Here is a 72089-nt window from a genome sequence, read left to right as displayed (position 1 = left end):
CTTGAATCAGGTAATGTTTTTTTCAAATCCCTTCAGATCTTCTGATTGTTTTTTTTTCGTTATTAGTAGCGGAATTTTTCATTTGGGGATTTCTCCGAAGGGATCTTGTGATAGGCATGAATTTCAGACGTTCAGAGTACACATCATCTGTATAAAAGTGAACAGACTCTTCTTTCAGAAGTGCACTATCCTCCCAGAAAGAACTCGAAGGTATAGAAATCTGGAAGTTTCTGTCAAATTGCAGTTGGGGGATGGTGTAGTCTGTGTGCTTTGGAATTGATTCTAAATACTTAAGAATCCACTGCGATAAAGCTTTGAGGCGAATGGCAGAGCTTGCAACTTTTTGTTTGCTAAGTACATCAAGAGGTGCTAGATAAAGAAGGGTGTCCAGTGCCGCAAATATCATAATCTTGGCTAAAGCAATCCACCATACTGCCACAACGTACATTTAAATCGGCCTTATTACCGCTGTGTATAACCAATGCGTAGTTCTAGGTTTATTCCCGACTTATTACTAAAAATATTCTTCCAAGAAAAGAGAGCTTTTTTGAATCTTTCTTGTTCATAAAAGGGTTGAAAATGCTTGTTCTTCAACTGCTTTATAGCCATGAATCTGTTGAATTACTTATAATTTTCAACAAGGTTAAAGTTTTATTCTGAGCCAATGTCAGACAAGAATGCTGTGAAGTTTTTGGTTGGTTCTAAGTTTTTAAAAACAAAGTGTTTGCTATTTCTTATATGAACACAAATAAAACCAAAAGTTGTTCAAAGTTCAATTATTCAATGCAAAAGAATGCTCTCTTCTAACCAACTTCAAATATGGCTAAGTATCATCCAACTTAACTGCCTTCTACATTTGACAATATGAAATTCTAATGAACCTTTAAAACTTTTACTAACTACTGCCCTTATTGTTTACTTCAGATTGATGCTTTAGAATTATTTCATTAAAAAAAACTCTTCTTATTTTCTCAAACTGGAATTTCTTCTATTTTCTTTGTTGATACAAATACTTTAGATGTCTCATAATTTATTAATAAGGAATGTGTTCAACATAATCAAGTCCCTACGTCAAAATTTTGAATAGGTCCCAGAGCGAAGAAACCGACAAAAAATAAAACTGCAAGAAAACACTCAAGTTGGATCGGGTTGTGAGGTATTACGGCTGGCGCTAAAGTCTTTCCTCCATTTCATTCCTTTCATTTTTATTTTCAGGATTACTTTTTCCTTTTACTCGTATTTTTGTCATGGCCAAGGAGCAAAACTCTTTCAACCTAATGTAGTGCATACATAATGACTACTGAATTTCTAAAAAAACCATTGATAGGGATCCTTGAAAGAAAATGAGCAAGAGTAGGTACATATAGAGGGAGCGTTCTTTCGCATGGTCTTGGTCCTGGGAAGCTCTATAGATGCTTTCATACCTACATACATTAAACATTGAAGAAGAACGAAAAAAAAGATGGAAGTAGCTCTATATACTCCCCGTACTACATACAGAGCATCCAGAGAACGTAATGATACGAAAGTTTTTGGTATGCGAAAGGAGTTTTCATCTTGCTAAGTTGCAAATTCTGTTTAGATGACCTTAAACTATTCTGTCATGAATAATAAAAAACACAAATCACGTTTCGGTTCAGATAATGTTTGCCTAATGGATTGAATTCGACAGAAAATATACTCTCTTAGAAAGGAGTCAGCATCAGCTTCAGCCTCACTTATTCAGCCGTATATAGATACACGAAGAAAACCAAAATGAGTTAACGAATTGACTCTGATATCCTTTTGGTAAAGTGATAACATTAAGGAATCAAGTTGGCAGTCATTTCGGCTTGTTGAGTTTAGAGCCTCTTTGCATTAGGTCGTAATTGAGTCAAGAAATTGAATTTTGATCATGAGAAAAAAAATGTTTCTCTTCTCTGGTGGTTTTTTTTGTGTTCTCATTTTTGTTTTCAATTCTATGTTCATCGTGGATTAGCACTAATGCATGTCGTAATTTTGAAATATACCCTTTGTATTAACGTATAGAATCTAAGGGACTTCAAGTCTTCAAATAAAAAATAAACTATTATTAACTTCCCATAGGAAGTTATTGTAATGGGTCCGATTTGTTAAATTGAAAATTTTGACATTTCTCGACGTTTCAAGGTCCCTAGAGTCGAAATAAAAGATTTTAAGGAAGATGTCTGTGCGTGCGTGTGTACGTACGTTCGTACGTTCGCGACGTTTTTTCGTCGTCCATAGCTCAAGAACCAGAAGAGATATCAATTTCAAATAAATTTAGAAATCATAAAAACTGAAAAAAAAATTGTCACCTCCAAAATTTTACGACTAAAATATGGTTTCATCTCCAAAACAATTTTGTGCAACGAAGAATAATGTTTTTGACATCTGGTAAAATTTTGAGAAAAATCAAATTGACAGTTTTTTTATAAAAAATAAAAACCTAAAAAAAACATTACTCAAAGTTGGTAAAAATTGAATATCGATTCAAATATCGTTTCAAAAACTTGAAATTTAGGCTTGAAACTCAATTTATCTTATAAAAAATATTGCTTTAAACATTCGGTAAAATTTTGAAAAAATTCGAAGTGACAGTTTTTTTTACAAAAAATAAAAACCTAAAAAAAAATTAATAAAAGTTGGTAAAAATTGATTTTCGACTCGATTATCTTTTTAAAACTTTAAGATATTGGCTTTAATTTACTTTTTTCTTTCTAAAAATATTGTTTTCAACATTCAGTAACATTTTGAAAGAATCGAATTGACATACAAAAAATTAAAAACCAAAAAAAATTAACAAAAGTTGGTAAAAAATAATTTTCGACTCAAATATCTTTTCAAAAATTTGAGATAATAGCTTATAAAATTTTTACTTATAGGAAATATTGTTTTCAACATTAGGACAAATTTTGAAAAAAATAGAATTGCCAATTTTTTTACAAAAATATTGTTTCCGATATTCAGTAATTTTTTTATAAAAATCCAACAGTCCGTTTTTTCATAAAAAATAAAATCTACAAAAAATAGTACCCAAATTTGGTAAAAATTGATGCGAGTACATATAGACAAACTTTTAAGCAAGACAAATCGACAGACAGGATGGAAAGTTATCAGTTAGGGTCGCATTCCAGCCTCTTTTTAATATTCAGTTGTATAATATGCCACTACGTCAATAGTGCTATTGTCCAAAATTCTCAGTGTTTGGGAAAAACGTAGTTCTTCTTTTCACATGTCAAGGATGCTTAAGACTCTTATCTGAATTAATATTATGAAATAGCCTGTCCCTTTTTTAGGAACAGGCTGTACAAATGATGTTTTCCATCCGCTCGGAAAGAGACCTGTAGATTAGGAAAGATGGAAAAGCTTACGCAGTGGTTTTGCCAGCGTTGACGAACACCTCTTCAGAACAATAGGGCGAATACTATCCGGGCCAGCAGATTTGAGTATGTCAAGGTCTGTCAGTACTCTTGCAATTACACGAGTGCGAAGATTTTATTTTAGTATTTAGTTTTCATATTGTTTTTTTTAGGTTTTTATTTTTTGTAAAAAAAAACCTGTCAATTCGATTTTCTCAAAAATGTATTAAATTTTGAAAACAATATTTCATATAACATAAAATTAATTTGAAGCCAATATCTCAAAGTTTTGAAAAAATATTTACGTCGAAAAACAATTTTTTTTTAAATTTTTGTTCAGATTTTTATTTTTTGTAAGAAAACTGTCAATTCGGTTTTTCTCAAGATTTTACCCAAGTTGAAAACAACATTTCTTATAAGTGTAACATTTTTGAAAAGATATTTGAGTTGAAATTCAATTTTTACCAACTTTGAATACTATTTTCTTAGGTTTTTATTTTTTATAAAAAAAAACTGTTAATTTAATTTTTCCCAAAAATTTTAGTGGCCCATTGTGATACCACATGAATCTGAAGGCTTCCTCCTAAGCTCAATTGAACCAGTTTGAGTCCCTTACGAATCGTGAGAGGCTGATTATGCTGATATGATTTAGATCGTTTAGATCGTTAAAGATGAATTATCCTAGGTAATTTTGCGTTTTCGAGCTAGAGCAGAGCATGTACAGAAAAGATGAAGAACTGTTTCCTTCGCTTCCTCGTCCATACAGCTTCTGCAAAAGTCATTGCCTAGTCGCGTGACTTGCTTTTCTTAGTAAACAGTGTCCGGTTATGACACCTAGCTTATATGCGATCTGCTTAGAGAGAGCAAGCACCTTGAACGTTTTAAATCCAGCGTTGGGCAGATGTTTTTTGTGACCTAAAACGTGGTGATGTTGTTCCGTTGTTGCACCTGGTTCCTGCCATCCTCACAGAATCTTTTTGAACCATAAATACCAGATGTTAAAAACGTTATTTTCTTTGCACAAAGTTTTTTTTGGAGATGAAATAATTTCTTATTCGTCGGATATCCATTTTTTTGGTTCAAAACTATAGGGCTGGAATTCGACATGTGCCACAGCCATATATCATGCTTTAAGAGGAGATAATTGTTTACATAACCGTCCAACGACGCAAGAAATTGGCAAAACTGTGAAGAAATTTGAAAGGACTAAGTGAAAATGTTACCGATGAACCGAATGGTCGTTCTCAGGAATTTGCGTATTTCACATCCACAAAAAGTTACTGTTTGGTGCGCTCTTTTGGCCAGAGATGTGGTTAGACCTTATTTATTCGGGAAGACTACCTTATATTAGAGAATACAACTTAGAATGTATGTGGTTTCGTCAAGATGCCAAGAGACATTTCCTGACCGCGTTATTTTTCGTGGCGTTCGTGGAGATATCAACTGGCCACCAAGATGATACTATTTGACACCGCTGGCATTTTTTCAAAATCGATGTTGCGATGTGGTGTTTCACATATAATGTCAACGTTCAAACTTTATAATATAACAAAATAAATAAATTAAGTGGCGTAACAGTCCGTTGTGAACCAGGGCCTAGTGACTTACAACTCTCAACCATTCCTATGTGCGAGTAATTGCAGGGATGGGGGGGAGCTACAGTTTATATGCCGAATCCGAATGGCTTATTTGAGAAAGCGCTTTTCATGGCAAGAATTACTCTTGTAGAACTTGTCAATTCCTCGCCAGAGGCGGTACCCGTGAATAAAACTTTTAGGTGGCACAAGCAGGGATCAAACCCAACACCTCTCGCATGACAGTCCAACGCACTATCCATCATACGACGGGTACTACCAAACCTTATAATACAAAACAAATATCATGAAAAAAGTATCTTATATGTGTTTTATTTACGTTAACTTTTAAAACCGCAAAATGAATAACCCTGTACTTTGGTGAATCACCTTAGTAAAAATGACTTTTGACAAGTATTTGCTACAAACTTTTTCAGCTTTGTGTAACGCTGAAATAACTAGGCTTTGTCGCTTAAGTTAACTGCTATTACGATAAATAATATTTAAAATATTGAATTTTAAAAACAATTTAAGCAAAATGCAGGTTAATTTTTTCAGTATCATAACTCGTATTGCAAAATGCATCTTGAATTTATGAAAAATGTAATTTTTTTATCAAAATGCTTCACACAAAATAATGCACTATGAAATTACAAAAATATTATTCAGAATTATAAAAAAGAGAGTATAGAAATCATGCTTTCTAAATATCCTTACAAAAAAGGTTTACTATTAGATGTGTTTAAAAAATCTCGTTTTCTAAAATAATGCTTCTTCAAGACACTAATCTGTTCAAATATCGCTTTTTAAAACCCCACTTATCGTTTTTTTAAAGAAAACATTCTTATTAAATTTAGTTCTGAAAATTTAAATACAATAATTGACCGATTTAAAGTTTTATTTTGTCCATTTAAAAAATATCAAACCATTACTTATTTTTGGTTTATTGAAACTTTATGTTTAAATATTTATAAAGTAAATATGATAACTAGCAAAACAAATACAAGATTTATGTGTGTTTTATTAGAAGGAAAAAGGCCGAAATGAAGCATCAGCAATTCTTGCTGCTTTGGTAAAATCTCATGGTAGCCACGAAGACCACCACACACAGTCTTCAAGATGGTGAGAATGTGCACGAACATCAACTCGCCGATCCGCTGCGCTCGCTGAGGAAAATTCTTACACCTTTACGAGGTGTAAAGGTATTGTACATCCGTTTGGTGGAGATTGTGAAAATTTGGCATCTTGGACCAATATTTCTTCGAAATGAGGCGAAAACAACTATTCAATCATCAGTGGACTTTACATAACCAAAAGATATACATTTGGACAACCTCTAGTTTATGAAGAATGTTGCTCTGAGCCACATACTTAATGCCTTAATCGCACCAAATTAATAAAACAAACTTGTAAACATATTCACTTAAATTAAGAATATTTACCAGAATAAAGAATATTTACTATCGACAGAGATAGTTCAGCACTTTGTCAATCTAGACTCCGCTGAGATCAAATTAAAATTTACTCTTGATAATCGCTGTTTCTTTTGGCTAAAAAAAAAACAATTGAATAGTAAGATCCACTCTTGAACAGCCAAAGTGTCACAAGCGGATCAAGCAAGACACCTTGGGTCGTTTCGACAAAAAAAATATTCGCGTGATTTGCAGTCCGTAATGCAAAGAAGGCGAGTGGAGATCATAAAGTGAGCAACGAGCTATACGGGCTGTACAGTGACGTAGACTTAGCCAGAAGGACAAAAGCCCAAAGATTGATATGGCTGGGTCACGTATATCGCATGGAAGCCACTGCTCTGGAAGTTCCCGAACCCACGCAATAGAAGAAGGCCACGGATCAAGTGGCGTGTATAAGTGGAAAGTGACCTAACCCAACTTGGATTGCGAAACTGGCGACATATAGCTAGGGACCGAGCTAAATGGAAAAGTTTGTTGGGTGAGGCCCTAGTTCATACAGGACTGTAGCGCCACCTTAAGTAAGTAATAATAATAATAGCTTTATTTATTGAACCTTAAAAAATGTTTACAATTCAACACAATGATAAATAAAATTATGGCCTTGGTTTTGAAACCGTGTGCGAGATGCCATCTCTATTTTTACTGTTAAAAATTTACAAAATATATTTTTAATATTAATAATTCAAGTAAGCTTTTTATTGTGTTTTGCTATTATTTTTACATTGTTCATTTAACAATTAGTGATTTTTTTTATTAATAAAAGAAAAAAGATATAACCATAAAACTAAATAAATTGCAATACAAAAATGGGTTTTATTTTGAACAATATGTACGCCAAAATACTTAAAAGCATTTTTGGGTTCAAGTCTTTTAGTAATTTATAAAATTTTTTTTGTAATTTAGGGCTTCAATGCAATATTGTGCAAGAAGTTTCCAGTTGCTTCTTTACTTTTTAAAGCATACAAATCTTATTTCTTTTAGAATAGGGCACACTGATAAAAGTGATGTGTTTTCTTGTTTCTGCAAATTACAGAGAGAGCAAAAGTTGATTGGTCATTAAAATAAGGTTTGTAATTTAAGTCAAGAAGCTCTTCCCTATAATGCGACAAATGATAGAAATTTCAAATAAGCTCATTTTGGCTGTAAAATAGTTGAGCTCATTTAAATTACAATTGAGCTCTGGATATAGAGATCTACGTGAGGAGCCTTTTGCTTCCTCAATTAGATCTAGTCTTATTTTGTCATCTAGCTTTTCGAGAATACAATTAGTCTTTTCTCTCATACTCCCATCTTCCATCTTCCAAGGATGCACCGAAATACCGATCAATATGGTTATATCCTCCCATTTCCTGAACCAACTTATATTTTTTTTAGTATACTGTGTTTTGCTAATAATTTTGGTAATCGTTATTATCGTAAAAAAGTATTTCGGCTACATAATCAACCGTTGCAGTTTTTTAACCTCATCATAAATACTACTGATATCCCCATACCTGATATTCATATGTCATTATAGTTCTCAGAGGGCCATCAAAAACTCTAAATTTGACACCATGTGCAACATTGGTGTTCCTAAAAAAGTTTTGCCAGGTTGAGTTTATAGCAGGTAACGATTTCTTCAGTTTACTTTGAAAGTGTTTCTTAGGTTATATTGGGATGTGAAAATCATTCCCAAGTAAGTAAATTCATTCACAACTTCAATATTTTCCCCATTTAAAAACCACCTTTCATTTATACTACTAAATATCATAACTTTCGATTTTGATATATTTATTACCAGATTCCACATTTTACAGTACTTATCTTTTTTTTTTTTTTTATAATAAGCGCACACTCAAGTGGATATATTACCCTTATTATGTAGACACAGTGTGAGCACTAGGAAAGGGAGAGAGGGGTTGAAAGGAGATGTCGGTGCACATTGGTTTTGAATTCCTGAATATTGCAATAGCTGGGAAAGACAGAGTGTGGCAAGGCATTCCACATTCGCATAGTACGGCTAAAGAACGAATCTCTGTACTTGACAGTACGACCGAAGATGGGCTCGAGGGTATATTGATGAGCATTCCTAGAAGCGCGAGTATTACGGTTGAACTGTTTAAGGGGAGGAATGCAACTGGCTATTTCTCTAGAGCATAAACCATTAAAATAACGGTAAAACAGGGTGAGACAAGAAACATTTCGACGATGTTCAAGTGACGTAAATGATCTTATGATGGTAATATCACCAATCAATCTAAATGCTCTACGTTCAATACTATCCAAGAGGCTTAAGTAAGTTGTAGGAGCACCGGCCCAGATATGGGAGTTATACTCAAGCTTTGGACGTATATAAGTCTTGTAAATAACAGCCAGATCAGAGGGGGAGAAAAACTTCTTGCATCGCCTTAGAAAACCCAAACATCTTGCGGCATTTTTGGCGACATCGCGTATGTGATCGTTCCACAAAAGGTGGTTGGTGATACACATACCAAGAATATCGAGATGTTCAGTTTCCTCGATGCAAGTGGCGTTTATGGATAATGGCAGGGGGGGTATATTTCGCTTTAACGATACAAGACAGCATTGCGTTTTCGAAGCATTAAATTCCACGCGGTTTCTTATTCCCCATTGTACAATGCTGTTTAGGTCGGAATTTAATGAGCTTATCATATTTTTTCGTTGCAGTTCCACATCCGAAGAAGAGGGGTGTGAATCTGAAAACGAATATGAAAAGCTAAGAGTACTATCGTTAGCGAAACAATGTATTGGATTAGATGTTGCAGACAGGAGATCATTAATAAAAATGAGAAAGAGTGTTGGAGATAGAACAGAGCCCTGGGGCACACCAGCATTTATTTTGTGGTTTTCAGACTTGAATCCATCCAATACAACTTGTATTGAACGATTCGAAAGATAATTACTAATCCAATGAAGTAGGGATTCATGCAAACCGAAAGCACGCATTTTCGATAAGAGAGCCTGATGCCAAACCCTATCAAACGCTTTTGAAATATCTAGTGCAATAATCTTACTTTCTCCAAAACTACGTAAAGATTTGTTCCACTGTTCGGTGAGATGAACCATGAGATCACCAGTAGACCTATTGCTACGAAAGCCATACTGTCGGTCATTAAGAAGCTTCCGTTTTTCAAGATATTTCTTGAGCTGATAATTAATCAGCGTTTCCATGACCTTGGAAAGAAGGGACGTAAGTGCAATCGGTCGATAATTAGACGGTGAGGAAGATTCGCCTTTTTTAGGAATAGGCTGGACAAATGCGGTTTTCCATCCGCTTGGAACGAGACCTGAGGAGTAGGACAGATGAAAAAGTTTACGCAGTGGTTTTGCCAGCGATGAAGAACACCTCTTCAGAACAATAGCGGGGATACCATCCGGACCAGCAGATTTGTGTATGTTAAGATCTTTTAGGACTCTCGCTACAGTACGAGTGCGAAAAAAGATTTGCCCAAAGAATCATTAACTCGCTCACAACGAGCGTAGGAAGCGAGGAAAAGGGAGAAGTCCTCATATTTTTTACAAATGACCAAAAATTTTTACTGCCTTTGGGACATTGCAGTATTTTTTGCCGTAAAAATGTAAAAATTTGGTCCGTCGAACATGGGCGTTGCAGGCCTTCCTGGCTTGCTTGAACTTATTCCGGTTTTCCTCAGTTGGATTTGCTTTAAAACAACGGAAACTTACCTTCTTAACCCTAATAACCTCTTTACAGCTCGCATCGAACCATGCGTTTTCCTTAGGTCTGATGCTTTTAACCCTATTCGGGATAAAAGTTCTCATTCCCAGGAGAATCAAACTTGTGAACAATGCAGCGCTGGCGTCAACGTCACTATCGAGGAAGCATAGTGACCAGTTAAAGATCCTAAAGTAATTGTTGAGACCGTCCCAGTTGGCTTTCTCGTATTGCCAAACGGTTCTCATAGGAGCTCTTTCTTTAGCTGAAGAGTTTTTACACGAGAAATTTTGCTGATATGACACAATGGTCAGATGTGCCTAGAGGAGATAGAACACTAATAGTGTACTTACCAGGGTCAGAAGTAAGAAACAAGTCAAGAGTGTTTTCTGCTCGACCTACGACGTCCGATATTCGAGTGGGCTCGTTGACCAGCTGAGTTAGGTGGTTTAACTCAGCGAAGATCTCAGCACACACTCCTTCTGGTGTTGACTGGCCCGAATGTTGAAGCCATGAAGAATTGTGTGCATTGAAATCGCCCGTAACAACGATTTCAGTGCGAGGATAGGACGAAACAATTCTTTGGATGGAATCAGATAAAGCATCAAATTCACGAGAAGTTGATACTCTGTCTAGATTTGGGCTTCGATAAAGGAAGCAATAGTGAATGATTTGCTTGTTCACGGAAAATTTAAACCACATAAAATTGAAAAAAGAATTGGTGCAAAGACCATATTGTGGCAAGAACTGATAGGCAACATCATTCCTAATGTATATGGCGAGACCATGGTGAGCAAAGAATAATGGCACCAAGTTATACCCTTGAATAAAGAATTCAGTGGGATCGGAATCCTCACCCACTTGGGTTTCACTTAGTGCCAAAACAGCTGGCCTGTTTAAGGCAGTATGGGAGTACACAGAAAGAAAATTCGCTCTAAGCCCACGAATATTACAATAATCTACCCTGAAATTTCCAGCCATTGCAAATAAAAGAATAACAAAAACCAAAACAGACGAAGACTTTAAGAAAAATATTACTGCGTTGAACCACAGAGTGCTATTCGATACACGCCACTACCAGTGTTATGCCTTAGTAGTGACAAGAATCAAATCCGGCCCTGTTAGTACAAAACAGTAAAATTTTTGTTGTCAACAATCTGCTATCAACGATGACGTAGCTCTGTATCAATTGCATTAGTAATTAAACACAATGCAATTTGATACACATGCTAAGCCATGCGACTGTACGAGAGAAGGGGGAAAGTGAAGGATGGTACTCACTGTGCTATCGCTATGTTGAGTTGGTTTAACATGATATGTGTTAATTTTTTGTTGGTTGTTGGTTGTTTGTTCTTTTTGTTTTATTGTAATTGATTTATTGTTTTTTTTTATTTTTGTTGTTTTTTTTGTTTATCACTTTTAATATTTTTTTTGCTATTTTTTTTGTTTCGTTTTGTTTTTTGATTATTTGTTTTATTTAAATTTTTTTTTTATGTTAACATTAAGTTTTAAGGGAAAACAATTAGACAGATATCACGATAGGCACTAGACTTGAACAAGACGCGCATGCGCAACGGACGCACAACACAGGGAGACCTTCCCCAACGAAAGTTCACTGACAACTGAACTGAATATCTAATCTATTTATCATGAGCTGAAGACTTTCTGGGGAGTCTGCAAACAAAACGACATCATCAGCATAAAGGAGGCATTTTATAACAAGTCCGTTTGGCAAATCGTCAACTATGTCGTTGATAAAAAGAGCAAACAACAGGTGGGATAAAAGACAACCTTGATGTACTCCACTTTTGGTTTCAAACCATTCTGATATTTGTTCACCGTCCCATACAGCTGATGTTGTGTTCTCGTAAAGTTTTCCTAGTACTTTAGAAATCTTAGAGGATAACCCCAGTAGATTTAATTTATAAAACAATGCTCTGCTAAGAGCAGAAGAGGAGAGAGGAACACCGGCTTCTTAGATGGAAAAAAAAGAGAGCATGAGAAGCGCGCGATCGAGGAGATAGAGGGATGTCACAACAGGAATGAGGTTCGTAAATTTTACCAAAAGGTAAAAAAAACCTCCCAAGGGTACCAGCCACGAACCGAAGCCTGTAAAGACGATCAAGGGAACATCGTAGTAGAACCACAGTCGATGCTGAGAATATGGAAAGATCACTTTTCCAAATTATATAACGGCGATGATGGACCGAATTCCGCTGTAAGGGAGATAGAACCACTCAACCTCGGCAACGCAGATCAACAATTCCGCCTACCCGACCTTGACGAAGTGAAGATAGCTATATCTAAACTTAAGTCAAACAAAGCTGCTGGAGCTGACGGCATCGCTGCCGAACTATTCAAAGCAGCAGGCATGACTTCGTAGGGAGCATGCACCTACTCATCTGCAAAATATGGTCGGAAGAAAGCATGGCCGATGAGTGGAATCTCAGCACAGTGTGCCCGATACATAAGAAAGGAGACCCTCTAAACTGCGCCAACTACAGAGGCATCAGTCTTCTTAACATTGCGTATAAGATCCTCTCTTCCGTATTATGTGAACGTCTGAAGCTATTCGTCAACAACCTGATTGGTCCTTATCAGTGTGGCTTCAGACCAGGAAAGTCCACTATCGAAAAAATATTCACACTACGGCAGATCTTGGAAAAAACCCAGGAGCTTCAAATCGATACCCACCATCTCTTTATCGATTTTAAAGCCGCGTATGACAGCATCTATAGAGAAGAGCTCTTTCGAGCAATGTCTAGTTTTGGCATTCCTGTCAAACTTATCCGTTTGTGCAGAATGACGATGGAGAATGCACGCTGCTCTATCAAGGTCGGAAAAGATCTTACCGATGCATTTGATGTCAAAAAAGGTTTTAGACAAGGCGATGCACTGTCATGCGACTTCTTCAACATCGTTCTGGAAAGAATTGTGCAAAACTCAACTGTCAACACTAGAGGCACAATCTTCCAAAAATCCATCCAATTACTCGGATACGCAGATGATATTAACATAATTGGAAGATCAAAGCGTGATGTCAGTGTAGCGTTTTTGAGCATTGTGATGGAAGCGAAGAAGATGGGTTTAGTGGTCAATGAGGGCAAGACCAAGTATGTGCTGTCATCAAAAAATTACACTGAACAACGATGTTTTGGACAAAACGTCACCATGGACGGCTATAACTTTGAGGTAGTTAAGGACTTTGTCTACCCAGGCACCGCTATTAATGCAGACAACAACACCAGCGCTGAAATCAAACTAAGAATAACTCTTGCAAATCGGTGCTTCTTTGGACTTACGAGTAGAAGGCAATTGAGAAGTAAAGTCCTCTCTCGAGCATGTAAAATCACCATCTATAAGACACTCATCATCCCGGTTCTCATTTATGGCGCTGAGGCCTGGACCCTGTCAAAGAAAGATGAGACCGTCTTAGGATGCTTCGAGAGAAAAATTCTTCGGGTGATTTTTGGTCCCGTACGCATAGATGGAGAATGGAGGAGAAGATATAACGACGAACTGTACGGGCTGTACAGCGACACTGACCTAGTTAGCAGAATTAAAGTCCAACGGCTTAGATGGCTAGGTCATGTAGAGCGGATGGACATCAACGCTCCAGCCCGGAAGGTCTTCGAATCCAATCCCGAGGGACGGCGCAGTAGAGGAAGACCGCGACTCAGGTGGCGCACCCAGGTGGGAGAGGACCTCAACCAACTTGGCGTGCGAAACTGGAGCAGCAAGCTAGGGACCGAGCTGGCTGGAGACGCTTGTTGGTTGAGGCCCAGGTCCGCCCCGGACTGTAGTGCCACCTTAAGTAAGTAAGTAAGCTCCTCCATCAATGCTACCGAAAACAGCTTTGAAATCAATAAATATTGAATACAGCTTTTTCCCATTTTCTGCGTAATAATCTACGATATTTTGGATGGAGAAAATGTGATCCATTGTTGAATAACCTGCTCTGAAACCTGCTTGAAATTTGTTCAAAAATTTGTTTTCATTAACCCAAAACTCAAGCCTTTTTAGTATAATTCCTGTAAATATCTTCGAAATCACATTAAGGAAAGATATGCCCCTATAATTTTCCACATTATTTAAGTCGTCTTTTTTGTATATAGGAAATACAATTGACTTTCTAAAAGTTTCAGGTACTCCAGCCGTGTGCAATACATTTGAATAGGTTCTAGGTGCTAAATTTTCTAAAAAATTGTTTGGGGCGTTTTTGAAAAATTCATAAGGAACTCTATCATACCCTGGGGCTTTGCTATTCTTAGCTTTATGTAAAACACTGTAAATTTCTTCTAAGGTGATATTCCCATCTAAACAATCAACGATTATGAAATTTTCAGCGAATTGTATTGGTTCTTCAATCTCTAATGGATTAAGTAGATTTTTAAAATGTTTTGCCAAAATATGAGCATCCAAATTGTTACTAATTTTGAATTTTTTCCCATTCAGTTCCTTCACTTCTTTCCAAAATTTAGAAGTTAAGTAAGTAATTAAGTAAATATATGCATATATGTAGGTCTAGTAACCTACTTAAGCGCCTTTGACAGCCTTCAACTAAGAGCTTTTTAAATGTTCAAGAATGCAAATCAATATACCACTCTCTCACTATGTCTTTGCCATACTGAAGATATACCAAAACCCGGCAGAATTTATTTATTTATTATTAATTCCAAATTATGGTATTTCCATTGAATAAGTTGTGTTTTATTTAAAAAAAGATTCTATTCCTAGGTTTGTGCCATGTGTTGTCGTTTCCTTTCAACGAATTTCTATAGCGCTACTAAATGACAACAGTATGGACAAATTATTCTATGCACGTTATCTAGAAATCCTTAATTTCCACACAAAACCAGAAAGTTTATATTATCATAGATAATTTTAACCCTCAATTACCTACTAAAATATTGAATACCTAAACTTTTACCATAACGACACACCAAAATGACAACATTTCCAAAAATACTAATAAAAAAAACAACATACTTTTATTAGATTCTTACAATATCGTTTAAAGTTCCATCAGCAGTAGTATAGATACTATACTTATACCAAAAGCTTATGTGCATTAGGTCTTCCTATACTCCAAATAACCCCATTTTCTGTTCTGACACTACCAAATATTTTCTACTATTCACTCTCGTAACAATAAAAATTACAAACAAAATGGAATTTACAATTGTACAAGCCATTGCACTGGAACATTTGCCAATTTAACCAAATTCTTTTCCTGATTTGAATTAAATCGACTGCAAGCGAGTCGTAGACTATATAGTAGCTACGTAGAGTCTTTTGAGAGCATGAACATAGGACGCTAGGAGGAAATGGTAAGTATATAGTTATAGTCAATTTTTGTCCACCAACTACATAACCTACATAGTAGAATGTAGTGTTCCTTATTCACCAAAACTGGCATTGGCATTCAGAACAACAGCAGCACCCGTCACCGTCACCGTCACGGCGTGGCGTCACGTGATGGTATGCCTCCAGTGTGCCAACAGCAATTAAACCAAATTAACTTGTCGAGTTTTCCACATACACAGCACAATAATACAATAGGAAAAGCGGAAACGGAAACTTAAAACAAAAACAAATAGATACTGGCAATGGCAGCGGCGGCGGAGAAAAATACAAAACACAAAACATGGAAAGACAGAAATATTCCTCCACCCGTTCCTAGCCGAGACAAAATCATATTAAAAGCTCATTAAGGGTTGGAAGTAATTTTCCATGCGAAAATTACCATATCGTAGTATTCTTACCACAGTTAGTTTATATTCTATCTTAGTCGATGGCATTGGGATGGAAATGGAACTACGAGTATGTCAAAGGGGGTTGGATCTATATATGCCTTCACGCCAAATGCACCAAAGTGTGTGAATTTGAGGTTCTAAAAATCCGGAGGCATTGCCAGAAGAGCCTGGTGCTGATGTTGAGCACCTTTAAATTCCACGAACACAATTCATACTTTGTTCATATTTTGCACTTAAGCTGCTTGGAGTGCATCATTATAGGCTCAGGTTCATGGTTATGCCAATCGACTAGGAGCTATGAGGTTGTTTCCGTGAACACAAATCTTTTAATTATCGTATGCACCTTGATTTGCTGGGTCCAATTAGTGATTGATTTTGCTTGAATTTTCAAATTTAACTTTTAAATGATTTTTGTACGTAAGTACATTTATAACCTACGAATTTTAAGTTAAATACATTTCTACATTTAACGTTTCAATTATAAGGAAGGTGACCCAAAAAATATACATTTTAAGCAGAAAACACTAAAACGGGCGCACGGACGGATCCTCACTTTCAATCAGAGGGACTCGCGCACTTAATAAAGGGTTTTTTAACTGGAACGGGTAGATTTTGGCACTCCCTGGTGGCCATTTCGTTTTGGTGACATCTGTCAAATCTTTTGTTTATTATTCAGTTGTATATGCCAAATATTAATGACAAGAAGAAGAACGCGTTAAACACTTGAGTTTCGTGCAACTTATCAAAGTTTCTCCAAAATTATGGGGATGTGAAAAGGGTGGATGAATGCACCCATTGAATTCCCGCTCATTGGAAGAAGTACCAGAGGTCGGCGAATCCAACGACGGTGGTAGTGCATAAAGCTGGGGTGAACGTGTAAGTAGGAAAAGTTGTGGTGTCTTAACTGCGTTCGCTCACTCTTGCAAATATGCTATATGTGTAGCTGAATTAAAACGCGAACGAGACCCACACTTTTTGATTGGCCGAAAGCAAGTGGGAATGGAAGAAAAAGAAGAGGTCATCAAGGCAAATTTAAAGCCTGGATGATCACTTTTTCGCGAGATAGAATCTGAACCGGAGGTTCAAGACATTGAAAGAAAAAGATTAAGGAAAAACTTTGAGAAGTGAAAGAAATTCAAGTGTTGTTTGAAGTGATAGAGAAGGTAAAAAATTTTGAGGAAAAAGAAAAGTGAAAATTAGAAGAAGAAAAATAAAAGGATTAGAAAACAGCTAGGAGAGGGAAGTTGACAGGACATCCTGAACAGCTAAGTATCTGATTTGTGTTTGAAAAGTAGAATTCTTTTATTTGTCGTTATAATCACTATTGAGAATTGTGTAATAATCGTTGGGCTTTCGTTTCGAAAAAGAAAAAAAGGTAATTCCGAGAAAGACGAACTCGCGACCCGTAATTAGACATTTTTTTTGTCCAGTCGGGAAAAAAGGTTAACGGTCTATCTTCGGTGTCATACACCAACTCTTTGTCTTTAAAAATTCTTAAAAGATCTTGGGTTTCAATCCTACTTGTTAGGTTTCCCAAGCAAAATTGAAAACAATTAAAATATTTCTATCTATTTAAAACATTTTTTTTTGCTCCAGAAGGTTTGTAATTTCCTTTTACAAAAAAATTACTGGCGCCCATCTCGTTTTTTTAAATTTGATTATATATATATTTCAAGAACACCCTATTCGCAATTCACTATCAACTTAATTTGATAATTTCGATTAATAAAACTCACCTTGTTCCCAATTAATTAAACCCACCCCAAAACTGAGATATCGGGTGACAGCACTGCTTTTGCTGCCTGTGAGGAAATTGACGAACAAACCTACTCGCGTCTGACAGTTGTCTTTAATTTCAATAAATCACAAAAATGTACTACTCGTGCGTGTCGGCTAAATATTTTATTAAATTTTAATTCGATTTCGTTTTGATTACCTTCTTTTGGGTTTGCGGACAATCAATCCGCAATCATATCATACTTCATAAATTCGCTTCGTTAATTTTCACAACAACCTTAGTCGTTGGACTTTTATTCTTCTGGCTGGGTCTACGTACAGCCCGTACAGCCCGTACAGCTCGTCGTTCCATCTTCTCCTCCACTCCCCTTCCATGCAAACGGGACCGTAGATCACACGAAGACCTTTTCTCTCGAACCGACCCAAGGTGCTTTCATCCGCTTTTTCATAGTCCATGCTTCTGCACCGTATAGCAGGACGGGGATGATAAGGGTCTTATATAGCAACACTTTCTTCCCTCGAGAGGGGACCTTACCACTCAATTGCTTTCTTAGTCCAAAGAAACAGCGGTTAGCAAGAGTTATTCTGCGTTTGATCTCAGCGCTGGTCTTGTTTTCTGCGTTTACAGCGGAGCCTAGGTAGACGAATTCCTTGACTACCTCAAAGTTACGTCTGTCGATGTTGACGTTTTGACCAAGACATCGATGTTGTATGTCCTTTCTTGACGACAGCAAGTACTTTGTTTTGTCCTCATTAACCGTTAAACCCATTTTTTCCGCCTCTGCCTCAATACTCACAAAAGCCCCATTGACATCACGCTGAGTTCTTTCGATTATGTCATCAGCATATGCTAGTAATTTTACCGACTTTTGAAAGATATTGCCTCTAGTGTTGACGTGTGAGCTCTGCACTATTCTTTCAAGCACGATGTTTAAAAAAATCACATGACAGCGCATCACCTTGTCTAAAACCTTTTTTGACACCGAAAGGTTCTGTTAAGTTGTTTCCAACCTTTATGGAGCAGCGTGAATTCTACATGGTCGTCCTGCACAAACAGACGAGTTTGGCAGGGATGCCAAAACTAGTCATGGCTCTATACAGCTCGTGACTATAGATGCTGTCATATGCGGCCTTGAAGTCGATGAAAAGATGGTGGGTGTCGATTTGAAGTTCTTGGGTTTTTTCCAGGATCTGCCGTAATATGATTATTTGATCAACTTTGGACTTTCCTGGTCTAAAACCACACTGATAAGGACCTATCAGGCTGTTGACGATGGGCTTTCGACGTTCACATATTACAGCAGAGAAGATTTTATAGGCGATGTTTAGTAGACTGATTACTCTATAGTTGGTGCAGTTTAGAGGGTCCCCTGTTTTCAGGATTGGGCAAACAATACTGAGGTACCATTTATCGGGCATGCTTTCTTCCAACCATATCTTACAGATGAGTCGGTGCATGCTCCTAACCAACTTATCTCCAGCTGCTTTAAAGAGCTGGGCATTAAAGCCATCCGCTCCAGCGGCTTTATTAGACTTCAGCTTAGATATGGCAATTCATTTCGTCTAAGTAGGGAGGACGGGATTGTTGGCTTTCGTCGTCTATGTTAAATGGATTATCCTGCCTGACAGCGGAATTCAGTTCGTCGTCGCCGTTATACAGTCTGCAGAAGTGGTCCTTCCATATCCTCAGCATTGATTGCGGTTTCACTATGATGTTTCCACTTTCGTCTTTGCAGCCTTCGGTTCTAGATTTATGTACCTGTTAATTTCGTTTCACCTGTTCATAAGACTTTCGAATTTCATTCCTGCTTTTAAACCTCCCAACATCTTCGACCGCACGCTTCTCATCCTCTCTCTTTTTCATTCTGAGAAGTCTGCGTTCCTCTCGCCGCTTCTGCTCATAGAGCTCATGAGCAGCTCTCGTCCTTTTATGCAGCGCCGCTTTGCGAACCTTTTGTTTGGCTGCATTTACCTGCCGACATTCCTCATCAAACCAGGGGTTCCTTGTTGGTGGCTGTTTGACACCCAGCACATCAGAGGCGGCTTCTCTGATTGCATCTTGGCAATGTTGCCACTGGTTTTCGATACATTGTGTTGGCGGCAGAGAACTTCGAAAGAGGTTACTTGTAACTCGGTCGGAAAAGGATTTGGCGATCTCTGGCTATTGTAGCCATTCGACGTTGTACCTTCTCCCAGCACCTCCTTGTTTTGCCTTTGGTCTGGAAATCCGAATAGTTACCTTGTCTACAACAAAGTAGTGGTCCGAGTCAATGTTAGCTCCTCGGAAAGTTCGATCGCAATATGGTCAATCTGGTTGACGGTAGATTGATCTGGAGAAGTCCAAGTTCCTTTGTGGATGTTGAGGTGTGGAAAACGTGTACTGGCTACCATGACGTTTTGCCTCGCAGCAAATTCTATGAGCCTGGATCCAAGTGTTGTCGTGCAGGCTGTTCTTCCCGATTATTCCACCAAAGATGTCTTGCCTTCCTAGCTTGGCATTAAAATCGCCCAGGACTATTTTAATATCGTAGCTAAGGCACTGATCTTATGTTTTGTCTAGGAGCTCGAAGAACATATCTTTGGTGTTGTAGTCTTTCTCTTCAGTGGGGGCGTGCGCGCATATCAGGCTAATGTTGCCGAATTAAGCCTTGATGCGTATGGTTGTGAGGCGCTCATTGATGCACCTTTAGCTCAAGACTTCTTGCCTAAGTCTGTCTCCGATGACGAAGCCACATCCAAATAAGCGCTGTTGGTTTTCGTGGTAGCAGTCAACATATTAAAGATCGCAGTTTTTCATCCTCTTTTTGCCCGGCCCATCCTATCGTTTTTCCTGGATGGCAGTGATATCTGCTTTATATCGTTCTAGGGCCTCCGCTGATTCTTCGGCCGCACGTGGTCTGTTAAGGGACCTAACATTCCACGTGCATATCCGAAGTTCGTTGTTCTTTATTCGTTTGCGTTGGTTGCCAACAGTAAATCCATCCGTATCCGAGGCTTGTTGGTGCTTCGCAATTATGAAAACTTTTACGCGGCCAGGAAGTCACCCCGACGCACAACCCCCAACCTGGAGGGCCAGATCCTTAGTATAACTCCAAGGATGGGGAGCCGGATAAAACCGCTCCTTATAGGCCTGGGCTTTGAATAAGTGGAAGAAGCTCTTTAAGGTGTTCACTAAGTAGTTCAACCTTACTGGAACTGTAGACGCCACCATTGATTCCATCTCGGGAATTCCCCCGCTGATGTCTGGATGAGGTGAGGTGCCTTAGTGGAAACACCTCTCCCCACCTATCTCCTTTGCTGCCCCCAACAACTTTCCACTGGGGTTGGAAACCAATCTGCAGTTGAGGTACTAGACACCTGATGTTTACCACGGGGAGGTGAGAGTAGGAGTTGATAGACAGAGGTTGGTTTTGAGAAAAACCTGTGGACGCTTGTGTCCTCTTGAATGCACATGTCTACCATTTGAACATCATACTTGACAGTACGCCCGAAATTGAGCTCAAGGTTAAACTGATGAGTGTTCAGAGTATTTCGTCTAAATCGTTTAACAGTAGGAATGCAACTGGCTAATTGTTAGCATTTTTTGGAAAAATATCGATAAAACAATGAAAGGCATGAAGCATTGCGGCTGGACTGAATCCTGTAAGCTTCCGATTACAATAATATGCGTCTGATTTTTTACCAGATAGCTATAATTCATCAAAACAAAGATAATACGGATTTGTGTATAAATTCATAAACGAAAATTTGAAATGGAAATCTTTATTGTGAATGGAAAAATATTGGAATCGAAAAGTACAACTTCACTTACAAAATATTTATAAATTTCAAAATGTTTAGCCTACATTTAGATACAAGAAAATAATACGATAAAACATTTCTCTTATTTAAACAAAACTTATAATTTGTATGCTTGACGCATCATAAGATCAAAATATTCATCATTGTCAATTGAGGCACTAATTGTCGAATAATAGTTCACATACTCCTCCTTGGTAACCTGTTTAAAAAACAAAAAATAAGCAAAGTCTCATCATAACACTGTTGTTACCTAAAACACTGCAACAATACTCACAGTTCCATCCTTGTTGCCTTGTGGTCCCTCGAAATTCTCAAGGAATTTGTTTAAAATCTGATCTTCTGTCATCTCACCGCTTTGGTATTTTGGATGTTCCTTCACCGAGTAGACATTCTTCAAGTCAGCAACTGTGATCACACCATCACCGGTCTTATCCATCTTAGCAAACGCCTTGTCAATAACGTCCAAACGGCTTTGTGACATGGCTGGCTGTGAAACAGGAACAGAAACAGAAAGAAAAATAAAGGTAACTTTGTTAAACCAAGTTAACCACAAGACCATCGCATAGGCAGCGGCTGGAATGGTGGCAATCCTTGCTTACCCTCAGTTTTACCAAGAATTCGGTCATGTTGATGGATCCACTACCGTCTGTGTCGAACCTGCCAAAGCAAAGCAATAGATGGAATAAATGAATTCGAATACATAAGTACGAGTATAGAGAGCACGACGATTTAGTAAGCAGCAGTGGGTGGTATAGAGATTCTGAAAGTGCCAAAAGCATCAGCAGCATGCCCCAAAAGCTAAAACCAAAAGCCGATTCAAATGGTCGCTAACCACTGGGCTTAGCCAACAATCTCTCTTTACCCCCACATTCGAAAATAAACAAACGCAAATACATAGAACACACATTTCGTCCTATCTCTACATATGTACAGGGTGGGTCAGAAGTGACTTCCTAATTTGTAATAAAACACAACTCTTCTGTTTTTTTATTAAATAACTTTTGGACGTGAAAAAATTGAAATCTAATTTGGCCAAGAACTTGTAGTTTTGACGAAGTTCGATTACAAGAAATTACAAGGCAGTAAAATACTGCGTTCGACGGTCTCTGTATTTGACAAAACCGAGTTTTTTTCCAAGAGTTCTTTAAAGGGTATAAAGTACCCTATCCCACAGCTGAAGGAGAACCTTCTAGCTAAAATACAAGCTCTAAGCCCAGATGCCAAATGAAGTGGTGTAGAAAAACCTCTTATATCGTATTTTGTTATTCTTTAATAAATTATTCATAAATGTATAAAAGTTGTTATCACTTTAAATTAGGAAGTCACTTTTGACCCACCCTGTATGTATATTGTATACGAGTGTCTATACAAACTTTGAGAACATTTGCTTTATCTCAGCATCAGTAACATCCAGACCGGTCTCGTGAATGCCTCTGATAAACTCCTCCAAATTGAGGGCTTTGCTTCCATCATCGTCCATGTTCCTGAAAGTCCTGTGGATTCAAATGGATAAAGATATAGTTATAGATATAATCGTATATAAAGTAAACGTTGCGCACACATATAAACATGCACAATAGTTTGGTTAGGTATTAAAGTCCCAGATAAATAACACAACGAAAAGGAAGACCAGCCAAAGATAGGATAAGAGAATCCAATTATTTTGGTGAATTAAGGTGGCAAGGCTTAGATTTAGAGGACTTGCGTTGGCTCCTCTAATTGGTTCACATCCGTCAATGATTCCATAGCCCCAATGAGCCAACATAGAGGTATTACCAAATACTAGATATAGGAATATACGAACCTTCCTAATCCGATGATTCCAGTTGCACCGCGGCTAAAACAAAGAAGTCTCAACTTTTCAATTGGATCCTTGGCATTGTTGGTCGATAGGATCTGTTGGGACTGGTTGATAAGAGAATTCTCCAAGGCTAAGAAATCGTTTGCTGCCTGCAAAATATTTTTTACAAAAAGGATTTTAATGAAGTTGAAGATTTAGCAGCACTTATGTGCATATGTATGTATGTAGTACCTTGTATAAGGCATAATATTATAAATGTGTTGTGTGTATCAGTTTACATGAGGATATGAGGTATCTGAGGTATATGATGTGTATCAACATGAAGATAGTTCTTATGTGGCAAACTTAAGTTAAGTGCAATTCAATGAATGTGACAAGGCAATGAATAGAATACTATAAGGCTACGATGAAGGTGATAAAAGAAAAAGATAATAGATATGCAAAGCAAGAAAAATCCATTTTCCCAAAAAGTCCAATAGTTCGCCTGTTGAATTAAATATTTAATTGATCCTTTATTTTATGATAATCTCCAAAACTTGATGAATAAATAATGAATTGACAAATCCTCCAAGAGTAATTCTTGTCATGAAAAGCTAGCCGTTCAAACTAGCCGTTCGGACTAGGCTTAAAAAACCGTAGGTCTTCTCCATCTTTGACAACTTTACTCGCACACATGAATGGTTAAAAGTTGAAAGTCACTAGGCCCTTGTTCTCAATTGACTGAGCAATGAGAATAGGGCCTTTTCTCAGGTTGATAGTTATTATCTATAATTTGACAGTTCAGAATGTCAAACTGTTTTGAAAATTCATAGAAGTTCATAGAAACCTTCCTACATTTTAAAGTACTTGGTGATGAAGCTCATTTCTGGTTAAATAACTTCGTCAATATACAGGAAGGTAATCTTTTAGCTATTACGAATCACCATTACATAGATTTAAATTCGGAACGTATTTCTTCCGAAATGGGGAAAAGCTGTCATTACGATAAAATGCGAGCGCTACTGAATTTGTGCACTTAACTTTTCCAGATTACTTTTTGTGGGACTTTTTTAAGTAATTTGTTTGTGCCGTGAAAACGGTTATTTTTAAATCATAGAGAGAAAATATCGAAGCCATAATTCTCGAAGTTCTCAAAATGTTAAAAAAATACCCCAAGAAGGTACTATTTATGATGTCGGTTCCCAAAGGTCTGCAGATCATTTGGGTCTTATGAATACAAAATAATTTTAAACTTTGTTTTAGAAGTAGCCTTAGAGGATCTGGCATTGTCTTATGTGATTTCAAACAGGTAAGCTGCTTCAATTTCATGATTAAACCTTTTCTTTAGTTATTCACATATTTCGACTCAACTAGCTTTAGCTATAGATCTGATAAATAACTAAGTAGTATTTTGTAGAACTCATAAATAATCTGGAAGGTTTCCTCTCACTGGAAAATTTCCTTTGGGTTTTGTTGTCCACTTAAATTGCAGGAAATATAATTGACTGATATTTTGGCAGCAGAAAATGAAAGAAATTTTTAATTTGAAACTTAGCAATTTCTCATTCATTGATGAGCGCGAATCTTTTGAAGAAACGTATGTACATAAGCCGTTACTAGTCACTTATTTCTTGCATTAGAGCTGAAGATATCGAAGGCTTTTCGATTAATGTATTCTTTGGGTTTTGGAAATAGCAATATAGGTGCTACTTATAGAGTACCGTTTAGTTTAATTTTTAGAAGTAGCATAATTATATTTTTGTATATATGTATGTACCTACGGTCTTGTGAAAATTAATTGGAACGAACACATTTTTAAATTAATTTGGCCTTGATTTTTGCGTTTGTTTTTTCGGAGTTCCAAAATCAAGTGTTGGCAGAATAATTGAAGTGTACAGGTCGACAGGAGCAATTGAGGCACACAGGAAAGGTACAATGGCTAATGATGACAAAATGCTAGTCCGAAACAGCGTAATAGATCCTGGGAAAACCATCAGCTGGAGTGCAAATAGACGCATCAACGGTTCGACGTCGGCTTCTTGAAGATGGTCGAAAAGCCCGAAGCCCATTAAAAAACAGCTTCTGAGGAATGCCATTCAGGAAAAAAGGCTAAGATGAGCTTCTAAAAGTAACCAAAACTGGACCCAAGAAGGTTGGAAAAAGTAATTTTTTCAGACGAAAGCTATGTCGAAGTCCAAGGATACAATGAGAGTGTGAAGTGAAGTACAAAAAAAAATCTCCGACCTGGCCATATCGTCCAAGTCCCAAAATACCGGCCAAAAGTCATGCTTTGGGGCTGCTTTACTTTTGGGTGTCCTGGGAACTTGAAGCCCATTGAGGGGTGATGAATAGCGTCAAATACGCTGAGGTCCTGAAGGAAATGCTTCTTCCAACTATACGAAGAAGAACTTCAGCGAATGATTCGATTTTCAACAAAATCTTGCTTCGTACCTCACGTCGAAAAAAAATTAAGCCATTCTTCGAGGAGAAAAATACTAAAGTGCTGAATTGTTCGGGAAGCTCGCCTGATCTGGACCCAATCGAAAACTTGTAGGCACCTATCAAGACACGGCCTTGCAAGAAGGATTGCACTACGAAGAACAAGCTGATTTCAGCAATAATTGATACATGGTTTCACGAAGCACGACTGTGAAATCAATAATATTTGTAAAAAGTAAAAACTATTTTTAAAAAAATGTTAATTAATTTGCACAAGACTGTATGATACTCTAGCTGAGGTTTAAAAAACATCTAAAGATTGGTAACGCTAGCCTTACGCAACACCAAGCTTTTGGTTTGAAATTGAGTTTTTAGCTCAAGCTTTTTTAACTTTACCCAAGACATTTTGTTTGTTATATTTGAATTCGCAGGCTACATCGCCTTATAAGAAAACTTTGTTCCTCACAAGTTACTGATTTCACCAGAAAACAAGAGTTCCTTATCTATTCTTTTTTTAAATTTATTTTGAACTTATTAACATTATTAATTAATTATTGATCACAAAACCATGCTACATTACAAAGTAATTGAAAAACAATCATGACGTTTTCAAGAATATCATTTTTAATTTTATGGTAACTTTAGGGATTGTAATTGTAAATGTTGGTGCATATAAAATAAACAACACTTAACTATTTCACGAAAAATTCATATTGATTCAACAATTGCTAATAATTATCTTCGCTATAATTGAGGAAAATTACAGATGAGTAAGTTTTAGGCGTGACAAACTTAAGACAATTTTCTGATTGAATTAATTTATAATTGGCAAAGATGACTAAACTTGCTTTTTAAAGTAAACGTAACAATTGAACAATACGATAATCAGGGTAGGATTAGCGTTGGTGATCAAAGTCTATAGAAAAAGAATTTCTGACATTTTTCGATACTCATTGATTAAAGTTTTTTGGTAGGTTTTATACCTTAGGATTTATAATTGGTTAGAAGTTTTAGACTTTTCAGCAGGTGAAAAGTTAATTTTGGAAAAAGTAGTAGTATATGTCCATATATGATGTAAATGGTTCTTTAAGAGCTATATATCAGAGGGGCGCAAAATTTTAAACAATTTATTGTTAAAGGTTTAACAATTTGCTAAATACATAGCAATTGACGAATGAACTTTTAAAATGTTTCTTTTGGTTGTGATTAGTAGTAGGTAAATTGCTAATTACGTTTTATTGAAAAACAAGCATCCAAACATGTCTTAAAAGTTCGTAAAATAAACAAAGCAATTACACTTAAACGGACCTTTTAATTGGAAATCCCGATTGTTGATTCCATCCACTGCTCTAATAATAATAACTGTACAGATGCCATATTCATTAAAACGTTAAAATTTTGCGCAAGGGTTTTCAGAAATATTAATTTTTCTTCAAATAATTTAAGGCTGCACTGAGTGAGCCCCTTGCCCTTGACTTGATTCAATAGGTCGTTATTAAGTGCAAAGAAAATATAAGAGAGTCTGAAAATTCAAGAAATTATTTTGTCAAAAATAACATTTTGGATCAGATTCAGACTTTTATATATCTCTGTTAAACCGTTTTCGTAAAAATTGTAGGTCTCCACGGAAAAAATTTGAGACCAAAATTGTTTAATGTAAGGTAAGAGCCCCAAACAACCATACTTAAGAATTCCATGAAATTATGTCAAACTCTTTAAGGGAAAGTTTTTGGACAATTAGAGCCTCCCATGGTTTACAGACGCAATATTATATATCTGATCTGTGATTCCTAAATTGCTGTTGTAACCGGTTTTAACTATCTTTTAGGGGTATAGGTTTTTGAGAAAATTTGTCTTCTATGACCTTTTTGATTTCTTTGAGAAAAAATAACTGTTGCCCAGTTGTTTAGTCTACTTCTGGACAGAAAGTTCTAGATATATTTTTAAAAAATTTCATAGAGCATAGTGTCAAAAGAGCTGTCATATAAATGTGGGATTGGCCAAACCTCGACACATCACCCTACTCCAACAGACGAACGAGACAGAACCGACCACTGAATAAACGGACAGACATAATAAAAGAGAACTAGCGTCCCTTCTATTTCTATACTTTTGTATTCTGTATATAGTATCAGCAGGAGAGAACACAAAGAGTCGTCACGCATTCGCAATCCATCCGTCAAGAGGATAAGACGCTTCGAAGTTTTTGCTCTGTTTAAAGTTATTAATTAAAAAAAATACAATCTATTTCATTAAATATAAATTAGTGTTTTATTTAAGTAAAATAAAGAACCCCTAGACAGAAGGAGCTTGAACCCCACATAAATGAAGTGTGTTTGACTTATTCTTCAGTATATGTCAGAAATTACCAAACAAAGAATTACGCCATTTACATTTACTTCAAAAACTTATATATTCCTATTGCCAAGTGAGCGCTGGAACTCATTTCTGGCAAAGCGGATATGAAAAGCAGAGTTTTCATAAGAGTCTTGATATTCGATTAAAAACTAACCAAAAAATAAACACTGGTTGGATGAACAAATGGTTAAAATTAGAGGTCACAACATGTCATAGAGTTTCAACACGTTGTTGCGCTACAATTTTAGTGAATCGAACTGTGTCTGGTAATTCGACACTTTTGGGCTTATGATTTTTAGGGTTCATCAAATCTCTGGTCTATGCTGATTATCTAGCAGAGTTTGGTCACTTAGAAATAGGAAAAGTAAAAATTGGAATTGCAGTTGAGGAGGCTTTGTGTCAGAAATTTTTGATTGCATTTAAATTGTTGTAGATATTTAAGAAAAAATGAACTCTTCCATGCGTCTTCAAAAACACTTGTCATACGCGAATTGAACGTGCTAAAAAAGCATTACTCTGATTTCTATTTAAAATTCATATTTTTGGTCGAAAACAAATAATAATTTTTATCAAAATGAAAAATAATAGTACATAAAAATATGAAAAACATTATGATAAAGAATGCTACAATACCAATACAAAGCTACAAATAAGAATAAATAGCTATTTATTGCAAAAATTAGAATAGAACAAAAAGTGTTAGAAGTTTTTCAAAAGAATGTACAAGCTAATAATAAAATCAAACATGAAATATAGAATGCAAAAGCAACAAGAAATCTTTATAAAATGATTAACCTTTATAAAAGTTCTTAAAACAGGTAAATATTTTTAAAACTTTTTCTTAAACACAAAAAATAAAACAACTTACAGATGATTGTCCTTTAGTCGATGCTGCAGCCACTTTATTAAGATTGACAATCACAATGAACGTAAGTAAAGCTACAGATATCGTAAGCATATTGAAGCTAGATGATCGCCAATATGTTTTATGCTAAATTATAATTGAAAATGTGCAAGATTATAAGCGTTAAATAAAATAGAGGTCTTAGATTTGAATGTAAAAAAATGGATAACATGTTAAATTTCATTATTTAAAGTTCGAAGCACAGGAAAAAGGTGAATTAAATATAGCTAACTGGGTTTATTTCCTGTCTGTGCCACCTTTAGTTTTTTTTTTATTGGTATTACCTCTTGCAAGGAAAGGAATTGATAAATCCTTCAAGAATAATTCTTGTCATGAAAAGTACTTTTTAAATAAGTATTTCCTATTCGGCGAAAAAACTGTAGGTCCCATCCATCTCTACACTGAATCGCACCCAGGAATGGTATCGAGCTGTAAGCCACTAGGACCTGGTTCTCTACGAGCTATTGCGTCATCTGATTTATTTATTTTTTATAACTGGTGTAGTTTGTGGAATGATTTATAATTACCGAATAATTTTTGGCTAATGTAGCAAATAAAGCAAATAATCGACGAAATATAAATCGGTCGTCAGTGAATATTAAAAAAAATTAAAAAAATTAGCATTACAAATTTGTTTTAAAAGAATAGAATCCATTTTTAGCATTTTTTTTTGAAAATTTTGTGTCATCAATGAAATAGGATGGAAAAATACGTCAATATTGTAATTTCTGAAACTTTTGAGCCATGAAGACTGAGTCACACTCAAAGACTTTTAACACAATAGCAATATAAAAAAAGAGGCTGGAATGCGACCCACACTGATAACTTCCCATCCCGTCTGTCGATTGGTCTTGCTTAAAAGTTTGTCTATATGTACTCGTATCAATTTTTACCAAATTTGCGTACTTGTTTTTATGAAAAAACGGACTGTTGGATTGTTATAAAAAAATTACTGAAGATCGAAAACAATATTTTCTGTGAAATAAAATAAGTTTGAAGCCAATATTTTTAATTTTTAGAAAGCTATTTGAGTCGAAAGTAAATGTTTACCAAGTTTTAGTATTGTTTTTTTTAGAGTTTCATTTTTTGTAAAAAAACTGTCAATTCGAATTTTTTAAAAATTTCACCAATTGTTGAAAACAATATTTCTTATAAGATAAAATTAGTTTGAAGCCAATATTTAAAATTTTTGAAGAGATATTTGAGTCGAAAATCAATTTTTACCAACTTTTATACATTTTTTTTCAGGTTTTTATTTTTTGTAAAAAAACTGTCAATTCGATTTTTCTCAAAATTTGTCCTAATGTTGAAAACAATATTTCTTATAAGAAAAAATTAGTTGGAACCTATTATCTCAAAGTTTTTCTGTATTTAAAACAAAGTTCAACGGTGTATTGTCTGATGTCTGGTGGAAAAATTATATTTAAATATCGAAATTATTATAAATGAGGGTCTCAAAGTACAAGAAAACAACAAAACAAGGAAAATAAAACTATATTTTGATAGAACAAAAAGAAATATTATGAATATCGTACGGAGATGGAAAAAAAAATAATGAGTTACAGTGTAAGGTAATATAAATGTGAGTTGTTGAAATTTAAAGTTTTAATATTTTATCTATGCGTTTATTTAAGTGAAAACAAATTAGTGTCTGAATGCAAAATATAATTATCGCAATTTATTGAATATACAAAGTATTCTTAAGGTTTTGAAAAAAGTAAATGAAATTTTATCGCGAATATTGTTGAATTTCCAAGTGTTTTACACCTACCTACATATATATGTGTGTAGTGTATATCTCTCTGAAAACAAAAAAAAATGCATCAAGTGCAAATGCGAAATCTAACTACGGTGAAAGCGAATTGGTGAATTTTAGAGTTATATGTTTTGATATTTGTATCTACGTTTAAGTTGTTTTTTATAGTATTTTGTATTTCGTTTTGTTGAAGTATCTGTCACATAGTTTCCTGCAGCTGTAAAGTTAGTTAATTTTTTATATTTTGGTTTACATTTTACAATAGTTCTGTTTTGAACCAACTCTGGACATTGTTCGGATTTGTGATTAAGTGGTATGTGTTTATTTCTTTTACCTATTGCTATTTCCTTTTTTTGTTTGTAAACATTTACTAACCCTTCGATCTCTTCCTTACTGATGTTCTTAGAAATAAAATCAATTGGTTTGAGTTTTGTAGTCGTATGTACCTATGGTGTTATTGTAGATGTTTAAAATCTTGAATATTTTTTCATTTAAATCAGAACTGTCCTTGCTGGTACTTGCTGCCAGCAAGGAACGGAGATGCTCGTTCAGTGTTCCGTTCAATCTCTCAATGTCGGCATTACCGGTTTTGATTGATGCCGTGGTCTTGTGGAAAGTTATATCATCTTCCTTTAAAAATTGCTCTACAGCCGAATGCAAGATACATGTTTCACCATCCGAGACAATTTTGTTGGGTTTGCCTAAAAACTGAATCCTCTGTTTTATTGCGTTTAAGATGGCTATCCAATTCCTGTCTTCTAAGGGATGAATCGTAGCGTATTTTGAAAATTTATCTATGGTAGTAAAGTACATTTTACCTCGCTCTGGAAACCAGATATCGACATGAAGAATGTCATTAATATGATGAGGACTTTCCGACACCTGTAATGGTATTTGCATTGGACGTCGATCATGCTTGGCCACATTACAAATATCACAGTTGTTGATACATTTTTGAATTTCTATTTGAAGTTTCGGATAGAAATATACTTTTTTTAACTCGCAGAAAATCTCATTTATCCCTCTGTGATTTTTACTATGGTGTTCATTTTTAATTATTGTTAGCATTTCGTTTTTGTCTGTAATGTCTTTAAGTCTTGATGTTGATCTAAGGATCTTAAGGTTTGTATTTGACGAAAAATATTTTACGTATAAATTTTGAAATTCAAGGAAAAGTGTTAAATCTTCGCAATAAACGCAGATTAATCCTTTGCTAATTAAGAAACGTTTCATTATCTCAAGTATATTACTCTTATTTTTTTCAATTTGAATGTAATTTTGTATCTTTTTGTGTATAATTTTCATTGTTATTTTCTCTTTTGTGCCATAAGACAAATATAATTGATTTTTAAACAAGTTAATTGGTTTTTCGGTCATAAAAATGTGCAGTGACTCGTCTTCTATTGCACTATGTATGGTTGCACCAGTTGATATAGCATCAACATTATTTTCTTGTACGGTTGAACCTGTTATAATAACATCTTCGTTATTTCCACATTGCTGATCATTAGAGTTTAATTCATTATTAAAAATTTCGGCAAAATAGACTTCTTCGTCAAGATCTGAAATTTGTTTTACGTTTTCATTTTCGAAATTGTTTTCTAAAGCAACTTCTTCGTTAGGTTCAGAATGACAATTTTGTATTTGATCAATAAACCTGCTAAGTCCGTCCGCTACACAATTTTCTTTCCCTTTTAGGTACTCGATATTGAAGTCGTACTCATTTAACATAATTTTCCAACGCTGTAGCTTCATGTTTGGCACTTTAATCCCACTCAACCATACAAGTGGTTTATGGTCCGTTTTCACCGTAAACTTCCTTCCATATAAATATGTCCTAAAGTACTTCACTGACCATACAACTGCAAGGAGCTCTTTCTCGATTGTCGAGTAATGGAGCTCATGTCTATTAAGTGTGCCGGAAGCATAGCAGATGGGATGGCCATTTTGATTCAACACTGCTCCAAGAGCATAATTGGACGCGTCAGTGGTAAGGACAAATGGTTTATTGAAGTCTGGACTTTTAAGAATAGGATCGGAAGTGAGCAACGTTTTTAAATTTTGAAATGCTTTTATGTACTTTGGATCGGATATATTCAATTTTTCAGTTTTTTTAAGATATTTTATCATTGGGTGGGCTACCTTTGCATAATCTTTTATGAATTTCCGGTAGTACCCAGTAATTCCCAAAAATTGCTTAATGCCTTTGATGTTGTTTGGTATTTGCATTTCTACAATGGATTTAACTTTGTTGGGCTCCGGTTTGATACCGTCACTAGCAACAACATGTCCTAAATAAGATGTCGACAACTCCGCAAAACGGCATTTGTTAATTTGAACTTTCAAGTTGTAATCCTTCAAGACTTGAAGTATTTTTCTGAGAGCTTGCAGATGCTCTTGAAAACTTGTAGAAAAAATCAAGATGTCATCCAGATAAACAACACAAATTAAATTTATGAAATCTTTGAGGATGGGGTTCATCAAACGTTGGAACGTCTTGGGAGCGTTTTTGAGACCAAAAGGCATCCTTAAGAATTCATAGTGACCCCTTTTTGTCGAAAAAGCTGTCTTAGCTCTATCGCGCGGGTCAACTTCAATTTGATGGAAGCCTTTTACGAGGTCTATGACAGAAAAATAATTGCATTTGCCTAGCTTGTCAAAAATTTCGTCTGAACCAAACATAGGAAAACCATCATCGATTGTTTGCTCATTAAGCTTCCTATAATCGATTACAATTCGCCATTGTTTCTTTCCATCGTAATCGTCCTTCTTAGGAACGACCCAAATTGGCGAATTGTAGGGACTATGGCTGGGTACAATTATCCTCTGTCTAAGCATCTCATTTATTTGCCGATCGACTTCCTCTGTGTGAATTTCTGGATAGCGATAGAGTTTGCTATAAATCGGAATTTCGTTTTTTGTTTTTATTTGGTGCCTGATTTCGTTAGTAAACGTAAGGTCGTCACCTTCCTTATAAAAAATTGATTTAAAAGAGCGGAGCAAAGATTTAAGGCTAGAAGCATCATTTGAACTTAAATGTTTTGCCAACATTTTATCGTTTATATCTGAATCGAAAGCTTCGCTACAGAAGACATTAAATGAATTGTCTTCAAAACAGTTGTTAGCATAAACTTCTTCTTCTTCATTAAAAAATATTGGGATTCTTGCAGACTCAGTTTTAAGAACACGATTTTTATAATCAATCACCGGGTTCAGATCAATGAGGATGTTATTACCTATCAAACCATTAAAGTAATCATGGAACGGGTATTCAATAAAATTAACGAATTTGTTCGATTCATTAAATTCTTTGAAGAGAGGGATACGGTATTCTTTATTTGTTTGATCATTGCGGTTAAGTACTTTGAGAGTATGTATATTAGAAGGAATTTCCCACTTTGGATCACATAAGTTTTTATTTATAATGCTGTACTCTGCACCGCAATCGATTATAAACCTTAAAGGTTTAATGTTATTTTGAAATACTAGATAGGGTAGTTGTTTCTTTGACCACCTGAAAAATTTTGACGGGTTGTCAGAATGGTCATTATTATTTTGCATGTCTTCGTTTAGCGTAATGTCCATAGATTCCGTGCTGTTGGCCTGTCTATTCCTATTAGAGTTTCGCGATTGACCACTAGTCGTATGGCTATTGTTTTGTCGTGATTGATAGATGTTATTGTTATGGTTATTGTAACTTTGACGTGATTGCCCACTGTAATTGGAGCTGTTATTTTGTCGTGATTGGCCTCTGTTATTATAGTTGTTATATGGACGTGACTGCCCGCCCTGATTATTGTTATTGTATTGACGTGATGCTCTTGAATCAGAAAAAGAATTATTATGACTTGACGAACCCCGATCGGTAAAATTATTAACCTGCCTGTTTTGACCATAGGACCTGTAGTTCTGATTTGAATTATATTGAGACCTACCTATTTCACCAAAATGAGTATTAGATCCTAACCGTTGATGATTGATTTCAACAATGATTTTGAAAGCATCGGTCAAGGACTTAGGATTCCGACTTAGTATAATAGACTTTGTTGGTTCAGGTAAATTATTTTTAAATGCTTGAAGAGCAATCCTGTTATTTGATTCAATAATCGCACTTATATCACTGTTATTGTTTTCAAGAAAATAAACACCATTAATTCTACTAAGCAAATTATTTATCCTATGATAATAATCTTCAATGTTTGTTGAAACTCTTGTTGTTCGAATACTATCTAATAATTTTTCCACAGACAACCTCTCACCAAAATTATTTTTCAAAATTTCTTTAATTTCAGACCAATTATTTTGTCTACCATGTCTTTGTAGTTGACACTTGGCCTTTCCTACTACTTTGTCCTTTATGTATCCTAAGAGAAGGTTCTTTGCAGAATCTTCAAATGATTCTATTGTTGACATAAGAGAATCTACCCTGTCCAGGAAATATAATAAATTTTTATTGTTACCATCAAATTCAGGAATCTTAGTAATTAATTCTAAAGTTAACTTAAATTTATCCACAGGATCTATGATTGACAACGTTAAGGTTCCCAAAATTAAAGTTGGGACTACGTAAAGGTACTCACTCGTAAATTTTTCAACTGCAATTATTCGACTTTCCTTCCTTGTGAGCCGCTTCCAAATAAGGCGGTTACAGATGATTCACTTCGAATTGTGTTACTTTTTATTTATATTTTTTTTTATGTTTTATAATTGTTTTTTTTTTTTTTTTTTGTCTTTTTTTGTTTGTATTGATTTTGATTTTGATTTTTTTTTTAAAGATGATAACAGACTTGTTTTTATGTTTCTTATGCGGTAGAAGCGTTTTATTTAGTTGGGTGCTGGAATTTTTGTTAAGTACAGTTTTTCTTCACTTCTTCACTTGTATTTTTTTTTATTGTTTTATGTTTACGCTTTTGTATAATTTTATTCTACTTAAATTTTTTTTCAGAACTTACTATTTGGATTATAGTTTATGTTTAAGGGATTTTCAAAAAGATTTCCACAGCGTAACTTAAATAATATGTGCACGTGATTTATTATTTTTTTGGATGGATTTTTTTTTATAGTTATTCCTCGCACCGAACTTTTTTTTTTTCCGACTGCGCCAATTATATGTGTTTTATTTATGTTTATTACATTTAATTTTAATTATTAACAACGTGTTAACAGGACGGAATACAGAAATAGACAGACTGACTATTATAATAAGTTTTTGGGTGACCACGCTAAACGAAGCTGAAATATAGCTTAACAAAAGAACTGGACTTGAAAGCTTCACTTAATCCCTAAGCGTCATTTAGTTGCTAGGCAAGACGACCAATCATGATCTCCAGCTTTATCTTTGCAGAAGATGAAGTTGGAGAGATTTAAAAGACTAAGTTCTCGTATAAGCACACTTGTTTTTGCTAGACAAAAACGAGTGTGGTGAAAGCTTAGATTTATGGTGTACTCACTAAGGGAGATAATGGAGTACTTTTATTATGTAACAATATGTACTCGTATCAATTTTTACAAAATTTGCGTAATATTTTTTGTAGATTTTCTTTTTTATGAAAAAATAGACTGTTGGATTTCTATATAAAAATTACTGAAGATCGAAAACAATATTTTCTGTGAAATAAAATAAGTTTGAAGCCAATATTTTTAATTTTTAGAAAGCTATTTGAGTCGAAAGTAAATGTTTACCAAGTTTTAGTATTGTTTTTTTTTTCGAGTTTATTTTTTATAAAAAAAAACTGTCCATTCGATTTATTTCAAAATTTTACCGAATGTTGACAACAATATTTTTTTAAAAGATAAAAGTAAATTAAAGCCAATATCTTAAAGTTTTGAAAAGATATTCGAGTCGAAAATCAATTTTTACGAACTTTTATTAATTTTTTTTTTAGGTTTTTATTTTTTGTAAAAAAAACTGTCGATTCGATTTTGCTCAACATTTTTCAGAATGTTGAAAACAATATTTCTTTTAAGATAAAATAAGTTTGAAGCCTAAATTCCAAGTTTTTGAAAAGATATTTAAATCGATATACAATTTTTACCAACTTTGAGTAATGTTTTTTTTTTAAGATTTTTATTTTTTATAAAAAAAACTGTCAATTAGATTTTTCTCAAAATTTAATTAGATGTCAAAAACATTATTCTTCTTTGCACAAAATTGTTTTAGAGATGAAATCGTATTTCAGTCGTGACAATTTTTATTTCAGTTTTATTGATTTATAAAAAAAAACGTTATATTGATTTTTTTCAAAAAATATACCTGTTTGGTATCACGTTACAATATATTATATAAAATTTAATTCAAGTCTCTAGCGTTTTTGGTTCGTAAGATATTTAGGGTTAACCAAATTTTTCAAACTGCTATGGTAAAAAAACCACCCACGCAATTTTCTTGGAAGCCCTTTCTGCATCTTTCTGCCTTATTATCTGTATAACAAAATTTATTCGAAATCGATATCTCTTCTGGTTCTTGAGCTATGAACAACGAAAAAAACGCCGTGAACGTACGGACGTACGGACGTTCAAACGTACGTACACACGCACGCACAGACATCTTTCTAAAAATCTTTTATTTCGACTCTAGGGACCTTGAAGCGTCGAGAAATGTCAAAATTTTCAATTTGACAAATCGGACCCATTACAATAACTTCCTATGGGAAGTTAATAATAATGGGGTCATTAAGTGCTATTTTGGGCTCCTTAGTTCGCGGAACTCCAAATTGTTTTTTTAAGCCCATATCCCCAAACTTAAGTTTCAAAGCTTAAACTTTTGGAGACTTTCTTAACCAAACACAATTTTAAAAATGAAATGCGAGTCCTTTTAGGGGGTATAGAGTGGAGATACTAATTTGTAGGTTCGCTTACTTAGGAGCCCAAAAAGAGCCCTAAATTCCCTCATTTTCAGTTTTTTGAAATTATGAACTTGCTTGACTTGAAACTAGCTGGCCCGGCCAAGCGTTGCTGTGATTAACATCTTTTGTCATATTTCATTGTTGAAAACTATTTAGACATGGGCACCACCATGATTTGGGTTCTCGATATCTAGTGAATAATAGAAGATATTGACTTGAAATTAATTTCATTCATCCAATGTGTATTTGTTTATATAAGAAATAAAAAACATTTAAGGAATGCTACTAAAATTAATTTTCAACTAAAAATCTTGTTAACTAAAATAGATTTTGAAATCAAACTATTCCATCAAATGCAAACTACTGTTGGTAATTTTCAATTTTCTTAGAATAATTCAACTGGCAACTTTTTTAACAAACCCGAAAACCTACAAACCTTTTAAGCAAAACAAATCGAAAGACGGAAATGGTAGTTGTCAGTTCGGGTCGTATTCGAGCCTCTTTTTTTGTAATTTCGATAGTTAAAAAAACACTCATTCAAGTTTTTGGGAGTCTTTTCTGTGTCTTTCTGCATCATTATTACAACATTTATTTGAAGTCAATATCTATACTGGGAGATATCTGTACTTGAGATATGAACTATGAACGTAGAAACGTACATTCACACTCACACACAGGCTCTCTAAAAATCTTTTTTTAGATTCTAGGGACCTAGATTGGGATGCGACCCAGCCTTCTAAGTTCCCAATCGTATTCGTCTTGCGAAATTTCTAAAAGTTTTACAAAACATTAATAAAAAATTAAGTATGATAAAAGACATTTGAAGTCAACATTCTCAAGGTGACTAAAATGTCAAAAACCGTTTTTTATTTTTTTTTGTAGGTTTTTTTTTTTTTTTAAATGTTGCCAATCGGATTTTTATAAAAAATTGACTAAAAACGTCAACAACAATATTTTGCATATAATGAAAAAATGTAATTCAATAAAGTTTTTTTTCTGTGATATATCTTATTCGAAAACTTATTTTTTCTAATTTTTAGTATACCAAATTTTGAAAGCTTTAATTATTTTTAAAACCATTAACTTAACTTGACAAACTGAAACATTACAATTATTTCATATCAACATTTAAAAAAAGTTTGATATTAACTTCTTCCCTGAAACTTGTAAAATTTCAAAAAATTCTTTAATGCAAATAAAGGGTGTCCCAAAATTAACGCAAGAATTGAATTTGCCGCCATTTGTGCAGTGAAGTGTTGACAACCCTGAAAAAAAGCAATTTGACAGCTAACAGTATAGGGCTATTAAAAATGGGCGTTACACGATAGAACAACGTGTCTTCATTATTAAAGAATATTTCAAAAATAGTAAAAGCTTGGCGGCTGCTGGACCCTAATTTTTCGAGCAAAATCATCCTAAGCGATGAAGCACATTTCCATCTTGATGGCTTTGTCAATCGCCAAAAATTGCCGCATTTGGGGTTTGGAGAACCCACATGTGATTGTCGAAAAACAAATGCATCCACAACGCGTGACTGTAAGGTGTGGATTTTGGGCTGGAGGCATAATTGGGCCTTATTTTTTGAAAATGAGTTTCTCCAACATAATCTCCTCTGATCCAACAACCATACCAAATCTATTTGCTAATTACTTTAGCAAATCGTATACCGATCCTGATCCACACTACTTTAGTTATTTAGATGGTTGCACTCAAACCTCCCTTTCATCGTTTACAATAACTGAAGAAATGGTACTTGCCAAAATCGTAAGCCTCACAGAAAACTTAAGCCCTGGTCCTGATGGCGTCCCATCAGTTGTTCTAAAAAATGTATGCATTCTCTGTCAAAACCTCTAACTGCACTCTTTGAACTCTCTCTTTCCCAAGGTGTGTTTGCTCATATATGGAAAGATTCATTTATATTTCCCATTCATAAACAAGGCAATAAAACTGAAATTAACAATTATAGACCTATTGCTAAACTTTCATGCATTCCAAAACTTTTTGAAAGCTTAGTTTAATAAAAAATTAAGTATGATAAAAGACATTTGAAGTCAACATTCTCAAGGTGACTAAAATGTCAAAAACCGTTTTTTATTTTTTTTTGTAGGTTTTTTTTTTTTTTTAAATGTTGCCAATCGGATTTTTATAAAAAATTGACTAAAAACGTCAACAACAATATTTTGCATATAATGAAAAAATGTAATTCAATAAAGTTTTTTTTCTGTGATATATCTTATTCGAAAACTTATTTTTTCTAATTTTTAGTATACCAAATTTTGAAAGCTTTAATTATTTTTAAAACCATTAACTTAACTTGACAAACTGAAACATTACAATTATTTCATATCAACATTTAAAAAAAGTTTGATATTAACTTCTTCCCTGAAACTTGTAAAATTTCAAAAAATTCTTTAATGCAAATAAAGGGTGTCCCAAAATTAACGCAAGAATTGAATTTGCCGCCATTTGTGCAGTGAAGTGTTGACAACCCTGAAAAAAAGCAATTTGACAGCTAACAGTATAGGGCTATTAAAAATGGGCGTTACACGATAGAACAACGTGTCTTCATTATTAAAGAATATTTCAAAAATAGTAAAAGCTTGGCGGCTGCTGGACCCTAATTTTTCGAGCAAAATCATCCTAAGCGATGAAGCACATTTCCATCTTGATGGCTTTGTCAATCGCCAAAAATTGCCGCATTTGGGGTTTGGAGAACCCACATGTGATTGTCGAAAAACAAATGCATCCACAACGCGTGACTGTAAGGTGTGGATTTTGGGCTGGAGGCATAATTGGGCCTTATTTTTTGAAAATGAGTTTCTCCAACATAATCTCCTCTGATCCAACAACCATACCAAATCTATTTGCTAATTACTTTAGCAAATCGTATACCGATCCTGATCCACACTACTTTAGTTATTTAGATGGTTGCACTCAAACCTCCCTTTCATCGTTTACAATAACTGAAGAAATGGTACTTGCCAAAATCGTAAGCCTCACAGAAAACTTAAGCCCTGGTCCTGATGGCGTCCCATCAGTTGTTCTAAAAAATGTATGCATTCTCTGTCAAAACCTCTAACTGCACTCTTTGAACTCTCTCTTTCCCAAGGTGTGTTTGCTCATATATGGAAAGATTCATTTATATTTCCCATTCATAAACAAGGCAATAAAACTGAAATTAACAATTATAGACCTATTGCTAAACTTTCATGCATTCCAAAACTTTTTGAAAGCTTAGTTTATGATTCCGTTTATTTCCATTGCAAGCCTTTATTCTCCCCGCTCAACATGGTTTTCTTATAGGTAAATCCACTACGACTAACTTAATTGAATTTATATCCAAAGTTTTGTCAGCCCTTGAGAATTACAAAGAAGTTGATGTTGTATACACTGATTACATCAAAGCCTTTGATAAAATATCCCATAACATAATTTATCTCAAACTAAGAGCTCTAGGCTTTCCATCTATATTTATAAACTGGATAAGCTCCTATCTTGCGAATAGAACTTATAGAGTCCTTTTCCGTAACTCAGTCCCCGGTCCTATACATGCAACTTCTGGAGTCCCACAAGGTAGTCACCTTGGCCCCCTTCTCTTCGTCTTATCTGTTAACGATGTCGGTCTTAAATTAAAAAACTCAGATATCCTAATGTTTGCGGATGATAAGAAAATTTTTAAGATTATCTCTACTCCATCGGATTCCTTACTTTTACAAAATGATCTTAATATCTTTTTTGATTGGTGCATGCATAATTTCCTAGAGTTAAATGTAGGTAAATGTAAACAAATGACCTTTTCGCGCAAACAAATCCCATCTCATAGAGTATACTACTTCCTTAATGACGCCGTCAACGTAGTCGATTCTTTTAGCGATCTTGGTATTATGTGTGACAAACACCTGAATTTCCATTCCCATTTTGACCAAATTATTAATAAAGCTAATAGATCTCTCGGTTTTATTAAGAGATGGTCAAAAGAATTTTCCAACTCCTATGTAACTAAAGCGCTTTACGTTTCCCTAGTCCGTCCTCATCTTGAATATGCATGCCAAGTATGGTCTCCCTTTTATGAAAACCATTCACTCAGAATTGAAAATGTTCAAAGGCGTTTCGTTTGATTTGCCTTACGTGGCCTCCCCTGGGATGATACATCCAACTTGCCTCCTTATGCCGATCGACTAAAACTGATACTTTTGCAGCCCTTATATATTAGACGCAAAAACGCTGATATATTATTTGCTCACCAAGTGTTAATGGGCAATATAGATTCCCCGGCACTCCTGAGTGATATTCATCTAAACACTAACCCTCGAAATCTGCGATCTGTTCCCCTTTTCTATATCCCTCATCACCGCACTAATTACGGGCACTTTGAACCAATGTCCAGAATTCTACGTCACTGCAACGCTGCTATGGTAGTTTTTGATTTCAACATTTCCAAATCCCATCTGAAAGATATCCTTTACTTTTTCCCTTTTTGAGTCCGAATTCCCCGTCCCTTGTAATTTTAAGTTAAATAAAATCAAAATTATTAGTTCTTGTATATTAAAGAGCTTTTATGGGGGCCTAAGGGCCCACATGAATTTATGTTGAAAACTGATAACAAGTACTGCAAAAAAAAAATGTTAAGCTAGTGTTAAGTTAAGGTTATGATAGCTTGTATTAAGCTAAATAAAAAAAATATCGCGACATAATTACACAGTTCTTTCAGCCAAAATTGGATGATATTGATGTGTCTAATATGTGGTTTCAACAAGACGGTGCCACATGTCATACAGCCCGTGAAACAATTCAATTACTGCATGAGACATTTCCAGGTCGTGTACTCTCTCATTTCGGTGATCAAAATTGGCCTCCTAGATCGTGTGATTTAAAAACGGCGTTTTCTATTTAATTCAAATCTTGCGTTAATTTTGGGACACCCTTTACAAAAATGTATATGTATGTTAGGTTAACATTTCACTAGAAATATAATTACAAAAATGTTCACAAAAAACAACTTAAAGTTTATAAAATTTATTTGGATTCTTCAAGTTCCGAGATTACTTAATTTTAAATGCTTCATTAGCTAAACTTAAAAATGAACCTTTAAAATATCAAAAGAGAACAGTCAATAATTCTTAGTATTTTGTAAAACTAATAAGTTTCTTAGTATGAATATCAAAAGAAACGATTTTAAGTAAAACAAAATATTTGATTTTATAGCAAGTTATTTTAATTCTAAGAAGTGAATTTATGTGCTTCCTGAAAATAAATATTCAGTAAATCAAAAATGTTATCATAAAAAACTTGGCTTTAATCTTACAATGTAACCACTTTACGTTACAATTTATACGTTTTATGTTGAAACCTTGTGGTTTTATTTTGAGCAATTTGTTTTATGTTTGTATTACGAACAAAACTTCAATTAACTAAGCTAACTCACCACTTAATTTATGTCTTTCAAAACAGTCTCACTTAAGCCTAAACACAATGTTTGTCTAATTAGTTTCTTAAATAAAGAGAACATAACTACCTAACCTACATTGTATCTTACGAGTTATTCAAGATAAAGCTCATTTTAATTTAAACAATTTAAATGAGTCTTCTTATAAAGCGGGTACAAAAGTCAGTGCTCTATTGAATTAACCTTAACAATTCCATTCACGGTCAAGTAGTTGATTCAATTTAAATAGGTAAATCGTATCTTGGCTAAATTCTGAAAATGTTTTCAAAACATCTAAAGTGATACATACCCATAAACTTAAAGCAATGATTGTTGTTGGGCATTATACTCATTCTCGTTCAACATAAGGTAGTCATTAAATTTTTTCACATGCGTTTCTATTTAATTTAAAAAATATACATTTGTAAGTGTGTATCTAAACTCATATGGCCGACTTTCCCATGGAACAAAAAAATAATAATGATTCATTGAGATACATTCAAATACACTTTACTTTGTTGATTTTAATCGGGAAATATAAATGTTTACAGTCGGAGTCACTTGGTTGGACACATTTATGAAAAAATTATTAAAATGCGTGCTAAATTTTGAGGAAATTAGTCGTTTTAGTTCCTTGGGGTTAGAAAGACGGGATTTATTTAATAGTGAAACAATAAAAAGTTTTTTATAAAATTTCAATAACTGATTTATTCCAATGTAAGCTAATTTTCCTAACTGTAACCTAAAGTCAAGTTTTTAACTCTTCCAAGACCTCTTAACAAACAATTTTCGATGCTTGAATATTACAATCGGTATTTGGAAGTGACAGTAGTGCCAGTGACGTGATGGCAAGTGCGTATAGGATTGTCATGCTAGAGGTCTTGGTTTTAATGCCTGCCTGACAAATCCTCAAAAAGGAATTCTTTCCGTGAAAAGTGCTTTCTTAAATTAACTTTTCCGGTTGGGCTAAAAATTGTAGGTCCTCTCCATTCCTGCACCAGGAATGGTTGAGAATTGTAATTTACTAGGTACTAGTTCTCAACGGACTTATACGCATGATCTTATTAATTAAGTTTCAATACCATGTGCTCTAGGACTCAGGATCAAATCATAATAATCTTATTTGTTTTTGCCTCTCTTTACCGGAAGTTCGGCAAAAATGTGTCTTCTGGTATTGACTGCGAAAATATACGTAGTCGTGCTATAAGTTCTGTTATAAAACTTTACCTTGTCTGCCAAAACATTCGTTTGATATAAAATGGTTATCTTATTTTTCTAGATATTTAAATTAGTAAGCAAAGAATAAAATGTAAATTTGGTTTCTGTTTCGCTAATTTTACCATAAAGTGAGGCTCTAAATAAAACAGAATAAGTTCTGGAGAAATTGTCTTGTTTTAAAAACTACTGAGAAGCGCAATATTTTTCGGGAATCGGGTTCTTCTCCAGTTTCCCATATCTTGAAGAGAAAACGACTATCCCAAAAAGTTGTTGTCCACGAGTTGACTACATTTGCACGATTGTAAAAGCAGTTGGAGAACGAATATTGCTAAAACCACATAGGAAGAGAAAGATAATGTCCACAGAAATGAATATATTTACCAGATTCATTTCAATATTGATTAGAGAGCATCTACACATAAAGAACTAACGACGCTCTTCAGGTCATATGTTTATAACTCCACTGCAAAAAGTTATCGTTGAAAGAGCCAAAAGGCTTTTACTGTGGCACGCGATAAATGAGCATGAATTCTTTTTTTTTCGAATGAAAAGATTTTAAACATTGAAGGAGGTTTTAAACAAAAAAAACGGTGCAATTTATGCGAAATCATCATATGAAACTTAAACTATCATTCTAAGGGTCAAAATTTAATGATTTGATTGAAATTCTCAATCCAAAGTGTCACATAACGCAATTTTTGTGAACATGTGTCAAAACGGTTGACAAGTTATGCGATATAGAAGTGGTAGACAGGGTTTGGTAAATTGTTTAACAAATACCCTTTTCAATGGAGTTAGATGAATTCTTTTCATGGTTCTGGTGAGACAAACAAAACCAAGACAAGACCAAATTGCCTTAAGGTCAAAATAGTATGTTTTAAAGAAGCTTGAGATTGGCTCTTTTGAATTCCATTTTTTAATGCCTAAGTTTATTTTTTGTGGTCAGAATTTGCAAGCGTGCCTCGAAGATTTCTTGCAACAATGTTTAAACTCTAAAGATAGGGTTTACAATAGCAGTGTCAAAAATATCAAAAGAAACAGAGCGTGGAACTATAGTTTGATAGCCACTACGTTTTTTAAGGGCTTTCATTAAAGCTAAGGTCAGTAATTTCGGTTAAAACTATTTGAACTAATAGTGTGCTAAAATGAATAAAAAACATTATATTATTCTTATATTATTGTATTCTATGCTTGTTACAGAACTTATGTCACGACTAAGTATTCCAAGTCCTTTGCTTATTCTAGAAATATTTTGCAAATAAGGATTTTGGGTTTTATCTCTTAAAGGCTTCGTGCCAGTTTGAGAACTTTTACTAAATGAACATCACTGTCTTGCCTACTGAAGATTCATTTAGTCAATTAATCTAATTTAAGACACTGTTTAACTTAAAAATCAAGAATGATTTTTTTTTAAAGTCTACTGATGACAAAATTTGTCAAAACAAAAAATTTTTAATTTAAAATAGTCCATTAACGACGTCAAATTAAAAAAAGCTTAAACTATTCAAAGTTAATTTTTTTACTTTAACAATTAAAGGCAAATTTTAAAAATTTTGACTGATCCAAAATATCTGACGAACCTATTACGTTAGCGACTTCAATTAAATTCAATATTGTATAATCTGACGCGATAAAAAAAAAAATAGAAAAGGATTTGTTATCAGTTTTCTGGGGTTTTTGTAGGTTTTCGAGTTTTGTTTAGAAAGTTGATATTTGAATTGAATGTTTGTAAATAATTAACTTAACATTACCAACAATATTATGCATATGATGAAACTGTTTGATTTCAAAATTAATATTTGGTTACGAGGTTTTTAGTCGAAACCCAATTATAACAAATTTTTGTAGCGTTTCTTGAAAGATTTTTTGAATCATTTTAAAGTCAAAACCTTCATTTACTCACGATTCTCGATATAGAATTGAACATCAATTTTTAACAATTTTGCGTACTATTTTTTAAAGATTTTAATTTTTTGTGAAGAAACTGACCTGGATTTTTATAAAAATGTTACTGAACGTCCAAAACAGTATTTTCTATAAGCAATACAGTTAATTTTTAAAAAGATATTTAAATTGAAAATCAATTTTTACCAAGTTTAAGTACCTAATGTTTTGTATATGTTTTTATTTTTTTTAAACTGACAATTTGATATTTGTAAAAATTTTATTGAATGTTAACAACTATATTTTTATAAGATGAAATTATTTTGAGCGAATAAGTTCAATTTTTGAAAAGATATTTAAGTTGTAAATCAATTATTAATAACTTTTCATAATATTTGTTTAGATTTTTAACTTCCCATAGGAAGTTATTGTAAAGGGTCCGATTCGTCAAATTGAGAATTTTGACATTTCTCGACGTTTCAAGGTCCCTAGAGTCGAAATAAAAGATTTTTAGAAAGATGTCTGTGCGTGCGTGTGTACGTACGTTTGTACGCCCGTACGTTCGCTACGTTTTTTTCGTCGTCCATAGCTCAAGAAACAGAAGAGATATCGACTTCAAATGCATTTTTTATACAGATAATAGGGCAGAAAGATGCAGAAAGGGCGGTTTTTTTACCGTGGGTGGTTTTTTTACCATAGCAGTTTAAAAAAAAGGTGAAAAATTTGGTTAACCCTAAATATCTCATGAACCAATGACGCTAGAGACTTGAATTAAATTTTATATTATAAATTGTAACGTAATACAAAACAAGTATATTTTTGGAAAAAATCCAATTAACGGTTTTTTTATAAATCAAAAAATCTGAAAAAAAGTGTCACCTCCAAAATTTTACGACTAAAATATGATTTCATCCCGAAAACAATTTTGTGCAAAAAGAATAATGTTTTTGACATCTGATAAAAATTTTAGAAAAATCGAATTGACAGTTTTTTTTATAAAAATCTAAAAAAACATTACTCAAAGTTGGTAAAAATTTATTTTCGACTCAAATAGCTTTTCAAAAATTAAAAATATTGGCTTCAAACTTATTTTATTTCACAGAAAATATCAATATTCAGTAATTTTTTTTTATAAAAATCCAACAATCCGTTTTTACATAAAATATAAAATCTACAAAAAATAGTACGCAAATTTGGTAAAAATTGATACGAGTACATATAGACAAACTTTTAAGCAAGACAAATCAACAGACGGGATGGGAAGTTATCAGTGTGGGTCGCATCCCAGCCTCTTTTTATTTATTATTATTAAACTAACTATCAATTCCATTTTTCTCAAAATGTTACCAGATGTCTAAAGCGTTATTCTTTGTTGCAAGTAATTGTTTGGAGATACAATCATTATTTCTTCGTTAAAATTTCGTTAAATTTTCGAAAATTTTCATTTTTTTTTTAAATAAAAATATAAAATTTTGGTAGCCTAGAACATATTGCGAATAAAACATGACTTGACCTCTGAAATAATTGTATGCATGGAATAACAACGTTTTTGACATATGGTAAGATTTTGAGAAAAAAAAACAAAGTAACGTTTTTGTTACAAAAAATAAAAAAATAAAAAAAAAAACATTACTAAAATTTGCTAAAAATTAATTTTCGACTAGAATATCTTGGCGAAAATTGAAGATTGGTTTCAAACTAAGTCCCCCTTATATATATATTGGTTTCAACAACTAGTAAAATTTCTATGAAAAGACCAATATTGAGTTTTTTCCAACAAATACAAATCTTCAGAGGTTATACACAAAATTATTTAAAAATTTATTGTAAAATTGATTTTCGATATCTCGTGAATATTTGGCGTAAAATTTTAACCAAACTATTTTTAAGCTATATTGAAGCTAAATATTTATCAATTTACTAAGCGACTCCAAAAAGTTAAAGCTTTCTTTCCGTTTGTTAGCTGGCAAATTTCGAATTGCCTTTTATTAAAAAACGAGCATCCAAACATGTCTAAAATGTGACAGTTCGTGACATTAACAAAGCAAATATGCTTAAGCGGGCCTATGGAGCCAGTGACAGCTATCATTGGTTTTCATCATTGAAAATAAACAATGGAATTTTTTTGACAGGTCGTTTTTAACTATCATAAAAATCTTCTTTCGTTTTTTATTTCATTTCACGATTGAAATCGACCGAAAATTTTTTACTGACAGAAATATGTCATTGGAATTGAGTGAAATGGAACACAAATCAGTGGAACCATCCGTTTCACTTTTGAACAAAAAAAAGCTTTTCAGGAATAATAATTTCTGTTCGGAAAATAAAAAAATAAATTTTAAGTGAAAAATAAATGCGTAATAACACTTTTTTTCGATCGATCAGTCCTTCAAATAAAAAATATAAATAAATTGGTTGGCGCAACAGTCCGTTGAGAACCAGGGCCTAGTGACTAACAACTCTCAACCATTCCTGTATGTGAGTACTGTTGTCAAGAATGGAGGGGAGCTACAGTTTATATGCCGAATCCGAACGGCTTATTTGAGAAAACACTTTTTCATGACAAGAGTTAGGTACTCTTGGAGAATTTGTCAATTCCTCGCAGGAGGCAGTACCCGTAAAAAGACCTTAGATGGCATAGGCAGGAATCGAACCGAAGACGTCTGGCATGACAGTCCAACGTACTAACCATCATGCCACGGGTACTACTTCAAATATCGATTCGAAAATGTGTCCGTATCGATTTCAATGATAACTATAACTGGCCCCTAATAATAAAAATTCTCAACTGTTGACTGGACCATTCATTGTACAGTTGTCAAATTGATTTAGAAAATTGCTGAAAGTAAAAGTAAGCTTTCCGTGATCTTAACTTTAGCAAATTGTTAAAAGATAGTAAGATGTTAAAATCGTTTAAACTGACTTTAACATTTTTCTAAAGCGTTGAAATTTAGTACAGTTGACCTAAAAATGATTTTAATCTGTGCTGAATTTTTTTTATTAACGTAAAGTAAACTTTATAGAAATAAAGTCAGCATTGGTTTTCGACAAAAAATCTGTGGAACAATAAAAAATATTGAACCGGAACACATTTTATCATGTTCAAAATATTTTTTTTTTGAAAATTTCTACTGACAACTTTTTTTTTTACAAAACACAAAAACCTACAAAAAGAACAAAAAACTCACATAAAATATTTAAATTAATATGTTGCTAAAGTCTTCGAAAAATTGTCAGGTACGGATGAAAGGTTATCAGTGTTCATTGCTTCCCAGCCTCTTTTTTTATAAATCATAACATATGAACAATACTCTTTCACAATTATTTCTAAAAAAGTTATTCATTAAAAGCTTCTTAAGGAACCTTTTTCTTAAAGTTTCATAACAGCATATTCAATTTAATTCTTTAAAAAGAAATTTATATTTAAAGCAACATTTTATGAAGACATTTTTAGAAAGATTTGTAATGTTTCATGATTCACCCCCTTCATTAAAACCATACAAAAATATATTTTGTTCTAAAATGGCTCTAACCAATTGACTCGCACTGTTCGTTTACCTTCTCTGATTCATTTATTCCGAAATAAATAAAGTCATTCTTTCCAAATATAATTCGAGTATAATCACCTGCATTGTTGTAAAATGAAAGTAAGTATAGATCGTTACTTAAATCGTAATTTAATTACATGGAACAAGCCAAGGTATACCTAAATAAGCTTTTATGACTTTTCGTTCCACATCATGAATTAATAAAAAGTAGGTAACAATCTTTTCATATTTCATGAGTCAAATAAAATAATCACGAAACGCAAAACTATCTTTTTTATCATTGTTCTATTATTTGCACTTGAACAAATTATATTTCCTATTTTTATGAATTTTTTATTTATATCCGTCTAAGCAACAAATAAAAAAACGTACACAATGCGACCGGCGAATTGAATAACAAATAAAAATTAAACAAATTACGTAAATAAGCAAAAACTGACAGAAGCAACAGAAACTAGAATTTGTTGTACTGAATTGTTGTTGTAGACATCACAAACCAGTTTTTTTAATTGTTTAGTATTTCTCTATTTCTGAATCATTGTTTTATTTATTCGGTTTTGTATCTTTTTAAAAATAAGATTCAATATCTTAACTTACCGCCCAATCATCAGCCATGATTAATTTCCTTGATTTACTCGCAACACAAATTAACTAATTCAAGTTAAAAATAAATCCACTTTATTCAATGGTAGATAGATGTTAACTGGTGTATGATCGTTAGCGGACTGCGGACTTCTGAAAATTCGCCAGACTGAGGAAAGCTTGACAAGCCAGTAAAAATGCCGCCAACGACCGTCAACGAACGAACTGTCCGGGTCCGCCGATTCATATCAGGTCAGAAATGAGCTGTTGTCAAATCGTAAAGGCTGTGGTTAGTGTGGTTGAATTGGAGTTGGGGAATTAATATTCTGGATTTTAATTAGGTTATGTACTTAAATATATACAAATGTATCTGAAAAAAAAGGTTCGCTTTTATTTATTATTGATGTGTGTAAGAGAAAGAATTATTTATAAGATAACACGAAGGTACATATACATATTATAATATAGTAACTTTTTGTATCTCTGAGGGAAATGAGTGAGTAATAAGGTAAATGTTATTAAGATACAGAAAAATTTTTAAAATTGATTTTTTTGTTGTTTATATTTAGCGCCCACTTAATTGAATTTTGTTACCATTATTATGCTAAAGATACAATTAAAGCTTCAGGAAAGGAAGAGATGGTTTGAATGGGAGGTGTACGTCGGTGCTTATTGGTTTTGAGTTCAATGTTAAGCATTTAACAATCGCGTAGTACAGCTTAAGAACGAGTCTTTGTTCTTGACATAACGATCGAAGTTGGAATCGGGTGTTTTGTGAAAAGCATTCCTGGAGGAGCTACTTAAGTAGCCACGGGTGAATCCAGACTTGTCGATAGGAAGGGGGTCACACACTTAACATATAGACGAGTTTTTACTCACAGCTTAAAAATGTTCAATAAAGGGGCTGACAAAATAACATAAAGGATGATTTTTTTGAGGTTAGGATTTTCATGCATTAGTATTTGACAGATCACGCGGGATTTCAGACATGGTGTTAAAGAGAAAGATGCTCAGTATGCTTTGACATTTCATCATGAATAGACTTACTAACGAGCAACGCTTGCAAATCATTGAATTTTATTACCAAAATCAGTGTTCGGTTCGAAATGTGTTTCGCGCTTTACGTCCGATTTATGGTCTACATAATCGACCAAGTGAGCAAACAATTAATGCGATTGTGACCAAGTTTCGCACTCAGTTTACTTTATTGGACATTAAACCAACCACACGAATGCGTACATAGCGTACAGAAGAGAATATTGCGTCTGTTTCTGAGAGTGTTGCTGAAGACCGTGAAATGTCGATTCGTCGCCGTTCGCAGCAATTGGGTTTGTGTTATTCGACCACATGGAAGATTTTATGCAAAGATCTTGGTGTAAGACCGTATACAGCTTGTGCAAGAACTGAAGCCGAACAATCTGCCACAACGTGAAATGTTGGCAGAAAATCCGCTTTTTTATCGACAAATTTTGTTCAGCGATGAGGCTCATTTCTGGTTAAATGGCTACGTAAATAAGCAAAATTGCCGCATTTGGAGTCAAGAGCAACCAGAAGCCGTTCAAGAACTGCCCATGCATCCCGAAAAATGCACTGTTTGGTGTGGTTTGTACGCTGGTGGAATCATTGGACCGTATTTTTTCAAAGATGCTGTTGGACGCAACGTTACGGTGAATGGCGATCGCTATCGTTCAATGCTAACAAACTTTTTGTTGCCAAAAATGGAAGAACTGAACTTGGTTGACATGTGGTTTCAACAAGATGGCGCTACATGCCACACAGCTCGCGATTCTATGGCCATTTTGATGGAAAACTTCGGAGAACAATTCATCGCAAGGAATGGACCGGTAAGTTGGCCACCAAGATCATGCGATTTGACGCCTTTAGACTATTTTTTGTGGGGCTACGTCAAGTTAAAGTCTACACAAATAAGCCAGCAACTATTCCAGCTTTGGAAGACAACATTTCCGAAGAAATTCGGGCTATTCCGGCCGAAATGCTCGAAAAAGTTACCCAAAATTGGACTTTCCGAATGGACCACCTAAGACGCAGCCGCGGTCAACATTAAAATGAAATTATCTTCAAAAAGTAAATGTCATGGACCAATCTAACGTTTCAAATAAAGAATCGATGAGATTTTGAAAAATTTTATGCGTTTTTTTTTTTTTTAAAGTTTTCAAGCTCTTAAAAAATCACCGTTTATAACATAATGTGCATCTTAACCTTACATTTGCACATTTCAAGGGCTAAAGTTAAAGTTATAAAATTATTTTAGGTCTCCGTCATGCAACAAGTTATGGTCTAAATAGTTAATTTGAACGATTCCCCACATACGAAAGCATTCCTAGATTCGATCAGGAAAAAAAGGCTGGGATGCGACTGACACTGATAACATCTCATCCCATCTTTCGATTTGTCTTGCTTAAAAGTTTGTAGGTTTACGTGTTAGGTTAAAAAAGTTTTCAGTTGAATTATTCTTAAATATTTTAAAAAGACCAGCACTGATTTTCATATAAAAAACAGTTTAGTTTTATAAATAGATTTTTAGTCGAAAACAAATGTTTACGAATTTTAGCAGCATTCCTAAATATTTACGAACAGGAAGAGTGAAATTAGTTTGAGAGATATCAAGAACCGAAAATCTATTTTACAAAATTTGCTTACTATTTTTTGTAGATTTTATTTTTGTATGAAAAAAACGAATTGTTGGATTTTTTATATAAAAACTAGCTGACCCGACAAACGTTGTCTTGTCGTATATATAATTTCTAGTAAAAATTTTGCTTGAAATAAATAACTAACTTATTGTAAGTGTGTAAGGATGTGGTATAAAAGAGGGAGAGGTATAAAAGCACTGTAAACGGAGACAAAGTATTAAAATAACAAATCCCTCTGCTCGGGCCGGGAAACATGTGGTCAGAACTATAGCGAACAATAAGCGAATTTTTTAAGCTGTACAGTTCAATTCTACTTTAGTAAGCATACATTCCCATAGGTTGTCGTCTTCCAGCAAGTCGAGTGCAATGCATGCATTTTTATACGTTAGATACTGTTGTCGATTCACTTTATATATATCTTGAAATGATATTGTGTCGGTGATATTAACCAATAACAGTCGAAGATAGAAGCGCTCAGTCTGCATTGGATTGACTGTACATACTCGCCCAAGGCATTTGATTTGAATAAATCGGGTCATGCATCAATTGGCGTACCTTGCTTGCCATGGCGTGGAAATTTTGAATAGAATAATATTAGCGCGAAAGCACTAGAATTCATTGAGTGTGGTTTTTGGTCGAAATATACGCTCTGACCGTTTTCAAGTTGGACGGCTTATTGAGTAACAGCTATTCATGAAACGGGAAACCTATATTACGCCAAACAGCTTAATTGGAGCTGAAGTATCGGCTAATTTGATATAGTGTTATTTTGTCATCATTATTAACCGGAGGAGCATTCAAACTGGTATTTTCAACCCGAAATACAGCCATATCACTGCAGAACTCAACATAAATATGCAATAGCATTGAATGTTTTACTCAGCAGACGCGAATAAAAAATTAAAAATTTAAAAAAAATTTGGCAAAAGTTGGTAAAAAATGATTTTCGATTCAAATATCTTTTCGAAAATTTGAAACATTGGCTTCAAAATAATTTTATCTTATAAGAAATATTGTTTTCAACATTCGATACAATTGTAAAAAAAATCGAATTGACAGTTTTTTTTACAAAAAATAAAACTCTACAAAAAAAAAAAACAATACTAAAACTTGGTAAAAATTTACTTTCGACTCAAATAGCTTTTCAAAAATTAAAAATATTGGCTTCAAACTTATTTAAACCCTTATTTCACAGAAAATATTGTTTTCGATATTCAGTAATTTTTATACAAAAATCCAACAGTCTGTTTTTTCATAAAAAATAAAATCTACAAAAAATAGTACGCAAATTTGGTAAAAATTGATACGAGTACATATAGACAAACTTTTAAGCAAGACAAATCGAGAGACGGGATGGGAAGTTATCAGTGTGGGTCGCACCCAGCCTCTTTTTTTTTTTAATTGCTGACTTTTTTGAACGCGCTCTCTGCATCTTTCGATATTATCTGTAAAACAAAGTTTTTAAAGAAAAATGTTTTTTATAAATTTTTCTGGGACATGCTTCAATGAATTTTTATTAGTTTGTTTCAAACAAACAGTTTTAAAATTCGTGGCAAACGGTTTCTTGTTTTAAAGAGCTAATAGTTTAAAAACCGTGAATCTACAGACCTTTCTTAATGGTGAATAAACTGGTGGAAACACGCAAACTGAGACTTTAAAATTTTTAGATTTGATAAGTAAGACGTCAAACTACAGGACACTTTTTATTTGGTCATACAAAAAACTGACTTTACTTACTTCTTAAAAGTTGTATAAACTTGTACAAACGATTGCAGTCCCCAGATTAACGCAAAACAAAATTATGTAGGCCAACTTTATGCTAAACTTGCGATGGGGTCTATTTTTCAATGAGTGCTTATGCCGAAAAAATATTAATCTTGGAAATATACCTACCAATGTTGACACCAAGTTTGATTCTCTTGGGAATAAGAGCTTTTATCCCGATCAGGGTTAAAAGCATCAGACTCGAGCTGTTAAGGGAGTAAGTTTCCGTTGTTTTAACCCTTTCGACCCTGTTGAGCCACATACTTCCCAGCGAAAGTTCAAACTGCTCTGAAATTTAAAATACACTTCTGATTTGTGTGTAATTTGTTTCAGTTCGCAGATTTACTATTTCTAACGGGTTTATTCATTCTAGTGGTGCAGTTGTGGAAATGATTGCAAGTTCAGTCACTTTTTTTTGGTTACAGTTTTTGTGTCTTACAACTAATTTTCGCGAAAAAAAATAAAATTGAGTATTTCTTAGTGTTATTTGTGAGTAAAAAGTGAAAAAAAAGTAATTTGATTTGTTGTGAATACAGTAAAAATTATGTTTGTACAGATTTGTGTTTTATTACAAGTTTTTTCATCATTATTGTGAAATGGGTTATATAAGTCCCGCTAGTATTTTTCCATCATACATATGTGGGACAAATATATCCCGTTAGTTATTTTGTGTGATTTCCGAAAAAATGATTTACAGCAAATAAAATGGCCAGAAGAGCTGCGTCAAATCAAGCTGTGTCTGACATAACGTTTTCCGATGATGGGGATGATGGAGATTTCAGTGGTATAGTGAAATTGTTTTTGAACCACCAGACGATGATACTAATACAGAAGACGATAAGAACACTTCTTCAGAATCCAGTGAAAATTACCAAAATGTTCCCACTTTTTGGTCAAATCCCGAACCGTCTTTTGAGCCCCGACTGAAGGTTAGTTCTTACCGCGATTCAATTTTAAATGACAACTTCAATCGTGTTGACACCTCACTGGTAATTTTTAAAAAAAATCTTCCATCAAAGCCTTTTCAATTACATTGCTCAATGCACTAATGAGCGCCTTCAGATTATGCAAAAGAAAAAACGTACAATCAAAATAAAACTAACTTATGAGGGAGAAATAAAAATTGTTTTTGGCTGCATGCTAGAACAGAGTGCTTTCTACCAAAGATTATTGGTCTAAAAATGTCTCGCTTAGAAATGAGGCAATACAAAATACAATTTCACGGGATCGGTTTGTTATGCTTATTTCAAAAATGTATTTCGCCCCGCCAGAAAAGCCTGATGGAGCAGGAAAAACGTTTTATATACTGATGATATAGTAGAATGCTTGAAGCACCGGTTCTTGAGAGCAAGACAAGACAGCCCCTTCCAGAGCATTGACGAATCTATGACCAAGTTCAAAGGCCGTTCATCGCTGAAGCAGTACATGCCACTAAAGCCTACCTAACGTGGAATAAAAATGTGGCTGCGTTGCGATGCTTTGAGTGTTTATACGTATGACTTCAATATTTACAGAGGTCGTGAAGAACAGGTATTAAAAGAAACTTTAGGGGAACGTGTTGTAAATACGCTGGCAGAGACAATCAAAAAGAAAGACGTTACACTTTCTTTCGATCGCTTTTTTAGAAGTATACATTTGCTTGAAAGCCTGAAACAATGCTCTTGGTACTATTATGACTAACCGGAAGGGCTTACCGATTATTCATCAAAAATTAAAAAAAGGTGAATCAGCTTTCAAGGCCAGCAATACAGGACCAATGTTCGTAAAATGGCACGACACTAAGGAGGTATCCGTTCTGAGCAACTGTCATACTGCAAATGTCGTCGAAGTCAATAAAAAGCAAAAGAACGGAGAATCGGGCCGACCAACTAGCAGGGTTGTACGAGGTAGACAGGAAATCTTCAAAATGGTAAAAAAGTTTTTTATAGGCTCTTGATGATGAGTGTTGTAAATTCAAACATTATTCAATCACAACTTTCCCGCACAAAAACACCTTTGATAGGATGTCTTGTTAATTTGGCAGAAGATCTAATAGCCGAAGGAAAGCTTACAGCAAAGATTTATCGCTCATCCAGATCTGGATGCATATCCAGAAAGAGAAAACGGCTGTCTGCAGTCCATCTTCCTCTGGAGGGACCTACTAGGAGGCGTTGCACTAATTGCAGTGCCAACAAACGCAAGAGTGCCAAATTCCGCTCTGCAAAGATTGCTTCGCCAGCTATCATAAGTGAAAAGATCTATATATTTATTTTTGTATATTTTTAATTTCTTTTACATGAATTCATATTTATTTTTCTTTCATTTTTCCGCCATTTATAAACAAAATGAACTAATAAAAAACATTACTTAGAAAATAATTTGTCTGAATCTTGGTTTATAATAGACTAATGGGACAAATATGTCCCACTCAAAAAGCCGTGTGGGACATATGTGTCCCAGCCCACCCAGCGCCCACTATGGTTTTTTTGTTGGAAATATACTAAGATTTAATCATTTGATCATGTTCAACAAAAAATATTTCATGTTAGTTTAATAACAGCATTCCGGGTTGAAAGGGTTAAAGCCAATCAAACTTCAACGGCCATATTCGACGCACAAAATTCTTACATGACCAAAAATACAATGCAATGTCCCAAAGGTAGTAAAAACTTTTGGTCATTCGTAAAAACATGAGTAATTCTTCCTCTTCCTTGGTACCTACGCTCGTTGTCAATGACACTCCTTTTGTTAGCTCTTTAGAGAAAGCCAATCTCTTTGCTAAGCCGTTCGCTGCCAATTCTACGCTGCCAGTGAGTGTTATGACTCCGCCTGTCATTGAGCGCGTTAGCGAGTTTAACGGGCCATTCTTTATTCGTACTCGTACTGTACGATGGTATCAACGCTGTTGTTTTGAAGAGGCCTTCTTCAACGCTGGCAAAACCACTGCGTAAGCTTTTTCATCAGTCCTACTCCTCAGGTCTTGTTCCAAGCGGACGCAAATCCGGATTTGTCCAGCCTATTCCCAAAAAAAAAGGAAACTTCTTCACCGTCTAATTACCGATTGCACTAACGTTCAAAAATTATCAGGTCAAGAAATATCTTGAAGATCGAGCTTCTTAATGACCGACAATACGGCTTTCGTAGCAATTGTTTCGTAGCATGGTTCATCTCAATGACCAGTGCAGCAAATCTTAACATCGCTTTGGAGAAAGTAAGATTATTGCACTTGATATTTCAAAAGCATTTGGTAGGCTTTAGCGTCAGGCTCTTTTATCGGAATTGCGTCCTTTCGGTTTTCATGAATCCCTCCTTGATTGGTTTAGTAATTACATTTCAAATCATTCAATAAAAGTTATATTGGATGAATGCTGGTGTGCCCCAAGGCTCTGTTCTCTCTCCAACACTCTTTCTCATTTTTATTAATGATCTCTTGTCTGCAACATCTAATCCAATACATTGCTTCGCTGACGATAGTACTCTTAGCTTTTCATTTTCGTTTTCAGATTCACATCCCTCTTCTTCAGATGTGGAACTGCAACAACAACAACATTCATTAAATTCCTACCTAAACAGCAGTGTACTTTAGGGAATAAAAAACCGCGTGGAATTTAATGGAAAACCCAGTTCTGTCTTGTATCGGTAAAGTGAGATATACCCCCCTTGCCACTATCCATAGATGGCACTTGCATCGCTTCTAGAACACTCATCTATATACCCTCGAGCCCAACTTCGGCCGTACTGACAAGTACCGAGATTCGTTCTTTAGCCGTACTACGCGAATGTGGAATGCCTTACCATAATCATTTTTGCCAGGGTCAAACCATAATCCACAAAATATTATTACATAAGGACCTTTTCTTTAATAAAATTACTTCCTATGTCCTATTCTACACAGCATTATTAGTTTCCTAGAATCACTATTTTGAAAGACATGTTTTATGCCTGTTAAGTTATAAGTCAAGTCATCGAAGAAAGCAAATAAATCCGTTTTAAATCCAAAACGAAAAATGAAATTTTCAATTCTTGTTCATGTTCATTAATCAATAAACCTAGTTTATCTTAAATGATTAAAATATAACCCTATTATTCTGAATTTATCTACAGAAAGTCATCCATGATGCCTCAGTCCTTTACCAACAGTTTATTTTAAGGAAGAACCTTCCTTAAACCGTAAGGTAAAAGACTTAATAGACAGACAGCTCCAGCCCAACTTTGATTAGTGTAATTTCCATGCATTATCTAACCACAGGCACCCATCAAAGATTACAGATAAGTAAGCTAGAGTCACCTATACATACATACATTTACGATATACCTTTTGCTCAACCTTAGCCATAACCAAAAATCCGCACTGTTTTAATCAATCACTATGTAATCTAGAAAGTTTTCGATATTGAAATACCTTAATTCGCTTTAACTTTTGCTCTGTTCAGTTCAGTGTTTCAGTGTTCATCAACCTTGTCTATCAACCTCAAAAACACAACTTCATTTTGTTAAACCCTTTTCAGTCCGTTTCATCATTAATAAGAACAGACGCCCGGCCCGTCGACCATCCACCCACGCCATCTTCCTTCCCCCTTTCCATAGCTTTTTAATATTTTTCATTTGCCCTAAATACTATGGTATCCCCCTTCTCTCCAGATGATACATCCATAAGACCAACAGACCAACACTCCCAGTTCTTATCCGGAAAATAATGATATTTCAGAGAAATGTTATCATCAAAGTTAATGCCTATATGGGCATAATCAATTTTAACGAAGTCCTGTCAACACCTTTGGTATCCATCAAAGGACCAAGAACCAATTCCAGTCCTTAATAAAATCACCACATCAAAAATTTAAAATGTCATCTTTGTTGGAAGAGGGTTGCTTTTACGGATTCTATGGCTCTTCTCTTGTCGTACCTCGCTAGTCGTCGAATTCGGTCTTTGTGTCGTGTCGTTTGAATTGGAAAAATGCCGGACGGAAAACAGCAAACATCATCACCGCACCACCACCGACCGCACCGGTACTCGTACCCGGGTACACCGGTACTACTAGAGCTACGACAGCCACATCATTTAGTCAAAAGTCAACAGACGTTCGGCATAATATTGAAAGGACTTCTTTATCCTGGCAAATAGAAAAGCATTTTAACTACTCTGATGGGTGTGGTCGGGTTAAAGGGGCCTAGAAGTCTGGATGGGGTTGTATGATAAGATTGAATGAATGCAAAGAGGTTGGAGGAGTTTTATAGTGCGGATGATTGTTGTATACAACTTAGGTGATGATGATTTTCTTTAAGATCTTTCTCAGCCATATGAAACGTGTCAATATGGTTTTGTTGTGGGGCTTTTAATATCTTTAAAGGAAAAATGGCTTTATACCCGTAAAAATGTTATAGGGATTGATGAACACAAATGTGTTTGGAAACGTGTCCTCAACATTCACAAAAGCATTGGTAAGTTTTGAAGGGATATGCAAAAAGCCAAAATACGAGTTTTAAACATTTAACTGAATTCTTTTGTGGGAAAAGTCAGGGGTGTATTTAAGGGCCTTCTTATTTTTTGATGTTTAATACTATCTTCAGTGAAAAGTACACTTCTGTATGTAAACAAGAAGACTTTCTTGAGAAAATTTTATATGCGTAGCGTACATATACATATATTCTACAATACAGAATGTTCTTCCTTAGATTTAACCTTTTGTAAAAAAAATTGTGGCAAAGCTCCAGTTAAGCACATTTCAGATTTTTAGTTATGTATTCATGAATTGACAAAAATGAGTAGGCTTGGCGAAAATTACAAGAAATTCTGAAACAAAAATCAATAAAAGAGAATAGAAACGCGCAAGTACAACCAAGAGCACCTACTTACTTCCTTACTTACTTAAGGTGGTGCTACAGTCCTGGACGGACCTGGACCTAAACTAACATGCATCCTTAAATAGCTGTCTCCAGTCTCTCACTGGAGGTATTCACCCACCTGCTTGCTCCACCTGAATCGTGATCTTCCTCTACTGCGCTGCACCGTCCCACACGATTGGATTCGAAGACCTTTTAAGTCCAAAGAAACGGCGATTTGCAAGAATTATTCTTCTTTTGGTTTCAGCGCTGGTGTCGTTGTCTGAGTTTATAGCGGTTCCTAGGTAGACAAAGTCCTTAACTACGTCGAAGTTATAGAAGTCCATGGTGACGTTTTGTCCAAGACGTCGTTGTTTAACGTCCTTTTTTGATGACAGCATATACTTGGTCTTGCCCTCATTGTCCACTAAACCCATCTTCTTCGCTGCCGTCGCAATGCTAGAACCGCTCCACTGCCATCACGCTTTGGTCTTCTAATTATGTCGATATCATCTGCGTATCCGAGTAATTGGATGGACCATTGGAAGATTGTGCCTCTAGTGTTGGCGGTTGAGTTTTGCACAATTTTTTCCAGAACGATGTTGAAGAAGCCGCATGACCTTGTCTAAAACCTTTTTTGACATCAAATAAATCGGTGAGATCTTTTCCGACCTTGATAGAGCAGCGTGCGTTCTCCATCGTCATTTTGCACAAACGGATAAGTTTGGCATGGATGCCAAAACAAGACATTGCTCTGTAGAGCTCTTCCTTATAGATGCTGTCATACGCGGCTTTAAAATCGATAAAGTGATGGTGGGTATCGATTCGAAGCTCCCGGGTTTTTTCCAAGATCTGCCGTAGTGTGAATATTTGGTCGATAGTGGACTTTCCTGGTCTGAAGCCACACTGATAGGGACCAATCAGGTTGTTGAAGAATGGCTTCAGACATAATACGGCAGGGAGGATCTTTTATGCAATGTAAAGGAGACTGATGCCCCTTCAATTTAGAGCGTCTCCTTTTTTATGTATCGTTCAAACTATGATGAGATTCCACTCATCGGGCATGCTTTCTTCCAACCATATTTTGTCATCGCCTGCTGCTTTAAATAATTCGGCAGATGCCGTCAGATCCAGCAACTTTGTTTATCTTTATAGTTAAGATATAGCGGACAGCATCTATTTGGGTGTGGATTTGTTGTTGGAACTACACTCAGGCAAAAAGTCTTGAGTATGAACAGTGTGAGCGAACGCATCACGACAATCCGCATCAAGTCTAATTCCATATCTTACAGATAAGTTGGTGCATGCTCCTAACCAACTTATCTCCAGCTGCTTTAAAGAACTCGGCATTCAAGCCATCCGCTTTATTAGACCTCAGCTTAGATATAGCAATCTTTACTTCGCCTAAGTCGGGAGGACGGTTGGCTTTCGTCGTCTATGTTTGAATGGATCATCCTGACTGATAGCGGAATTCAGTTCGTCGTCGCAGAAATCTGCAAAAGTGGTCCACTATGATGTTTCCACTGTTATCCATGGAGCCTTTAGTTCTAGGTTTATGTGCTTGTGAATTTCGTTTCAACTGTTCATAAAACTTTCAAACTTCATCACTGCTTTTAAATCTGTCAACATCTTCGACCGCTTATCATGCTCTTTCTTTTTGTTTCTTCTGCTCATAGACCTCATCAGCTGCTCTCGTTCTTTTATGCAGCGCGCGCCGCCGCTTTGCCTGTTGTTTGGCTGCATTTGCCTTCTGACATTAATCACCAAACCAGGGATTCCTTGTTGGTGGCTGCTTGAAACCCAGCACATCAGAGGCGGCTTCTCTGATTACATCTTGACAATGTTCTCGAAACATTATGTTGGCGGCAGAGAGCTTCGAGAGAGGTTACTTGTAACTCGGTCGGAAAACGATTTGGCGATCTCTGGCGATTGCAGCCGTTCGACGTTGTAGCTTCTACCAGCACCTCCCTGTTTTGCCTTGAGTCTGGAAATCCGAAGTGCTACCTTGGCTACAACGAGGTAGTGGTCCGAGTCTATGTTAGCTCTTCGGAAAGTTCGTAAATCCAATATGGTCAATCTGGTTGATGGTAGATTGATTTGGAGAAGTCCAAGTTCCTTTGTGGATGTTGAGGTTTGGAAAACTCATACTGGCTACCATGACGTTTCTTCCGCAGCAAAATCTATGAGCCTGAATCCTTTTGTCGGAAGTGTTGTCGTGCAGGCGGTTCTTCCCGATTATTCCACCAAAGATGTCTTCCCTTTCTAGCTTGGCATTAAAATCACCCAGGACTATTTTAATATCGTAGCTAGGACACTGCTCATATGTTTTTTCTAGGAGCTCGAAGAACATATCTTTGGTGTTGTCGTCTTTCTCTTCTGTGAGGGCGTGCGCGTGTGTTAGGCTAATGTTGCCGAATTTAGCCTTGATACGTGTGGTCACGAGGCGCTCATTGATGCACCTATAGCTCAAGACTTCTTGCCTAAGTCTGGCTCCAATGACGAAGCCGCATCCAAATAAGCGCTGTTGGTTTTCGTGGTAGCAGTCACCATAGTAAAAATCGTAGTTTTTCATCCTCTTTTTGCCCGGCCCATCACATCGTATTTCCTGGATGGCGGTGATGTCTACTTTACAGCGGTCTATATAGGGCCTTCGCTAATTCTTCGGCCGCAAGTGGTCTGTTAAGGGACCTAACATTCGACGTGCATATCCGAAGTTCGTTGTCCTTAATTCGGTTGCGTTGGTTGTCAACAGTAAATCCGTCCGTATACGAGGCTTGTTGGTGCTTCGCAACTTTCAAAGCTTTTGCGTGGCCAGGAAGTCACCCCGACGGCACAACCCCAAAATTGTAGGACCAGATCCTAAGTATAACTGCAAGGATGGGGAGCTGGATAAAACCGCTAATCATAGGCCTGGGCTCCGAATAAGTCGAAGAAGCAATATAAGATGTTCACTAAGTAGTTGAACCACAGATAATAAATATAAATACATTTATTATCGGTGGTTCAACCTTACTGGAACTGTAGACGCCACCGTTGATTCCATTTCGGGAATTCCTCCGCTGCCGCCTGGATAAGGAGAGGTGCCTTAGTGGAAACACCTCTCCCCCCCTCTCTCGTTTGCTGTCCCCAACAACTTTCCACTGGGGTTAGAACCCAATCTCAAGTTGAAGTTCTAGGCACCCGATGTTCACCACGGGAAGGCGAGAGTAGGAGTTGATAGACAGAGGTTGGTTTTGAGAAAAACCTGTCTACGCTTGTGTCCTCTTGAATGCACATGTCTACCATTTGAACATCAAAATTGTATTAAAACGTTTTAATAGGTGCTCTTTGAGAATGATAGTTCCATACTTACAAAATTTCACTGAATCGGGTCCTTTTCAAACCTTAAGCGTCTCCAGCGTTTCTTCAAACTCGCCAAACATAAATGTACATCCAGGTGGTGTGGATTGCCACTTTTTTCTTCGTTTTTTTAGATCAAATTTAAAAGATACTTGAAATGGGAAGGCAGTGAGAAAGTTAACGTTTATGGTGAGTTGACAGAGAAAGTTTTGTTTGTTGATGATGTTAAAGAGTCAACGCGTTGCCTCTTAAAGTTGACAGGTTAAGAAATCAAGAAAAACCTAACATAATTATATTTTACTTAAATTAATAAAAAAGACCATTTCTGTGTGCGGGAAATTTTGTCAGAAATGGAGGTACCTACAATTTTAAGCCGAATACGAACGGCTAATTTGAGAAAGCTTTTTTCATGACAAGTATTACTCTTGTATAATTTGTCAATTTCCCACAAAGTTCAGTACGCGTGAAAGATACTTTAGATTGCAAAGGCAGGGATAGAATCTAAAACCTCTGGCATGATGGTCTAACGAACTTATCATCACGCTACTGGTTCCAGGATAGCTAATCTCTTACATTGGTTGAATATTACATTTTAAAAATCTTACCTGCAAAGCTTCATCGATAATTTCTGACATTACCTCAACTTTTAAAAATGAATGCGACCCTGTTGGAATGGAGTTATTGATGAATACGTATAAATGTCACTTAAGCTCTGTGAAAACCTACAACCTATAAGCAATGGTTTAGTGAGGAAGCGTATTCACGAGAACGTATAAAGCCCTATAAGACGTTCTATTTCGTGTTTGCTTGTTCTATTTCGAAAAGCGTATAATATGATATAACCGTATAACCTTCAGATCGAAACAGTTGAATCGAATCGAATTCAATCAATTTACATGTGTCCCTTGGGAGAAAAATATAGGCAAAACGACTGTGACGATAACGACTCACATAGTCACAAGACAGGGTGTCGAAATCGAAAGCACGACTACACGACACGAAGGACGAAGGACATACACCGCTGTCACCTTACTAGCATCATCATAGTCGTTGTCGTCGCTCGTCGTTGTCGATGTCGGTCTTTACTCGACGCTGATGACGAAACCAAGAGCACTGAAAAGGAGAGTGAAGATGAAGGAGTAGAACTTCTAGAAGTGCTTTCCTCTATATTGACACTGAGAATTGAGGAATTTCCTTTTGATCCTTCATGTGAGAAAATGCTTTTGGATGATTAGGAGTGGAAATGTATACCGACGACGAAGACGACGAGAAACGTATTCCTTTTTATTTGCTGTTACTGCAGAAAACACATTTTCACTGTTTGCAGCTTTCACTTTCAAGTTTACGTTGGGTTATGATGGAGGTATCAATTGGTAAAGGAGAGGAGGGCTGCCGGGCAGGTATTTACGAGTATGGATGTTTGTATTTCAAAATGCAAATAGAAAAATGGAAAATGGAAAAACGATGCGGGAAGCAGCGCAAGCAAAAGCAAAAGTAGAAGAAGAAACAGGACAGGACCAATGCGATAAGCGATAGTCGTCTTCGTCGTCGAGGACGAAAAGGATGCGGACGCCTCTGACACCGCGACGAGGAAGAGCTATGTAAAGCATTTTTCTTATACTCGCAGGAATGGTAATTTGTTAAATGAAATTCAATTGAAGTGTTGAAGAAAGGCAGCTTGTATTTTAGAAGTATAAAGGTCTGAAAAGGTGTATAGAATATAAATATATTTCTTTTCATGTTTTGGTCTATACACAAATCACAAAAATTTCAACGAGGCAACTTAATAAAATACAAATAAAAATAAAAGGATGAAATAAATGAACCAAGCAGTTGAAAAATATTTTTCTCAAAGCAAATTGTAAATATTTTCTCACTTATTTTTTAAATGGTTTTTATTTATAAACCATTTAACTGGACAACGGGAATACAGACTTGGTTATATGGTCTTGGGTTATGGATAGGTTCCTATTTAGTCAAGTTTGCTTTTGCACCTTACTACCATCGACTTATACATATTTTTTAATATTTCAACTTTGGTTTGTATATTTTTTTAAACATTTTATTTTTAACAAAAATCAAAGAAACCAGAAAGCGAAGTTATGTTTACCTATATTTGTAATCATTATGTTGTTCTTTAATGTTTTATAGGCTCTTTTGGGAAATGAGGTGAATAAGCTATATTTTTTTAAGAGGCTACATTAAATTGATTTGTTTATAGATAGACTCGTTAAAAAATTTGATAACCGTGTAGAAAGGAAGTGCCTTTTGAAGAAATTGAAAAGTGAAGCAGGTACCTAGTCTACACTTCCTACATTTCTGTAAAATAAACACTGAATTATTATAATCGCAGAGTTGGAGAGTGTTGAGTTGAATTGGCTGAATCCCTTTTATCTTTTCATTATTTAAGTGGGGGCAAATAGGTAAAGGTTTGTTAAGGGTACAAATGTATTCGAATGAGGTACTTTCTGTGAAGGAAAGTTGATTTCCATTTCATTAAAAGAGCCTGAGTAGCGACTAATACTGTGGACTTTCATTTGGTGCCCTTGCAAACTTATAGATGGTGTTTCAATTTTTTTTAAATTAATCTACCATTTAATGAATTTCGAAAAGTATAGAACTGAAATTTTAGCTGTATAATACCTTTAAAAGTAATTTTAATAACTTCCCATAGGAAGTTATTGTAATGGGTCCGATTTGTCAAATTGAAAATTTTGACATTTCTCGACGTTTCAAGGTCCCTAGAGTCGAAATAAAAGATTTTTAGAAAGATGTCTGAGCGTGCGTGTGTACGTACGTTTGTACGTCCGTACGTCCGTACGTTCGCGACGTTTTTTTCGTCGTCCATAGCTCAAGAACCAGAAGAGATATCGACTTCAAATAAATTTTGTTATATAGATAATAAAGCAGAAAGATGCAGAAAGGGCTCTCAAGAAAATTGCGTGGGTGGTTTTTTTACCAAAGCAGTTTGAAAAAAAGGTGAAAATTTTGGTTTACAATAAATATCTTACGAACCAAAAACGCTAGCGACTTGAATTAAATTTTATATAATATATTGTAACGTGATACCAAACAGGTATATTTTTTGAAAAAAATCAATATAACGGTTTTTTTTTATAAATCAATAAAACTGAAAAAAAATTTGTCACCTGCAATATTTTACGACTGAAATATGATTTCATCTCCAAAACAATTTTGTGTTACAAAGAATAATGTTTTTGACACATGATAAAATTTTGAGAAAAATCTAATTGACAGTTTTTTTTATAAAAAATAAAACTCTAAAAAAAACATTACTCAAAGTTCGTAAAAATTGAATATCGATTTAAATATCTTTTCAAAAACTTGAAATTTTGGCTTCAAGCTTATTTTATCTTATAAGAAATAATTTTTTCAACATTTTTAAAAATGTTGAGAAAAATCGAATTAACAGTTTTTTTACAAAAAATAAAAACCTAAAAAAAAAATGTATAAAAGTTGGTAAAAATTGATTTTCGACTCAAATATCTTTTCAAAACTTTGAGATATTGGCTTTAATTTACTTTTATCTTTCAAAAAATCTTGTTGTCAACATTCAGTTAAAGTTTGAAAAAAATCGAATTGACATTTTTTGTACAAAAAATTAAAAACCGAAAAAAAATTAACAAAAGTTAGTAAAAAATGATTTTCGACTCAAATATCTTTTAAAAACTTTGAAATAATAGCTTCAAACTAATTTTATCTTATAAGAAATATTGTTTTGAACATTTGGTAAAATTTTCAAAAAATTCGAATAGAAAGTTTTTTACAAAAAATAAAACTCTAAAAAAAGCAATACTAAAACTTGGTAAAAATGTACTTTCGGCTCGAATAGCTTTTCAAAAATAATAAAAATATTGGCTTCAAACTTATTTTATTTCACAGAAAATATTGTTTTCAATATTAAGTAATTTGTATATAAAAATATAACAGTCCGTTTTTTTCATAAAAAAATAAAATCTACTAAAAATAGTACGCAAATTTGGTAAAAATTGATACGAGTACATATGGACAAACTTTTAAGCAGGACAAATCAACAGACGGGATGGGAAATTATCAGTGTGGGTAGCTTTCCAGCCTCTTTTTATTTTGGCTATTGCAAAACAATATCGGTTGTAAATTTTAATGAGGAACAAACAAGCCCATTGTGGGAATTGTCAGAAGATCGTTTTACAATAAAAGTCTATTCCAAATTTTTAGAAGACGATAATTCTGGTTAACCCTTTTCCGATTATTGATAGAAAAGATTGCTTCATTATTTCTTTTGTTAGGTTTCAAAATACAAATATATAAAAGCAATACTATAGTTTTTAATCCTTTCAGGTAAATTTTATAGATTACTCAGTCACAAGTCAGTTTACTCACCAATACTTTTTTTCCTGAGCGAGCTTATTATTTTACTTTAGATTAACAAGCCTAAGATTCGGACGGATTAATTGTTGACAACACACCCAAACGATTTATGGACAAATAACTTCGGATATTGATGTAATAACACCTTTAAATAATTTGTTGGCAGAAGTTTTTGAAAAATGAATGACAATTTGAAGAGCAAATTGTCATTCATTTTTCTGTCATCTAATTATATTTCGTCACTTCCTTTCTAACCTTTAACCCGAGCTTTGCTTTTTTCTATATTATTATACGATTAATTGAAATAAATCTTTGCAATTATAGAGGGCCATAGAGACATTCCAGGTAGCTGTAAGGCAGATGAACTCGCCAGGAACGGTACAGTACAGCCCATCCTACCAAGTTTGGCAAGTACTGGCATACCAATCGCTACTTCTAAACTGCTGCTGTGAGGAGGGCAGGTACCAGGTGGAACAACATCACCACGTGTCAAGTCACAAAAAACATCTGGCCAACACTGGATTTAAAAGGTTCAAGTTGCTTGCTTTCTCTAAGCAGATCGCATATAAGCTCGATAATAGATGGCATAACCGGACACTGTCTAATAGGAAAGCACGCCACGAGACTAGGCGTACACTCAAATGACTTTTGCAGAAGCTGTATGGACAAGGAAGAAGAAGAAACGGTTCTTCACCTTCTCTGCACATGCCCTGGTCTAGCTCGAAAAACGCAAGAATTACCTAGGAGAATTCTTCTTTAACGATATAAACGATCTTAATCATATCGGTATAATCAGCCTCTCACGTTTCGTAAGGGACTCAAGCTGGTTCCATTGAGCTTAGGAGAAAGCCTCAAGGATTCATGTGGTATCACAATGGGCCATTAAACTGGCCTAAGTGTGTCCGTTTCCATCTTGGACAGCCACTATAACCTTACCTAACCCAATCATAGAAATATTAAGCTCTTACTTTTAAATACAACATTTGGCGACTAGGAAAAGAACGAACCCACGAGTATGGACGCTATAACTCTCGAAATTATACTCAAGAGGCTTCAGGACTCCAATCAAGAATTCCTCAAAAGCGTGGTGGAGCAAAAATCCGTGAAACAATAATTTATTTCTTCTTTAAAATTCTTCGACAAATCCAAAGAAACGTGGGCCACGTATCTTTAGATAGAACGTGGGCCACGTATCTTTAGATAGAACAACACTTTATTGCAAACAACGTATAATTGACGACGACACAAAGCGAGCTTGTTTGCTTAACTGGATTGGCGGAAACTCTCTGGACTTACTTCAAGTATCTTTCGGTCAATTAATTGAAAAACTCACTAATCATTTTGAAAAAAGCCTCACATGCTTGCGTCTAGATTTAAATTCTATAGGACGTTCATGCAACCTCACCAAACGTATTCGGATTGGGTTGCAGAATTGCGGGGAACAACCAAAGAATGGATGTTAGTGTGCAATAAGTCGTGCCCGGTATGCGACATCTCTCATTAGCGATCGGAGTGCTTTCACTATAAAAAGAAATCGATCTGTAAGAAATGTAAAAGAGTCGGACACATTGCAGCCGTATGCATGTCATCAAAAGTCCCAGATTCATCTCATCATAATCGATCATCTCAGTCAAACAATCGGAAACCAGAGGTCCCAAAGTTGCAGAGCAAAAATCATGAAACTATAAATCAGATTAAAACTTTCGAAACCGTGAGTACTGTTGATCTATTTGATTCACTTGTGTCAATTCACTGAAGTCAATCATAGCCCTATACATTCAGATAAGCTATTCGTGGATGTAAGCGTCAATGAGAAAATTCTTAAGTTCCAAATAGATACAGATTCGTCGTGTTCACTTATTGGTCTTGAAGGATTGAAGCAACTGAACAATTCCTTGTGTTTACCCACGACAAAGATTTTAAAAAAATACGGTGGCAACATCTTGCCATTTAAAGGCACAATATTAGTCGACGTAGACTTAGTGTCACATCATGAAAGTTTGAGTTTAACAGTCGTTGACAGTCCCAGTGCCACCAAAATCCTATAGGCATGGATTGGTTTCAAAAACTGGGATTCGGCTTACAAATGCACATGAACGAGTGCAGTTCTTCAACCCCTCTATGTTCCAAAGTAGACCAAAAATCCCTTAAGGCAGATCTCGAAGCTCTAAAAATTAAATTTCAGTCCACATTCTCATCACATAGTATCAAAACCAAATGCTTAACCAAAGTTTTACAAACCATACAATCTACCATTCGCACTTTATGAAGACGTCCGCACCGTAATTAACCGATTAGTATCTCAGAATATCCTCAAGCTAGTGAACTCGAGTGAATGGGCCACACCAATTTTGGTAGTACAAAAACAGAATGGAAAGATAAGAATTTGTGCTGATTTTAAAGTCCAGAAATTGAAATCGATCGATATCTGATTACAAGAATCGAGGAGTTTGTTCATAAACTAAGTGGTGACCAGTTATTCACTAAAATTGATCTGAGTGACGCTTATCTGCAGATATAGAACTCACAGAGTCTTCAAAAAAGCTTATGGTTATAAACATTGCTTTTTGCTTTTTCCAATTTGAACTATTGCCAAATAGAATTGCAAGCGCACCAGGCATCTTTCAAAGAATCATGGAAGGTGCAGTAGCTGGTGTACCTGGATGCTAGTTTGTCACTGGTAAGAATAATGAAGAACACCGAAATAATTTCGAAACACTCTTAAACAGACTCTCCGCACACAACGTCAAATATAGACAAGAAAAGTGTCACCTAGCACATGATAAATTAGACTATGTGGGCCACGAAATCGATGCAAAAGGTATTAAAAAAGAATCGTCAAAGGCCTCAGCCTTGAATCAATTTAGGCGATACGATAAGAAATTCGTGTGGGGCACAGAACAAGGTACAGCTTTTAATAAATTGAAGAACGATATCATAAATGCTGTTCAATTAATTCAGTTCAACGAAAATGTTCCTCTCGTGTTAGCAACTGATGAGTCGAAAACGGGAATAGGAGCTGTTCTTTCCAACCGCTATTCACACAGACAGAGAAAAGCCAATCTCTTCCGCATCGAAAACCTTGAACGAGCATCAAGAAAAATACTCTCAAATTGGAAGAGAAGCCTTATCAATTATCTTCGGCGTTACGAGATACCATCAGTACCTTTATGGCAGACAGTTAATTTTGCTCACCGATCATCAAGCACTTGTCACTCTTTTCCACCCATCAAAAAAACTATCGGTTATGACTCTTCATCTGCTTCAACGTTGGCCAACTTTTTTTCAGAGTGGAGTATTGCTTCTGCAAACAGAGCATACTTGCGCCGTTATACCGAAATCGCTCGAAGACCAGGTTCTCAAAAAGCTCCAAGAGGGTCATTGGGGCCAAACCCGTATGAAACAACTAGGGCGCAGGTATATATGGTTTCCGAACATTGATCAAGCGATTAAAAATTGTTCAGAAGCTTGTTTAAACTGTGGTCTACATGCAAGTTAACCGAAGCAACGATATTCATCGTGACCTGTGGCAGCTGGAACGTTTGAACGAATCCACATCGATTTCGCAGGTCCTTTTTTCTCTCGAATGTGCCTACTTGTTGCAGATTCTATTTTCAGTTTCCATTTATTTTTGAGCTGTCATCGACAAAAGCAGAATCTACAATTTACAGAAATACGAAAAAATTGGATGAAAAACTGCGATATCTACTATGGGGACTGCTACCAAAAAACTAACAACGCTTATTTGTATGCATCGTTACCGTTGGGCCCAGACATAATGACCATCCGCATCAAGGTTAAATTCAGCAACATAAACGTAGTATGCGCAAACGCTCTCACAGAAGAGAAGGATGTCAACACCAAGAATATGTTTTTCGAGCAGTATCTTAGCTACGATACTAAAATTGTTCGGGCGATGTTAATGCCAAACTAGGGAGGGGAGATATCTTTGGTGAAATAATCGGAAAAAACAGCCTGCACGCCAACACTTTCAATTCCGGTTTTCGGATTTTGGATTCAGGCTCATACATTTTGCTGTTGTGCGAAA

General features: G+C 35.0%; 1 protein-coding gene across 2 annotated transcripts; it reads right to left on the bottom strand.

Annotated features, from left to right (window-relative positions):
* Nucleotides 1-21317: 21317 nt before the first annotated feature.
* LOC129954043 (calcyphosin-like protein) lies at nucleotides 21318-50302 on the bottom strand. Of its 2 annotated transcripts, XM_056067677.1 has the most exons (7): nucleotides 50127-50296; nucleotides 28818-28940; nucleotides 23177-23322; nucleotides 22746-22865; nucleotides 21972-22029; nucleotides 21647-21859; nucleotides 21318-21571 (listed from the first exon to the last, which is right to left on the bottom strand). In XM_056067677.1, the coding sequence occupies exons 1-7, from the start codon at nucleotides 50142-50144 to the stop codon at nucleotides 21470-21472; spliced, it is 780 nt and encodes a 259-aa protein (XP_055923652.1). In that variant the 5' UTR covers nucleotides 50145-50296; the 3' UTR covers nucleotides 21318-21469. The 2 variants fall into 2 exon arrangements, with proteins under 2 accessions (XP_055923652.1, XP_055923653.1); XM_056067678.1 differs by lacking the exon at nucleotides 28818-28940 and having other exon boundaries at nucleotides 50127-50302.
* Nucleotides 50303-72089: the final 21787 nt, after the last annotated feature.

Source organism: Eupeodes corollae, chromosome 1 (genome assembly GCF_945859685.1).
Source record: "Eupeodes corollae chromosome 1, idEupCoro1.1, whole genome shotgun sequence".
NCBI classification, from domain to species: Eukaryota; Metazoa; Arthropoda; class Insecta; order Diptera; family Syrphidae; genus Eupeodes; species Eupeodes corollae.
Note: the sequence above shows the minus strand (reverse complement) of the source record. Positions and strands in the feature narration are given on the sequence as shown.

Coding starts and splice junctions, on each gene's coding strand:
- LOC129954043 (XM_056067677.1), bottom strand. Junction 23,323..28,817: donor CGACTAAAGGACAATCATCT/GTAAGTTGTTTT, acceptor AATATTTTGCAG/GCAGCAAACGATTTCTTAGC. Junction 21,572..21,646: donor AAGGCAACAAGGATGGAACT/GTGAGTATTGTT, acceptor TTTTTTAAACAG/GTTACCAAGGAGGAGTATGT.